The 60948-nt window shown below is 42.6% G+C and overlaps 2 protein-coding genes across 2 annotated transcripts; one reads left to right on the forward strand and one right to left on the reverse strand.

Annotated features, from left to right (window-relative positions):
- Positions 1-32665: 32665 nt before the first annotated feature.
- Positions 32666-34546, reverse strand: htr1aa (5-hydroxytryptamine (serotonin) receptor 1A a). The gene has a single exon (XM_034170537.1). The coding sequence runs from the start codon at positions 34255-34257 to the stop codon at positions 32986-32988; it is 1272 nt and encodes a 423-aa protein (XP_034026428.1). The 5' UTR covers positions 34258-34546; the 3' UTR covers positions 32666-32985.
- Positions 34547-36394: 1848 nt separating this feature from the next.
- si:dkey-250l23.4 (E3 ubiquitin-protein ligase RNF180) lies at positions 36395-54480 on the forward strand. Its single transcript, XM_034170536.1, has 4 exons — positions 36395-37975; positions 49441-49675; positions 50573-50698; positions 54076-54480. Exons 1-4 carry the CDS (start codon positions 37034-37036, stop codon positions 54279-54281), a joined length of 1509 nt encoding a protein of 502 aa, XP_034026427.1. The 5' UTR covers positions 36395-37033; the 3' UTR covers positions 54282-54480.
- The last annotated feature ends 6468 nt before the right edge of the window (positions 54481-60948 follow it).

Consider the following 60948-nt stretch of genomic DNA (forward strand, 5'->3'; position numbering starts at 1 on the left):
GGGGAGGGGCCCAGAGAAAACAACAGAGTCCGACATTGTTTTTGCAAAGTTACACACCGATTTAATGTTAATTTTAGTGACCTCCGATTGGCGTAACCGAGTGTCATTACTGCCGACGTGAATTACAATCTTACCAAATTTACGCTTAGCCTTAGCCAGCAATTTCAAATTTCCTTCAATGTCGCCTGCTCTGGCCCCCGGAAGACAATTGACAATGGTTGCTGGTGTCGCTAACTTCACATTTCTCAAAACAGAGTCGCCAATAACCAGAGTTTGATCCTCGGCGAGTGTATCGTCGAGTGGGGAAAAAACGGTTAGAGATGTGCACGGGTTGACGGTGTACACGGGGCTTCTGTTTAGGGCTACGCTTCCTCCTCACAGTCACCCAGTCAGCCTGCTTTCCCGACTGCCCGGGATCCGCCAGGGGGGAACTAACGGTGGCTAAGCCACCTTGGTCCGCACCGACTACAGGGGCCTGGCTAGCTGTAGAATTTTCCACGGTGCGGAGCCGAGTCTCCAATTCGCCCAGCCTGGCCTCCAAAGCTACGAATAAGCTGCACTTATTACAAGTACCGTTACTGCTGAAGGAGGCCGAGGAACAACTAAACATTTCACAACCAGAGCAGAAAAGTGCGGGAGAGACAGGAGAAGCCGCCATGCTAAATCGGATAAAAGCTAGTAGCTACGCAACCTAGTGGATTCCTAAAAACACGCAAAGTGAATAATGTGTAAATAATTTAGAGGTGATTCAGCAGAAGGAGTGCTTTAGTTAAGGCACCAGACAGGCCATGAAGCAGCACAAGTAACGCACGGCAACAGCGAACGCACGACAACGGTGCAAAAATAAAATAAAAATCCACTAGACAGGCTGTGGAGCAGCACAGATAACACACGACAACAGTGGTAAAAAATAAAATAAAAATCCACTGGACAGGCTGTGGAGCAGCACAGGTAACGCACGACAACAGTGGTAGAAAATAAAATAAAAATCCACTAGACAGGCTGCGGAGCAGCACAGGTAACGCACGACAACGGTAGTAAAAAAAATAAAATAAAAATCCACTAGACAGGCCGTGGAACAGCACAGGTAACGCACGACAACAGTGGTAAAAAATAAAATAAAAATCCACTAGACAGGCTGTGGAGCAGCACAGGCAACGCACGACAACGGTGGCAAAAAAAAAAAAAAAAATCCACTAGACAGGCTGTGGAGCAGCACAGGCAACGCACGACAACGGTGGCAAAAAACAAAATAAAAATCCACTAGACAGGCTGTGGAGCAGCACAGGTAACGCACGACAACAGTGGTAAAAAATAAAATAAAAATCCACTGGACAGGCTGTGGAGCAGCACAGGTAACACACGACAACTGTGCTAAAAAATAAAATAAAAATCCACTGGACAGGCTGTGGAGCAGCACAGGTAACACACGACAACAGTGGTAAAAAATAAAATAAAAATCCACTGGACAGGCTGTGGAGCAGCACAGGTAACACACGACAACAGTGCTAAAATAAAATAAAAATCCACTGAACAGGCTGTGGAGCAGCACAGGTAACACACGATAACAGTGCTAAAATAAAATAAAAATCCACTGGACAGGCTGTGGAGCAGCACAGGTAACACACGACAACAGTGCTAAAAAATAAAATAAAAATCCACTGGACAGGCTGTGGAGCAGCACAGGTAACACACGACAACAGTGCTAAAAAATAAAATAAAAATCCACTAGACAGGCTGCGGAGCAGCACAGGTAACACACGACAACAGTGCTAAAAAATAAAATAAAAATCCACTAGACAGGCTGTGGAGCAGCACAGGTAACACACGACAACAGTGCTAAAAAATAAAATAAAAATCCACTGGACAGGCTGCGGAGCAGCACAGGTAACACACGACAACAGTGCTAAAAAATAAAATATAAATCCACTGGACAGGCTGTGGAGCAGCACAGGTAACACACGACAACAGTGCTAAAAAATAAAATAAAAATCCACTGGACAGGCTGTGGAGCAGCACAGGTAACACACGACAACAGTGCTAAAATAAAATAAAAATCCACTGACAGGCTGTGGAGCAGCACAGGTAACACACGACAACAGTGCTAAAATAAAATAAAAATCCACTGGACAGGCTGTGGAGCAGCACAGGTAACACACGACAATAGTGCTAAAAAATAAAATAAAAATCCACTGGACAGGCTGTGGAGCAGCACAGGTAACACACGACAACAGTGCTAAAAAATAAAATAAAAATCCACTGGACAGGCTGTGGAGCAGCACAGGTAACGCACGACAACGGTGCTAAAATAAAATAAAAATCCACTGGACAGGCTGTGGAGCAGCACAGGTAACGCACGACAATAGTGCTAAAAAATAAAATAAAAATCCACTGGACAGGCTGTGGAGCAGCACAGGTAACGCACGACAACGGTGCTAAAAAATAAAATAAAAATCCACTGGACAGGCTGTGGAGCAGCACAGGTAACGCACGACAACGGTGCTAAAAAATAAAATAAAAATCCACTGGACAGGCTGTGGAGCAGCACAGGTAACACACGACAACAGTGCTAAAAAATAAAATAAAAATCCACTGGGCAGGCTGTGGAGCAGCACAGGTAACACACGACAACGGTGCTAAAAAATAAAATAAAAATCCACTGGGCAGGCTGTGGAGCAGCACAGGTAACACACGACAACAGGTGCTAAAAAATAAAATAAAAATCCACTGGGCAGGCTGTGGAGCAGCACAGGTAACACACGACAACGGTGCTAAAAATAAAATAAAAATCCACTGGGCAGGCTGTGGAGCAGCACAGGTAACACACGACAACGGTGCTAAAAAATAAAATAAAAATCCACTGGGCAGGCTGTGGAGCAGCACAGGTAACACACGACAACGGTGCTAAAAAATAAAATAAAAATCCACTGGACAGGCTGTGGAGCAGCACAGGTAACACACGACAACGGTGCTAAAAAATAAAATAAAAATCCACTGGGCAGGCTGTGGAGCAGCACAGGTAACACACGACAACAGTGCTAAAAAATAAAATAAAAATCCACTGGACAGGCTGTGGAGCAGCACAGGTAACACACGACAACGGTGCTAAAATAAAATAAAAATCCACTGGACAGGCTGTGGAGCAGCACAGGTAACACACGACAACGGTGCTAAAAATAAAATAAAAATCCACTGGACAGGCTGTGGAGCAGCACAGGTAACACATGACAACAGTGCTAAAAAATAAAATAAAAATCCACTGGACAGGCTGTGGAGCAGCACAGGTAACACACGACAACAGTGCTAAAATAAAATAAAAATCCACTGGACAGGCTGTGGAGCAGCACAGGTAACACACGACAACGGTGCTAAAAAATAAAATAAAAATCCACTGGACAGGCTGTGGAGCAGCACAGGTAACACACGACAACAGTGCTAAAAAATAAAATAAAAATCCACTGGACAGGCTGTGGAGCAGCACAGGTAACACACGACAACAGTGCTAAAATAAAATAAAAATCCACTGGACAGGCTGTGGAGCAGCACAGGTAACACACGACAACGGTGCTAAAAAATAAAATAAAAATCCACTGGACAGGCTGTGGAGCAGCACAGGTAACACACGACAACGGTGCTAAAATAAAATAAAAATCCACTGGACAGGCTGTGGAGCAGCACAGGTAACACACGACAACAGTGCTAAAAAATAAAATAAAAATCCACTGGACAGGCTGTGGAGCAGCACAGGTAACACACGACAACGGTGCTAAAATAAAATAAAAATCCACTGGACAGGCTGTGGAGCAGCACAGGTAACACACGACAACAGTGCTAAAAAATTAAATAAAAATCCACTAGACAGGCTGCGGAGCAGCACAGGTAACACACGACAACAGTGCTAAAAAATAAAATAAAAATCCACTGGACAGGCTGTGGAGCAGCACAGGTAACACACGACAACAGTGCTAAAAAATAAAATAAAAATCCACTGGACAGGCTGTGGAGCAGCACAGGTAACACACGACAACAGTGCTAAAAAATAAAATAAAAATCCACTGGACAGGCTGTGGAGCAGCACAGGTAACGCACGACAACAGTGCTAAAAAATAAAATAAAAATCCACTAGACAGGCTGTGGAGCAGCACAGGTAACACACGACAACAGTGCTAAAAAATAAAATAAAAATCCACTGGACAGGCTGTGGAGCAGCACAGGTAACACACGACAACAGTGCTAAAAAATAAAATAAAAATCCACTGGACAGGCTGTGGAGCAGCACAGGTAACACACGACAACAGTGCTAAAATAAAATAAAAATCCACTGAACAGGCTGTGGAGCAGCACAGGTAACACACGACAACAGTGCTAAAATAAAATAAAAATCCACTGGACAGGCTGTGGAGCAGCACAGGTAACACACGACAATAGTGCTAAAAAATAAAATAAAAATCCACTGGACAGGCTGTGGAGCAGCACAGGTAACACACGACAACAGTGCTAAAAAATAAAATAAAAATCCACTGGACAGGCTGTGGAGCAGCACAGGTAACACACGACAACGGTGCTAAAATAAAATAAAAATCCACTGGACAGGCTGTGGAGCAGCACAGGTAACACACGACAACGGTGCTAAAAAATAAAATAAAAATCCACTGGACAGGCTGTGGAGCAGCACAGGTAACACACGACAACGGTGCTAAAAATAAAATAAAAATCCACTGGACAGGCTGTGGAGCAGCACAGGTAACACACGACAACAGTGCTAAAAATAAAATAAAAATCCACTGGACAGGCTGTGGAGCAGCACAGGTAACACACGACAACGGTGCTAAAAATAAAATAAAAATCCACTGGGCAGGCTGTGGAGCAGCACAGGTAACACACGACAACGGTGCTAAAAATAAAATAAAAATCCACTGGGCAGGCTGTGGAGCAGCACAGGTAACACACGACAACGGTGCTAAAAAATAAAATAAAAATCCACTGGCAGGCTGTGGAGCAGCACAGGTAACACACGACAACAGTGCTAAAAATAAAATAAAAATCCACTGGGCAGGCTGTGGAGCAGCACAGGTAACACACGACAACAGTGCTAAAAAATAAAATAAAAATCCACTGGGCAGGCTGTGGAGCAGCACAGGTAACACACGACAACAGTGCTAAAAAATAAAATAAAAATCCACTGGACAGGCTGTGGAGCAGCACAGGTAACACACGACAACAGTGCTAAAAAATAAAATAAAAATCCACTGGACAGGCTGTGGAGCAGCACAGGTAACACACGACAACAGTGCTAAAAAATAAAATAAAAATCCACTGGGCAGGCTGTGGAGCAGCACAGGTAACACACGACAACAGTGCTAAAAAATAAAATAAAAATCCACTGGACAGGCTGTGGAGCAGCACAGGTAACACACGACAACAGTGCTAAAAAATAAAATAAAAATCCACTGGACAGGCTGTGGAGCAGCACAGGTAACACACGACAACAGTGCTAAAATAAAATAAAAATCCACTGAACAGGCTGTGGAGCAGCACAGGTAACACACGACAACAGTGCTAAAATAAAATAAAAATCCACTGGACAGGCTGTGGAGCAGCACAGGTAACACACGACAACAGTGCTAAAAAATAAAATAAAAATCCACTGGACAGGCTGTGGAGCAGCACAGGTAACACACGACAACAGTGCTAAAAAATAAAATAAAAATCCACTGGACAGGCTGTGGAGCAGCACAGGTAACGCACGACAACGGTGCTAAAAAATAAAATAAAAATCCACTGGACAGGCTGTGGAGCAGCACAGGTAACAGCACGACAACGGTGCTAAAATAAAATAAAAATCCACTGGACAGGCTGTGGAGCAGCACAGGTAACGCACGACAACGGTGCTAAAAAATAAAATAAAAATCCACTGGACAGGCTGTGGAGCAGCACAGGTAACACACGACAACGGTGCTAAAAATAAAATAAAAATCCACTGGGCAGGCTGTGGAGCAGCACAGGTAACACACGACAACGGTGCTAAAAAATAAAATAAAAATCCACTGGGCAGGCTGTGGAGCAGCACAGGTAACACACGACAACGGTGCTAAAAAATAAAATAAAAATCCACTGGGCAGGCTGTGGAGCAGCACAGGTAACACACGACAACGGTGCTAAAAAATAAAATAAAAATCCACTGGACAGGCTGTGGAGCAGCACAGGTAACACACGACAACGGTGCTAAAAAATAAAATAAAAATCCACTGGACAGGCTGTGGAGCAGCACAGGTAACACACGACAACGGTGCTAAAAAATAAAATAAAAATCCACTGGACAGGCTGTGGAGCAGCACAGGTAACACACGACAACGGTGCTAAAAAATAAAATAAAAATCCACTGGACAGGCTGTGGAGCAGCACAGGTAACACACGACAACGGTGCTAAAAATAAAATAAAAATCCACTGGACAGGCTGTGGAGCAGCACAGGTAACACACGACAACGGTGCTAAAAAATAAAATAAAAATCCACTGGACAGGCTGTGGAGCAGCACAGGTAACACACGACAACGGTGCTAAAAATAAAATAAAAATCCACTGGACAGGCTGTGGAGCAGCACAGGTAACACACGACAACAGGTGCTAAAAAATAAAATAAAAATCCACTGGACAGGCTGTGGAGCAGCACAGGTAACACACGACAACGGTGCTAAAAAATAAAATAAAAATCCACTGGACAGGCTGTGGAGCAGCACAGGTAACACACGACAACGGTGCTAAAAAATAAAATAAAAATCCACTGGACAGGCTGTGGAGCAGCACAGGTAACACACGACAACGGTGCTAAAAAATAAAATAAAAATCCACTGGACAGGCTGTGGAGCAGCACAGGTAACGCACGACAACGGTGCTAAAAAATAAAATAAAAATCCACTGGGCAGGCTGTGGAGCAGCACAGGTAACGCACGACAACGGTGCTAAAAAATAAAATAAAAATCCACTGGACAGGCTGTGGAGCAGCACAGGTAACACACGACAACGGTGCTAAAAAATAAAATAAAAATCCACTGAACAGGCTGTGGATGGATGCAACAACAATCAAATGTCTGAAATATGAGATTATTTTTCTTTTCTTTTCTTGTTTTGATTTTACATATTGCTGTCTGTGTCACATTACTGTCTGCTATCAATTAATTGCGCATTTCCTCTAATTAAATCACTCGCGAAACTGCTTTCTTCCCAACACACAAGTTTGGATTGCCCATGCAATGTACAGTAGTGTTCAGAATAATAGTAGTGCTATGTGACTAAAAAGATTAATCCAGGTTTTGAGTATATTTCTTATTGTTACATGGGAAACAAGGTACCAGTAGATTCAGTAGATTCTCACAAATCCAACAAGACCAAGCATTCATGATATGCACACTCTTAAGGCTATGAAATTGGGCTATTAGTAAAAAAAAAGTAGAAAAGGGGGTGTTCACAATAATAGTAGTGTGGCATTCAGTCAGTGAGTTTGACAGTTTTGTGGAACAAACAGGTGTGAATCAGGTGTCCTCTATTTAAGGTTGAAGCCAGCACCTGTTGAACATGCTTTTCTCTTTGAAAGCCTGAGGAAAATGGGACGTTCAAGACATTGTTCAGAAGAACAGCGTAGGTTGATTAAAAAGTTGATTGGAGAGTGGAAAACCTATATGCAGGCGCAAAAAATTATAGGCTGTTCATCTACAATGATCTCCAATGCTTTAAAATGGACCAAAAAAACAGAGATGTGTGGAAGAAAATGGAAAACAACCATCAAAATGGATAGAAGAATAACCAGAATGGCAAAGGCTCACCCATTGATCAGCTCCAGGATGATCAAAGACAGTCTGGAGTTACCTGTAAGTGCTGTGACAGTTAGAATATGCCTTTGTGAAACTAATGTATTTGCAAGAATCCCCCACAAAGTCCCTCTGTTAAATAAAAGACATGTGCAGAAGAGATTACAATTTGCCAAAGAACACATCAACTGGCCTAAAGAGAATTGGAGGAATATTTTGTGGACTGATGAGAGTAAAACTGTTCTTTTTGGGTCCAAGGGCCGCAGACAGTTTGTGAGACAACCCCCAAACTCTGAATTCAAGCTACAGTTCACAATGAAGACAGTGAAGCATGGTGGTGCAAGCATCATGATATGGGCATGTTTCTCCTACTATGGTGTTGGGCCTATATATTGTATACCAGGTATCATGGATCAGTTTGGATATGTCAAAATACTTGAAGAGGTCTTGTTGCCTTATGCTGAAGAGGACATGCCCTTAAAATGGGTGTTTCCACAAGACAATGACCCCAAGCACACTAGTAAACGAGCAAAATCTTAGTTCCAAACCAACAAAATGAATGTTTTGGAGTGGCCTGCCCAATCCCCGGACCTAAATCCAATTGAGAACTTGTGGGGTGACATCAAAAAAGCTGTTTCTGATGCAAAACCAAGAAATGTGAATGAATTGTGGAATGTTGTTAAAGAATCTTGGAGTGGAATAACAGCTGAAAGGTGCCACAAGTTGGTTGACTCCATGCTCGCAGATGTGAAGAAAAACTGTGGTTATACAACTAAATACTAGTTTAGTGATTCACAGGATTGCTAAAAAAAGCAGTTTGAACATAATAGTTTTGAGTTTGTAGCATCAACAGCAGATGCTACTATTACTGTGAACACCCCCTTTTCTACTTTTTTTTAACGAAATGCTTGGTCTTGTTGGATTTGTGAGAATCTACTGAATCTCCTGGTACCTTGTTTACCATGTAACAATAAGAAATATACTCAAAACCTGGATTAATCTTTTTAGTCACATAGCACTACTATTATTCTGAACACTACTGTAACCCTTGTTATCTGGGATCTTAGTAAATCAGGCCCTAGATGTCTTTGTTGTTAAGTCTCTTCAGAGGATCCTTGGATATTCATGCTGAAATGAAGTTCTGTCAAATGAACAGTTACTTAGAGACACTCCGATGACGAATATTACTTGTGAGGGAACATCAACTCTGTCATTTAGGCCATGTGGCACATTTCTGTGTTGTTGAGGGCTCCAGCAAGTGGAGAAGGCCAGATGGATGGCATCCTTTAAGAGGTGGGGAGGAACTGGTTGTCTGCTAGGGTGGTTCCCATCCAGGACCTAAAGCAGTTCCCCAGTGTGGTGGACGTGACAACAGGCAGCAGCAACACATGCTCCCAGACCTGCTGTGACCTGAAGTGGGACCAGATGTAGCCCTGTTAGTCTGTTTTACACTGCAACATTTAATGTGAAAGTGCCTAATTAATGTAACAACTTGTCAGTAATGTCTTATTTGCAATTGAGGCAGCTGGTCTGAAGGCAAAGAGGTTACCTCAGAGGACACAAAACAACAAATATGTGATGTTAAAAATGTGTGAAAGAGTAATAAAGCCATTTTGACTGAGGCCACAGGCAAATGACAAAAACATGCAACGTAATTATTGAAATTTAGGTTGCAGATACAAGGAGCAATACTAGAAAAAATATTCAAATTAGATGTTGCCCCTGAAGCAAAAAGCTGACATGATAGGTTATATCCCCTTAAAATGTGAACATATTTACAGGACACATGGTGAGATGGTGCTGAAATGCACTGAAAGAGTTGGCAGCAGATAAAAGAGAGACATTTTGGGCATTTTGTTTGCTGACAGGCACGGGAAATGATGCAACAAACGCCAAGAGATGTTTCTTCTCCAGAATCTCTCTCTCTCTCTCAACTATAAATAATGTGCTATGGATAATTTAAAATCAGTGATAGCCTGACCTTGTTTGGGAACCACAACAACACCGACCTTTGGCAGTACCAGACTCGCACATAGATTTCACTTGGTTAAACTGAAGTTGAATCATAAGATTATACTTGGAAAAAGCATCAAATTTCTGGGCACAAATTGCAATCAGTTCTCATATTATTAGAACTGTAAAAGTTAAATGGAATCCAGAGCCTGGTCTTTCCATGTGCTGTCTACTTTGGTATAAACATTTTCTGTGTTGCATTTGTATATTCCAGTGTGAATAATAACAGTGCCTGGCAAAGCCTGTGCCTCACAGAAATGTTAAGCCACAGAAAGATTTAAGATTCAGCACAGAACAAAGAATGCCCGTCCTCGTTTGATGGTGGGGTGGGGGGCAAGCCGAGGGAATGCGCGATGCTGTTGTAGATCGGGTTTTTGTGGCACTGTCAATTATCATACAGCGTGAGCACAATAGCACTGCTTGATTTGAAGTAGCTATAATATCAAAACTTGTTGGAATTCTTAAGGTCGGTCATCCGGGCTTTTAACCTCTAGGTGCGGAGTTTCTCTGTGAAAACATCACCGAACTCAATACAAATAAATGTAATTTGGTCACTTTTCAAACGGTTAGACTCGTCAATAAAGTCAATTTAATGTACAACGGTTCATTTTAGGTCAGCTTGGTGTATAAATCTCATCGTTCCAGGCAATGATAATTGTTGATAGTGTCAGCTGGCCATTTAGAAGCAAGCTAGGACAATAAAAAACCGGCTGTTTTCAATAAACAGCCACAGAGCGGCTAGTCACAGAAGTACGAATTCTCACCTTCGGATTGGTCACTTTGCTTAAGTGACCTAGTGCCAACCTTGAGAATATGTTTATGAATATGGTAACCACAGACATATTAACTCAAAAACTTTCTTTTCTCAACAGCAGAATTTGACCCCTCAGTCATGCTAGATATGCTGCAGGGAATCTGGACGGAGATTGTTGCGTTGGTGTTTGCTGAGTAACGGGCGGGGTGCACATTTTTACACATTGGTGGTGACAGTTGCATGAACTCATGAAGTTTCATGTGGTGTCACCTAGCTTGTCAGCTAGCGACAAGCTAGTGATCATGACTAGTTGAAAAAAGAATACTGAAGAAAAAAGAAGAGGAATCAGTATTTGCTCCCCTATACATTGTCTGTTGGTCGCTAGTGCAGGCTAACAAGTTTAAGAACTCTCAGTTTTGTGAAATGGAGAATCACAAAAGATGGCATGTGAACATGAATTCCATAAGAGAAAATATGTAACCTCACCACACTAAATAACATTGAATCCGACAGTAGTTTTAAGTACTCTAATTTGTTGACTCACTAAAAAAAAGAGAAAGTGATTCTTGCTTATTTAATGTCTCTTAAGGCCCACTTACACGAGCATGCCTTTGCTTCATGCAATAGCACAAAATGTGGCGTGACGATCCCACCAGCTGTGTTCCCAGCTGGACGCCGTTCTTTGTTCTACAGGCTGCCACGCTCTCTGCGCTGGATGCTGCGTATATAAAATAATGATTTCATAGCGGATTAATCTTTTTTCTGCAAGTTGGCCGTTGAAAATGGCTTTAATCACTTCCTGAATCACAGAGGAGGCTGCAGCCGGAGCCGTTCGCGCGCGCATACACGCGCCTAACAAGCTGCAGAAGAAAGCATTTTGAGCCATCTAAAAAGGTAATCATTTGTCTTGTTTAGATTGGCATGGCTTGATAAAACAATTGTGTGTTCTTTCCTTCTTGTGTGCAGCTGTTAAAGTATGCTTATGACATATTTAACTTCTTGTTTTAATCCTTCAGACGAGCTGCACTCTGATGCGATCCGCTGACATCACCACTCGATCTGTTCACTTCTTGTTTACTCCACTTGATGAGCTGCACATCGTGTTGGCGATTAGATCATGCCACATAACACGACATTTGTGTGTGAAAGATTTTTTGAACATTTCAAAATTCTCTGTGTGCAATAGCACGCACCGGCGCCCCTCTGGCGTCCTGTCTGCACCCCTTAAAGACGAGTTTACTCTTCAGCAGGACACATCACGACACATGTCGTGATGTGTCATGAAGCAAAGGCATGCTCATGTAAATGCCCCTTTACTGTTAGAATTGCTTAAGCAGTGGGTCACCCCTCTGAGTCTGGTCTGCTTGAGGTTTCTTCCTCAAAAAATGCCAGAAGGAATTTTTCTTTACCACTTTCACCTAAATCCTTCTTCGGGGGGCTAGGTTAGACCTTACCCATGCAAAGCACCTTTGGGCACATTATGTTGTGATTTGGTGCTATATATTGAATTGAATTGAATTCTGATATTGACATGGACTTCTATTTCATTGCAGACAGTATAAAGCCAAGATACATGAAGTAAAGTTGATTTCATTCCATTCCAAAATTTCAGGCCTGCAATGTATTTCAACAAAATTGGGATGGGGGCAATTAGGTCTAGTAATGAGTTTTTTTTAAAGAACACATTTCAAACGTGATATCAACAGGTGATTGGAATGGAATTGTATATTTCTTCCTCAACACTTGAACAGAATTTAGAATGTCCTTAAATAATATACATGCGAAAAATATACATGCTAACCTTAGCCCATCAGAGATGCTAATGGGCTAACGTCCTGTTGAGATCGCTTACCCGATGCCGCTTCCATGCCAAACTTTCATGGTCTTACGCTTGCAAAATCAGATCGATTTGGCTGGGTTTCTCATAGACACATTTAAAAATAAAACTTGGAAATCAAAGCTGGACATCAAATGCAGCTGTGAGGGTTTCCAGGAGACAGGTGGTAGGGGCACGGAAATTTAACGACAAAACAACAGCAAAATGCTTCGTTGGCTAGATTGTCTTATTTCAGAAAGGTTGTTCCAGCTTCTGCTGTGTCTGAAGGGCCGAAGCCTGAAGAGTGTTGTGGGACGCAGCTTAGAAGAGTGCAGACCCTGAACTGGGACACATCCTGACTGCCTCCAGTGTGCACAATGAAACTTAGCATACACTTTAAAAACAAACAATTTACAATTTTGCTTAGAGTATTGTTACTGAACATCTCCAGGTAACAATGCCAGTCTAGCTACAGTAAGTGCATTTTTTAGTTTGGCACCAGGCCAACAGACGAACTACCTAACAGAAACACAGATTTGGCCCTTAGAGAATTGTGACATAGATTTACAGACGATCTGGGACTCACAAATTGACAGAAGAAATTTCCAATTTATGGTGTTTTGTTCTTTCAAGTTGCTGGATTTGAACAGCCTCTTCAGCCTTGTCTGTGTGCAACCAGAACTTGTTGGCACTTTGCTCTGTCCTTGTTACTGCTCACACAAACACTCCGTGCCTCCAGGCAATTTGAGCGGGGCTTGTTGTGTTTGGGGTAGCCTTTGTTTGGACATGGTGTCACACAGTCTGTTTGTTTCTCCACGTACACCACTCTGTCTGTCCACGTCTTTTATCCCATCAAAGTGTTGGCTCGGGTACTTTTTAAAACACCAAGTGGTCCTCTGGGAAACAAGCAAAAAGGGCAGCGAGCGGAGCAGTGTTTGCCAGCGGCTGCAGGACATGCACAGTAGTTCTGTTGAGTGTCAAAAACTGAGATCAAATGTTTCTCACTGTGTTTTGTGGAATGTGCCAAAAGTATGTGATTAAAAAAATGATTTAAATTTCACCCTAAAAAAAGATATATGGGGCTAGTTTGTATAATTTCAGTTCAAGATCCTTTTCAGCATAAACAAAATACATTATACATATATATATATATATATATATATATATATATATATATATATATATATATAATGCTTATTTAACAGGGTTAGTCATATTGAGATTGAGATCTCTTTTACAAAGGAGACCTGTAAAATGACAATATGTTGGTACAAAATTGTTCACAGTTTCAAAAACAGTTGGACATAGTCTGAATCGAAGTGCTACGGTGCATCTGTAAAGTATTCACAGCGCTTCCCTTTTTCCACATATTTGTTATGTTACAGCCTTTTTGCCAAAATGCATGGAATTTATTTTTTTCCTCAAACTTCTACACACAATACCCCATAATGACAATGTGAAAAGGTTTTTTTTTTTAGATTTTTGCAGATTTATTAAAAAAAACAAACAACTAAGAAATCGCATGTACATACGTATTCACCAACCTTTGCCAGGATGCTCAAAAATTGAGCTCAGGTGCATCCTATTTTCACTGATCATCCTTGAGATGTTTCTGCAACTTAATTGGAGTCCACCTGGAGTAAATTCAGTTGATTGGACAGTTGATTGATTTGGAAAGGCACACACCTGTCTACATATAAGGTCCCACAGTTGACAGTCCATGTCAGAGCACAAACCAAGTATGAAGGCAAAGGAATTGTCTGTAGATCTCCGAGACAGAATTGTCTTGAGGTACAAATCTGGGGATGGGTACAGAACCATTTCTACTGCTTTGAAGGTCCCAATCCATAGTGGCCTCCATCATCTGTAAATGGAAGAAGTTCAGATCCACCAGAGCTCTTCCTAGAGCTGGGCGCCCATTTAAACTGAGCAATCGGGAGAGAAGGGCCTTAGTCAGGGAGGTGACCAAGAACCCAATGGTCACTCTGTCAGAGGCCCAGTATTCTTCTGTGGAGAGAGGACAACCTTCCAACCAACAGCCAGTCCAGTATGGCTCTACTTGTTGATTTGGCACATGTTTTACAGAGAATGAGTACAAATTAAATAATCTGGCTACTGAACAACACAAACCTTTTAATTAAGTTAATTCAACCTAATTAACCATGTAGAGGACAAAACAATTCAAACATATTGAATGACTTACCTGAATGCTTTACTAAATTTGAGTTAGTCTTACTTGTACTATTAAAGTCTCATGTCATTTACTCTGTAATATCTGAATTAGAATTACATATAAAATAAAAATATAACTGTTACCTATATATTTGTGTAAAAATTAAAGATATTAAATTGTCTAACTTCTGTTCAGGTTGACAAAGATACATTTTGGTGTCAGGAGCCAGAATAGTTTTAAGGTGCAACTTGCTAGAGGCCAAATGTGAAATAAAAACGCCATTTTTATATATTTGCTGCTGTTGCTGGTTGATGTAAAAATGGGCTAAATAAATAAAATTAAATGTCCTGAGGCCTTATTTGGCTCCGGGGGCTTTTCTGATGTCCTCCATCCCCTGGCTGTTTTTATGTGTCAGAGGCTCTTTGTATATCTGTCAAACTTATGTAAGACCATACTGCAGAATGACACAGCTGTGTCTAAACCAACCTGGCTACCCTTTGTAGTAAAATCCGGCCATGTCTGAAATTCCCCAAATCCTCGTTTCTCCACGTCAGAAGGAGTTTTCTGCTGCTCTTCCCTCCTGCCTCTTGCAGGCTCAGATGGAGAGAGAGAAAGCCGCTGGCGTTTGACGAGCTGTGGGTTGTGAGATCCTTTAAAAAACTCATCATAAGGACCCTGAGGTACGAGGGGGAGAAGCGGGAACATGTGTTATGCCGAGGACTCAGTCTCCTTGTTTTGTGTTTCTTCTCTCCCATTGTTTTTCCATTCCCAGCTTCTGCTCCATATTTTTCATTTCATTTCACTCTTGCTTTTTTTATTATTATTTAGCTCCATGTTGTAGTTTGGTCACCTCCTCGCTAACTCAAAGAGCTTCTTCTCCTCCTCACATCTACACCCTACAGACACACTTATCACTGACTTTCTGCAGTGATATATATATATACGAGGTCTATTAGAAAAGTATCCGACCTTATTATTTTTTTCAAAAACCATATGGATTTGAATCACGTGTGATTACATCAGACATGCTTGAACCCTCGTGGGCATGCGAGAGTTTTTTCACGCCTGTCGGTTACGTCATTCGCCTGTAGGCAGTCTTTGAGTGAGGAGTCGTCCACCTGCTCGTCGATTTTTTTCATTGTTTAGGAATGGCTCAGAGACTGTTGCTTTGTTTGATAAAAAATTTTTCAAAACTGTAAGGCACAACTGAGTGGACACCATTCAATAAATTCAGCTGGTTTTCGGTAAAAATTTTAACGGCTGATGAGAGATTTTGGTCTGGTAGTGTCGCTTTAAGGACGGTCCACGGCGCCTGACGGCGATCTGCGCTTCGAGGCGGCAGCGTCTCGCCATTTCAAGTTGAAAACTTTCACATTTCAGGCTCTGTTGACGCAGTAAGTCGTCAGAGAACAGAGAACTTTCAGAAGAAGTCAGCATGAGGAGTTTATTCGGACATTCCATTGTTAACGGTCATTTTGTAATGAAAGAACGTGCGGGCAGAGTCGCATGTCGGGCTGGACCCGACCGTGGGGGGTCGCGGCAGGAAAAACACCTCCGTTGGAAATCTTAACGGGCAAGTTGGAACATGCCCAAGCTGTTAAACAATTTCTCAGTTACTCACTTGTTGAAAGCCATTAAAAGCCGCCTGAATTCTACAAATGGTTTTCAACACGGAGGTGTTTTTCCTGTCGCGGCGCACACAGATTTGCCGAGTCGTCACGGAAACGACTCGGCGAATTTGCGCGTACGTCTTTCATTAATAAAATGTCCTTAAACAGTGCAATGTCCGCATAAATTCCTCATGCCGGCCTCTTCTGAATCTTCTCTGTTCTCTCACGATGTCCTGGGTGAATTAAGCCTTAAATTAGGATGTTTTCAGCTCGAAACAGGCCAACGACAGCGCCTGGAAGCGCTGCAGGACGTCCCGCTCCGTGGGAAGTCCTTACACTGACAGAAACACCCCATAATCTCTCATCAGCCGTTAAACTTTTCACAGAAAACCAGCTTAATTTCTCGAATAGTGTCCACTCGGATATTCCTCACAGGTCCAGAAAAAATTTTGATAAAGCAACGCGCGCCGTCTCGAGCAACGTGTGAAACAAAGGAATTCAGCCGAGAGGGCGGGACCACATCTCACTCAAGGCCTGCCCACAGGGAAATTACGTCACCGACACGCGTGAAAAAACTCATGCATGTGCACGAGGGTTCAAGCATGATTGGTGTAATCGCATGTCATTCAAATCCATATAGTTAAAAAAAAAAAATAAAAGGGTCGGTTTATTATCTAAGAGACCTCGTATATATATATATATATATATATATATATATATATATATATATATATATATATATATATATATATATCACTGACTTTCTGCAGTGATATATATATATATATATATATATATATATATATATATATATATATATATATATATATATATATATATATATATATATATATATATATATATGTTGTGTGGGCCGCTGAAGAGGAGGTACTGCTGGCCCACCACCACCAGAGGGCACCCTGCCTGGAGTGCGGGCTCCAGGCACCAGAGGGCGCTGCCGCCTCACAGGAGTAGCCGGGGTGACAGCTGACACTCATCACCTATGACAGCTGTCACCACTCATCGGATCAGCATCGGTATATCAGCAAGACGTCATCTCCACCTCTTTGCCGAGATATCGTTCTACCTGGAAGGTAACGTACCTCAGCTGACTGTTTTGACAGTATTTTTTGTGACCTGTGCGTTGTTAGTGTGGACTACTTTTCCAACGAGAGGTGGAGGTAGCATTCCTGCTATACGGATTCCTGGGTGCAAACGCATCCTCATTTAATTGCTTTTTGTTCCTCGCCAGCAGTACCAGGTCCGACACGCGGAGGCAGTGGCCACCTGGGAGTTCGGGACTTGGCGGTTCCAGTATTCCTGGGGTCTGGTGGCGGAGGAAATCGTGTGGTTCCGGTTCTGCTTTGGACAGGCGTCTCCTATCTTCGAGCCTGCCCACACGACATCTTTGTGAATTGACTTTTGTCCATTGTTGTAATCTGTTGTATTTGTTGTGCACATTCACAACAGCAAAGTGTTGTTATTTGACCTACTCCATTGTCCGTTCATTTGCGCCCCCTGTTGTGGGTCCGTGTACCTACACTTTCCCAACAGGATATCTCGGCCAACGTCATGGATCCCAAGGGGCGTCAACCGGCTGTTGAACGGCCAATGGAAGAACAGGGCGCACGGGCGTCCGCAGGAGGAATGATCGGTGAGTTGCAGTGGATCCTCACCGCTTTCACGGCTCGGTTGGATTTAATGACCGAGCAGAACGTCCTCCTTAACCGCAGGGTGGAGGCTCTCGCCGCGCAGGTGGAAGCGCGCCCTCAGGGCGCTGCTGCGGCTCTCCCTCCTGTCGACCCTGTGCGTAACAGTGACGTTCCATAGGTCGTTCAACGACCCCTTCCACCTTCCCCGGAAGCATACATAAGCCCTCCAGAGCCGTACGGAGGTTGTGTGGAGACGTGCGCGGACTTCCTTATGCAGTGTTCGCTCGTCTTCGCACAACGTCCTGTCATGTACGCGACTGACGCCAGCAAGATAGCTTATGTAATAAACCTGCTTCGCGGTGAGGCACGTGCTTGGGCTACAGCGCTCTGGGAGCAGAATTCACGGCTCCTTCAGACATATGATGGGTTTGTGAGGTAGTTCAAAACAGTGTTCGATCACCCAAATAGAGGAGAGACCGCTTCAGCCGTGCTGCTGTCAATGAGACAGGGGCGCCGGAGCGCAGCTGCTTATGCAGTCGACTTCCGCATCGCGGCTGCGAGGTCCGGCTGGAATAGCACTGCCCTCCGCGCCGCCTTTGTAAACGGACTGTCGTTGGTCCTAAAGGAGCACCTGGTGGCTAAGGACGAACCGCGGGATTTAGATGGGCTTATTGATCTAGTTATACGATTAGACAATCGGTTAGAAGAACGCCGTCGGGAACGAGACGAAGGGCGTGGCCGGGCACGCGCCATCCCTCTCCCTTCCGGTTCCGACCGCGTCCCGCCCTCCCCACGCTCCACGGCCCCTACACTCCGTGTGGTTACAGCTCCCCCTGCTGACGAAGCTATGGACACGAGCAGGGCCACATTTAGGGCACCAGATAGACAGAGGAGGCTGGCCCGCGGAGCGTGTTTTGTTTGTGGCTCGATAGAGCATCAGGTAAGAGACTGCCCCGAGCGGTTAAACACCAACGCCCGCCCCTAGAAACTGGGCTAGGGGTGGGCCGAGACATTCACGTGGGACACACCCACATTGCCACACGACTCCCAGTTACAATCCTTTATGAGGATTTAACCCTGAAGGCCCCAGCACTGGTGGACACGGGCTCTGAAGGGAATCTGTTAGACAGCAGATGGGCCAGGGAGATAGGGCTCCCTCTGGTGGCGCTTACCTCGCCTGTGCAGGTGCGGGCACTAGATGGCTCCCTACTCCCTCCAATCACACATAAGACACCACCAGTAACTCTGGTGGTGTCAGGAAATCACCGGGAGGAGTTCGAGTTTTTTGTGACTCCTGCTACCTCCCGTGTGATTTTAGGGTTCCCCTGGATGTTAAAACACAATCCCCGGATCGATTGGCCGTCCGGGGTAGTGGTTCAGTGGAGCGAGACCTGCCATCGGGTATGTTTAGGTTCCTCGGTTCCTCCCGGTTCCCAGGCTAAGGAGGAGGTCAGAGTCCCGCCCAATCTAGGGACGGTGCCGGTGGAGTACCATGACCTTGTGGATGTGTTCAGTAAGGATCTGGCGCTCACCCTTCCCCCCCACCGTCCGTACGATTGTGCCATTGATTTGGTTCCAGGCGTTGAGTTCCCGTCCAGCAGGTTGTACAACCTCTCACGACCTGAGCGCGAATCAATGGAGACCTACATCCGGGACTCTTTAGCTGCCGGGTTGATCCGGAATTCCACTTCCCCGATGGGTGCAGGTTTCTTTTTTGTGGGAAAAAAGGATGGCGGACTACGTCCATGCATTGATTACAGGGGGCTGAACGAAATCACGGTTCGTAACCGATACCCATTGCCCTTGTTGGATTCAGTGTTCACGCCCCTGCATGGAGCCCAAATGTTCACCAAGCTCGATCTTAGGAATGCGTATCACCTGGTTCGGATCCGGAAGGGAGACGAGTGGAAGACGGCATTTAACACCCCGTTAGGTCACTTTGAGTACCTGGTCATGCCGTTCGGTCTTACAAACGCCCCCGCGACGTTCCAAGCATTGGTTAATGATGTCTTGCGGGATTTCCTGCACCGATTCGTCTTCGTATATCTGGACGACATACTCATCTTTTCTCCGGATCCTGAGACCCATGTCCGGCATGTACGTCAGGTCCTGCAGCGGTTATTAGAGAACCGGCTGTTTGTGAAGGGCGAGAAGTGCGAATTTCACCGCACTTCTTTGTCCTTCCTGGGGTTTATCATCTCCCCTAACTCCGTCACTCCTGATCCAGCCAAGGTCGCGGCGGTGAGAGACTGGCCCCAACCCACCAGCTGTAGGAAGCTGCAACAGTTCCTCGGCTTTGCTAATTTTTACAGGAGGTTCATTAAGGGCTACAGTCAGGTAGTTAGCCCCCTGACAGCCCTGACCTCACCAAAAGTCCCCTTCACCTGGTCGGATCGTTGCGATGCCGCGTTCAAGGAGTTGAAACGGCGCTTCTCGTCTGCACCCGTTCTGGTGCAGCCCGATCCTAGTCGCCAGTTAGTGGTTGAAGTGGACGCCTCGGACTCAGGGATAGGAGCTGTGCTTTCCCAGAGCGGGAAGACCGATAAGGTCCTTCACCCGTGTGCCTATTTTTCCCGCAGGTTGACCCCGGCCGAACGGAACTATGACGTCGGCAATCGAGAACTCCTTGCGGTGAAAGAGGCTCTTGAAGAGTGGAGACATCTGTTGGAGGGAACATCCGTGCCATTCACGGTTTTCACTGACCACCAGAACCTGGAGTATATCAGGACCGCCAAGCGGCTGAACCCCAGGCAAGCCTGCTGGTCACTGTTCTTCGGCCGTTTTGACTTCCGGATCACCTACCGTCCCGGGACCAAAAACCAGAGAACGGATGCCTTGTCTCGGGTACATGAAGATGAAGTCAAAGCGGAGTTGTCGGATCCACCGGAACCCATCATCCCGGAGTCCACTATCGTGGCCACCCTCACCTGGGACGTAGAGAGAACCGTCCGGGAGGCCCTGGCACAAAGCCCGGACCCCGGAACTGGGCCGAAGAACAGACTCTACGTCCCACCAGAAGCTAGGGCTGCAGTCCTGGACTTCTGTCACGGCTCTAAGCTCTCCTGTCATCCAGGGGTGCGAAGAACCGTGGCAGTTGTCCGGCAGCGCTTCTGGTGGGTGTCCCTAGAGGATTATATCCAGGCCTGCACCACCTGCACCAGGGGCAAGGCTGACCATCGCAGGGCTTCGGGACTGCTCCAGCCGCTGCCCGTGCCCCATCGCCCCTGGTCCCACATCGGCCTGGATTTTGTCACGGGCCTCCCGCCGTCCCAGGGCAACACCACCATCCTCACGATAGTGGACCGATTCTCCAAGGCGGCCCACTTCGTGGCCCTCCCGAAGTTCCCGACGGCCCAGGAGACAGCGGACCTCCTGGTCCACCACGTCGTCCGGCTGCATGGGATCCCAACAGACATCGTCTCCGATCGCGGTCCCCAGTTCTCCTCGCAAGTCTGGAGGAGCTTCTGCCGGGAACTGGGGGCCATGGTGAGTCTCTCATCCGGGTATCATCCCCAGACCAACGGGCAAGCAGAACGGGCCAATCAGGAGGTGGAGCAGGCCCTACGTTGCGTGACAGCCGCGCACCCGGCGGCCTGGAGTACCCATCTGGCCTGGATCGAGTATGCCCATAACAGCCAGGTGTCGTCAGCCACCGGCCTCTCCCCTTTCGAGGTGTGTCTGGGGTACCAACCTCCTTTGTTTCCGGTGGTTGAGGGAGAGGTCGGTGTGCCCTCGGTCCAGGCCCACCTACGGAAGTGCCGTCGGGTGTGGCGTGCCGCCCGTTCTGCCTTGCTAAGGGCCCGGATGAGGACGAAGGCCCATGCAGACCGTCGGCGGACGCCGGCCCCTACGTACCGGCCAGGGCAGGCAGTGTGGTTGTCTACTAAGGACATTGCCCTACAAGTGGACTCCCCTAAACTGCAGGACCGGTATATCGGTCCGTTTAAAATCATCAAAGTACTCAGTCCAGCCGCAGTGAGGCTTCAGCTTCCGGCCTCACTGCGGATCCATCCCGTTTTCCACGTGTCCCGGATCAAGCCCCATCACACCTCACCCCTCTGTACTCCGGGTCCGGCACCACCTCCTGCCCGGATCATCGATGGCAAGCCGGCTTGGACTGTGCGCCGGCTCTTAGATGTCCGTAGGATGGGCCGGGGCTTCCAGTATTTGGTGGACTGGGAGGGGTACGGACCTGAAGAACGCTCCTGGGTGAAGAGGAGCTTCATCCTGGACCCGGCCCTCCTGACCGATTTCTACCGCCGCCACCCGGACAAGCCTGGTCGGGCACCAGGAGGTGCCCGTTGAGGGGGGGGGTCCTGTTGTGTGGGCCGCTGAAGAGGAGGTACTGCTGGCCCACCACCACCAGAGGGCACCCTGCCTGGAGTGCGGGCTCCAGGCACCAGAGGGCGCTGCCGCCTCACAGGAGTAGCCGGGGTGACAGCTGACACTCATCACCTATGACAGCTGTCACCACTCATCGGATCAGCATCGGTATATCAGCAAGACGTCATCTCCACCTCTTTGCCGAGATATCGTTCTACCTGGAAGGTAACGTACCTCAGCTGACTGTTTTGACAGTATTTTTTGTGACCTGTGCGTTGTTAGTGTGGACTACTTTTCCAACGAGAGGTGGAGGTAGCATTCCTGCTATACGGATTCCTGGGTGCAAACGCGCCCTCATTTAATTGCTTTTTGTTCCTCGCCAGCAGTACCAGGTCCGACACGCGGAGGCAGTGGCCACCTGGGAGTTCGGGACTTGGCGGTTCCAGTATTCCTGGGGTCTGGTGGCGGAGGAAATCGTGTGGTTCCGGTTCTGCTTTGGACAGGCGTCTCCTATCTTCGAGCCTGCCCACATGACATCTTTGTGAATTGACTTTTGTCCATTGTTGTAATCTGTTGTATTTGTTGTGCACATTCACAACAGTAAAGTGTTGTTATTTGACCTACTCCATTGTCCGTTCATTTGCGCCCCCTGTTGTGGGTCCGTGTACCTACACTTTCCCAACATATATATATATCACTGACTTTCTGCAGTGATATATATATATGTGATATATATATATATATATATATATATATATATATATATATATATATATATATATATATATATAGTGAGGTAAATAAGTATTTGAACACCCTGCGATTTTGCAAGTTCTCCCACTTAGAAATTATGGAGGGGTCTGAAATTTTCATCTTAGGTGCATGTCCACTGTGAGAGACATAATCTAAAGAAAAAAAAATCTGGAAATCACAATGTATGATTTTTTAATAATTTATCTGTATGTTTCTGCTGCAAATAAGTATTTGAACACCTTCCAACCAGCAAGAATTCTGGCTCACACAGACCTGTTAATTTTCTTTAAGAAGCCCTCTTATTCTGCACTCTTTACCTGCATTAATTGCACCTGTTTGAACTTGTTACCTGTATAAAAGACACCTGTTCACACACTCAGTCAATCACACTCCAACCTGTCCACCATAGCCAAGACCAAAGAGCTGTCTAAGGACACCAGGGACAAAACTGTGGACCTGCACAGGTTGGGATGGACTACAGGACAACAGGCAAGCAGCTTGGTAGAAGACAAAAACTGTTATGATTATTTATTAGAAAGTGGAAGAAACACAAGATGACTGTCAATCTCCCTTGGTCTGGGATTCCATGCAAGATCTCACTTTGTGGGGTAAGGATGATTCTGAGAAAGCTCATAACTACACAGGAGGACCTGGTCAATGACCTGAAGAGAGCTGGGACCACAGTCACAAAGATTACATTAATAACACATGATGCTGTCATGGTTTAAAATCCTGCAGGGCAGCAAGGTCCCTCTGCTCAAGCCAGCACATGTGCAGGCCCGTTTGAAGTTCACCAGTGACCATCTGAATGATCCAGAGGAGGCAGGGGAGAAGGTCATGTGGTCAGATGAGACCAGAATAGAGCTTTTTGGAATCAACACCACTTGCCATGTTTAGAGGATGAGAACAACATGGGGGTGGAAACATCATACTCTGGTGGTGCTCTTCTGCAAAGGGGACAGGATGACTGCACCGTATTGAATCGAGGATGGATGGGGTCATGTATTGCGAGATTTTGGTAAACAACCTTCTTCCCTCAGTAAGAGCTTTGAAGATGGGTCATGGCTGGGTCTTCCAGCATGACAATGACGCCAAACACACAGCCAGGGCAACTAAGGAGGGGCTCCGTAAGAAGCATTTCGAGGTCCTGGAGTGGCCTGGCCAGTCTCCAGACCTGAACTCAATAGAAAATCTTTGGAGGGAGCTGAAACTCCAAACCTGAAAGATCTAGAGAAGATCTGTATGGAGGAGTGGACCAAAATCACTGCTGCAGTGTGTGCAAACATGATGAAAAACTACAGGAAATGTTTGATCTCTGTAATTGCAAACAAAGGCTACTGTACCAAATATTAACACTGATTTTCACAGGTGTTCAAATACTTATTTGCAGCAATAACATACAAATAAAATGTTTAAAAAAATCATACATTGTGATTTGCAGATTTTTTTTTTTTTTTTAAGATTATGTCTCTCACAGTGGACATGCACCTAAGATGAAAATTTCAGACCCCTCCATGATTTCTAAGTGGGAGAACTTGCAAAATCGCAGGGTGTTCAAATACTTATTTTCCTCACTATATATATATATATATATATATATATATATATATATGAGGTGTATTAGTTAAGAAACCGACACTTTTTTTTTTGAAACTATATGGATTTGAATGACGTGTGATTACACCAATCATGCTTGAACCCTCGTGCACATGCGTGAGTTTTTTCATGCGTGTCTGTGACGTCATTTCCCTGTGGGCAGGCCTTGAGTGAGATGTGGTCCAGCCCTCTCGGCTGAATTCCTTTGTTTCACACGCTGCTCGAGACGGCGCGCGTTGCTTTATCAAAATTTTTTCTAGACCTGTGAGGAATATCCGAGTGGACACTATTCGAGAAATTAAGATGGTTTTCGGTGAAATGTTTAACGGCTGATGAGAGATTATGGGGTGTTTCTGTCACTGTAAGGACTTCCCATGGAGCGGGATGTCACGCAGTGCTTCCAGGCGCCGTCATCGGCCTGTTTCGAGCTGAAAACATCCTAATTTAAGGCTTAATTCACCCAGGACATCGTGAGAGAACAGAGAAGCTTCAGAAGAGGCCGGCATGAGGACTTTATGCGGACATTCCACTGTTTAAGGACATTTTGTAATAAAAGACGTGCGCGTAAATTCGCCGAGTCGTCACGGAAAGACTCGGCGAATTTATGCACACGTGTGCGCTGCGACAGGAAAAACACCTCCGTGTTGAAAACCATTTGTAAAATTCAGGCGGCTTTTGATGGCTTTCAACAAGTGAGTAACAGAGAAATTGTTTAACAGCTTGGGCATGTTCCAGCTTGCCCGTTAAGGTTTCCAACGGAGCTGTTTTTCCTGTCGCGAACCCCCCGCGGTCGGGTCCGACCCGACACGCGACTCTGCCCGCACGTTCTTTCATTACAAAATGTCCGTTAACAATGGAATGTCCAAATAAACTCCTCATGCCAACTTCTTCTGAAAGTTCTCTGTTCTCTGATGACTTCCTGGGTCAACAGAGCCTGAAATGTGGAAGTTTTCAACTTGAAACGGCGAGACACTGCTGCCTCGAAGCGCAGATCGCCGTCAGGCACCGTGGGCCATCCTTAAAGCAACACTACCAGACCAAAATCTCTCATCAGCCGTTAAAATTTTTACAGAAAACCAGCTGAATTTATCGAATGGTGTCCACTCAGTTGTGCCTTACAGCTTTTGAAAAACATTTTATCAAACAAAGCAGCAGTCTCTGAGCCATTCCTAAACAATGAAAAATCAACGAGAGGGTGGGCGACTCCTCACTCAAAGACTGCCCACAGGCGAATGACGTAACCGACAGGCGTGAAAAAACTCTTGCATGCCCACGAGGGTTCAAGCATGTCTGATGTAATCACACGTGATTCAAATCCATATGCTTTTTGAAAAAATAATAAGGTTGGATACTTTTCTAACAGATCTCGTATATATATATATATATATATATATATACACACACACACGTCTCCCACTTTGTGAAATTTAGTCGATCAGCTATTGCCATACTAAGAACACTGTGGCCCACTTTGAAAACTGAAAATGTTCTGCAGCCCACCTTTAACTACAATGTTGATCTAAAAATGAGACAATGAAATAGGTCAAGGTTAGCCCTCTTTGTGCTTGTGCGAGGTCTGTGTCCCAAGAATTCTCCCTGTGAATTTGATGACCCTGGCAGTAATAGGACTGAAGTTATGCTGAGGACAGACAGATGGACGGACGAACGCAAAACCTTCGCAATATGCGATGACCATATTTTGGCCTTGGTAATTGATCAGATACTTTGAAGTAATTTCAAACTTTATTACAAACATTGAAAATAAAGGTGTTTTTATTTATCTTTAATGACCTCTCAGGGCCCAACTGCAGTACCTTTACTGCCCACTAGTGGGTCACGACCCTCATTTTGGGAATGACTGTTTTAGATCATTTTAAATATTACACTAACGTATATAAATTAAACCATGTGTGAATGCATTCATTTGCTCATTTCAGTTTCCATATCCACTTACTCCAGTTAAGGGTCACGAGGAGGTGTGAATGCAGTTCAAGGTTATTTGACATTAGTCAGTTATCATTTATCATTTAAAAAGACTTCTTTATTTGCATTAAGGCAGTCCTTAAATATTTAATCACTATTAGAGTAGAGTGGTTTTAATTTTGGAACTTAAAATGTTAAAATTTTGAGGCTTGTTTCTAAATTAATTTGATTAACTCTGATTTCTTGGTATGAATGCAGTTTGAGGTTATTCAGAATTTGTCAGGAGTAATCCCATCTAGGTTTCTGCTAAAAATGAAATGCAATCAATGTAATTATTGAAATTAAACACCTCGTGACCTTTGTATTTATGTATTTATTTATTGATTTTACCAGACACTCCCTAAATATTCAGTAACCACTGTAAGCTTTTTAATACAGGGACTTACGATGCTAAACCTTTGAGGCTTATTGCCAAATTAATAACTTTCATTCACTCATCAATACAATTCTGATGTTCTGGATTTCTTTTTAAAAATAGTTTTACCCCCAAACTCCTTATGCAACCCATATTTCCAATTTGAGGTTGTTCTTATCTTGTTTTCTGAATACGGTGCCCTTCTCCCTTTGAACACGGTGTTTATTAGTATTTAATTTTTGATATTTCTCTTCGCTTTGATAGAATGTGATTCAATTACAAGCTCTCAAACAACAGCCTGTTTGATTTCAGTTCATCTGGAAATGTATCTATTTAAAGCAATATTCATCATAAAAAAGCAAGTGTTAACTCATTTTCACTTTAATATCTGTGTTTGGCTTTTGGTTGCCTGAATTTCTAAAGTGATTAGTTAAAGAACCTTTACTTCCACAGCTGGCATTGTCCAAAATAACATATTGTTAATGTAAAACCTCAAGACTAAGCACTCATGTTCATTTATTACCAACACATAAAAAGAGGATTAATAAGAAAAAGATATTGATAAGTCAGGTTTTTTCCTTCCACTGTTGATCTTCTATGTAAATACGAGGTCTCTTAGATAATAAACCGACCCTTTTATTTTTTTTTTAACTATATGGATTTGAATGACATGCGATTACACCAATCATGCTTGAACCCTCGTGCGCATGTGTGAGTTGTTTCACGCGTGTCGGTGACGTCATTTCCCTGTGGGCAGGCCTTGAGTGAGATGTGGTCCCGCCCTCTCGGCTGAATTCCTTTGTTTCACACGCTGCTCGAGACGGCGCGCGTTGCTTTATCAAAATTTTTTCTGGACCTGTGAGGAATATCCGAGTGGACACTATTCAAGAAATTAAGATGGTTTTCTGTGAAAAGTTTAACAGCTGATGAGAGATTATGGGGTGTTTCTGTCGGTGTAAGGACTTCCCACGGAGCGGGACGTCCTGCAGCGCTTCCAGGCGCTGTCGTCGGCCTGTTTCGAGCTTAAAACATCCTAATTTAAGGCTTAATTCACCCAGGACATCGTGAGAGAACAGAGAAGATTCAGAAGAGGCCGGCATGAGGAATTTATGCGGACATTCCACTGTTTAAGGACATTTTTTTAATGAAAGACGTGCGCGCAAATTCACCGAGTCGTTTCCGTGACGACTCGGCAAATCTGTGTGCGCCGCGACAGGAAAAACACCTCCGTGTTGAAAACCATTTGTAGAATTCAGGCGGCTTTTGATGGCTTTCAACAAGTGAGTAACTGAGAAATTGTTTAACAGCTTGGGCATGTTCCAACTTGCCCGTTAAGGTTTCCAACGGAGGTGTTTTTCCTGCCGCGACCCCCCGCGGTCGGGTCCAGCCCGACATGCGACTCTGCCCGCACGTTCTTTCATTACAAAATGACCGTTAACAATGGAATGTCCGAATAAACTCCTCATGCCGACTTCTTCTGAAAGTTCTCTGTTCTCTGACGACTTACTGCGTCAACAGAGCCTGAAATGTGGAAGTTTTCAACTTGAAACGGCGAGACGCTGCCGCCTCGAAGCGCAGATCGCCGTCAGGCACCGTGGGCCATCCTTAAAGCGACACTACCAGACCAAAATCTCTCATCAGCCGTTAAAATTTTTACCGAAAACCAGCTGAATTTATTGAATGGTGTCCACTCAGTTGTGCCTTACAGTTTTGAAAAAATTTTTATCAAACAAAGCAACAGTCTCGGAGCCATTCCTAAACAATGAAAAAAATCGACGAGCGGGTGGACGACTCCTCACTCAAAGACTGCCCACAGGCGAATGACGTAACCGACAGGCGTGAAAAAACTCTCGCATGCCCACGAGGGTTCAAGCATGTCTGATGTAATCACACGTGATTCAAATCCATATGGTTTTTGAAAAAATAATAAGGTCGGATACTTTTCTAATAGACCTCGTACATCAGAACAGCAACATGAGGATGGAAAATGTTGTTGTTTGTCTGTTTCGAGTGTTTGTGTCCATCACGAATCACTAATACAGAAAAATGTCTCTTGTGTAACAAACTTTTAAAAGACATTGTCTTATGTATGTTCCTACTTCACACATAGGTTTCATTTGAATTGTGGACATTATGAAATGTATGTGTATGAGTATCTTAACATTTAGTATTAGTAGAAGACAATTAAGTTTCAGCTGAGAAATGCTTGTTGTCTTTCTTTATCTTCATCTTCAGTAAATGCTCAAATAAGGTTGATTGCCAAATCCAATAGTTCCCCTCATTGTTTTCGACCAGAGGGCAACAGAACACATGTAATAAACCCTGTAATCCCCCCCGTGGTACTGTTTTACATATTCCTCTCCTCTGTTGCTGGGGTGAAGCTACTGCGTCATCGCTCTGCTGCCACCTACAGATAAATGTGCAAGAATCCCACAGTGAGCCGGATTATCACTGCAACCCTACAACCCAAACCTTTGAGAGAAGATACCACAGTTCCCAATACTTCAGCTGCTGAGTGATCATAAATCAGGAGAGAGAAAACAAGTGGTGAGTTCAACATGAGTATGATTCAGGATTGGCTGTCATGCTCCAGTCCTCTGTCATTATCCCAGCACTTCACCTGCGGGTCACGGGTACCAGATTAATTTTCACAAAAGCATTTTGAGCAAAATGCAGCAACAACAAAACCCAACAAAGCAAAAGCGATCAGCAGGCAGAAGAGTGATGACATGAGAGAATAATTACTCTTTCCACCTCAGTTTTCACACATAATGAGCAGCTATTTTAAGGATTTTTGTGCGGTTATTTCTGCCCGTGAAAAATACTGTGTGTGTGTGTGTGTGTGTGTGTGTGTGTGTGTGTGTGTGTGTGTGTGTGTGTGTGTGTGTGTGTGTGTGTGTGTGTGTGTGTGTGTGTGTGTGTGTGTGTGTGTGTGTGATATTACCAGTGGTGCTTCCACTAATTTAGTTATACACACTTTAAGTTTTTTGTTGTTGTTTTTTGTTTTGTTTGTTTTTTAGAAAAAGCTTAACAAAAATTTTAATAAACATAACAAAAATGTAAACACGAATATACGTACATGTGTGTTCCTGTTGGAGCTTATGCACTAATCCAAATTAACACATCGTGTGAAGGTATCAAACATCAGGAGAGGTCAAGCCAGTGTAAATGCATTAATTATTTTTATTTCTTTAGATTTCTTATTCATTTAATACCTTGTGTTCTGTGAAACTGTATTTTGTAAACTGTATTTTGAATGGACACTATTGTTTAATTTATTTGATCATTTAATTAATTATTTATTTATGTACACATTTATTTATGTACACTTTGATTATCATCTGATCTTGGCATGATAAACCTTTTTTGGGGGGGGTTTGGGGGGGGGGTTGGCCCCATGTTTACACTGCAACATATTAAAATTTCAGCTCTTCTGGTCTGCCTGTCAGGCAATAAAATTGAACAAACAAATAATAATCACAAATAAATAAATGTAGGCAGCACAGCGTCACAGCAAGAACATTGTGGGATCGATTACCACTTGGTCTTTTCTGTGTGGAGTTTGCATGTTCTCCGGTGTTTATGTGGGTTCCTTCCAGGTGCTCAGGTTATATCCCACTTCCAAAGATATGCAGGTTTGATGAATTGGAGACTTTAAATTGACCGTATTGTGTGTGAGTGTAAATGTGTTTGTCTGTCCATGTGTGTGCGTGTGATAGTCTGACGTCCCATCCACACTATATCCAACCTCTCGTCCTGTGGCTGCTGGCATAGGCTCTAGCCTCCCATGGCCTTTGATTGGAGTGTGCAGGTATAGAAAATAAATGAATAATTAGTGATAGCTCCAGCTAAATGTTTCTGCAGTTAAGCGTTAACTTTTCAGTGAGCAGATTCCTAGTGACTGAAGCTAACTTTTACAGCAGCTGCACCCACCACTGGATGTTACAATCTATTAACCTTTAGAACAAATAATATTTGCATAAAATACTGCATGCATTTTAATTTTTTATTATTTTTTATTTTTACTCCCCATAACTGAAATGAGGATAAAAGCTTGAAATCTAATTCTGATGATATTCTTAAAAAAAGACGAAAAACCAGTATTTTCCAGCCAATTTTACTGTAAAATGTGTTATCATGTGGTGAGCGCTGTGTGTGGCATTCAAATATCCATCTGCTGCAGCTGTCATTGTCACACTGTCTCACCACACCGACACATTCTCAGTTCATGCTCTGTTCACACTCAGCCAGCCTGCCACTCTGACCCATGATGGCCTGAGCTGGAGGTGTTGCCAAGACAACCAGCCAAATAGCCACCTGGCCGGTGAAGCGAATCTCACGGGGCTCCATGAAAGTTATTGTGATATTTTAATGACTGATTGCTGTTTAACAGGTGGTGAGTTTGGTTTATGCCAAATATTTCTACGTGTATTTTGCATGTACGTGCTTTTTAGCAGTGAAATAATCCTTTACCAGCAACCTGCTGAAAAAAAAAACTCTCTCAGATGTTCTATGAAATCTTTAAGTATATGGCAAATGGTGCTAATTTTACTCTGAAAAAGAAATCTGTTGAAGAGTCTGTTGTTGTTCCTGTCTTTCTCAGACATGTTCACAGGGGGACTCAGAAATAGAAATGGAGGGAGGGGATAAGCGGAGGAAACAACACAGAGAGTCTGGTAGAATGAGATAAAAGCCTTGATGACATATAAATGTAGCAGCAGCCTCATTTTGGAAAAATCTCCTCTTGCACTTGGACTGAGATTGATTTTTGATAGATGGGTGGTGATTATTCTAATCAGTTTGTTCAAATTTAACTAACCTGATCAGATACACATCAACTGATTAAAAAAACAAGAAAAAAATAGAAGAAAGGTAATAAAACCGTCACTTATTCACATCTTGAGTACATGAAGCTCTTTGTGGTATTTTTCATCCATTATTGCTCCTTGCTATTTTGTTAACCTGCACTTGGCTGCACAAGCAAGATATTGTCATCTGTAATCACTCCTCCTGTGCGTGTGTGTGGTGGGGATAACTAAAAATCAGCTAGAAGGATTTTCACCAAACTTGGTGGGAATATTACTTGGGTTATTGTCAATAGATGATTATCTTTTGGAACAGATTAGTCAAAAGTCAAGCAAAACATCATGAGTTGTGGTGTTACAGTTTTAATTTATAGCTATATTATTATATCATTATTTGACTGTGATTTTAACTTTTTTCTTAACATACTTATCTTGAATTGTTTTGTTGTGTAGCACTTTGATTGAAAGTGCTTTATAAATAAATGTACTGCTGTTATAATTATATACAGTAAAAAAATCAATCAAACAAACAAAAAACTTAGCACCCTGGAGTTTACACTAGTAATGACAATGACAATAAAGCTCATTCATCCATTTATTCATTCATATGTTGTCCCTCACAGCTCACTAGTTGGATTTTCATCAAACTTGTTGAGAATATGGGTTAGAGACTCCAGGTGATTAACTTTTGGAACACATTGGTCGAAGTTCAAGGTCAAGCAAAACATAGCCAAAACAAACAGCTTACCATCATATTTCAGCTATCAAAGTATCTACAGATTTGATCAAAAGTTCATATTAATCAGTAAAATGTGACTGATTGGTATGATTAACTTCATGATAAAGTCACAAAAATACAGTAAATTAAGCAAAATGCCTTACTTGACTATGTGTGGCCCCTCGAAGCTCACTGCATGTATTGCTGACAGTAAATTTTGAAAATTCATAATTACAAATTAACACCTCAGTGTATAGAGCCCTCTGATACCTTTCATTTTTATTTGTGATTGATCAGTCATAATGGGGAACGTTGATCGTTTTTATTGTTTCAGTGCTACATAGCTCATGACGCGCGTAAAACCCGCGTGTCTTCAGATGATAAAATGCATGGGATTGGCACAGGCACGTCTTGCATGGCAATAAAACGATGGCTGCCGACGCATAACTGTGGGTTATATATGTAGCTACAACACTGATTAAACATGAGCTCGTACATTAAGAGTAAAAGTTGCTTTCACAGGTCCTCTCTGAATTAAAGTCTTTTTGCCCACCCGTTTATGCAGTTCTGGTGCGCTCTTATTCTCCCTCAGAGTGGCACAAACGTATAATGCCTGGGCGCATGTTGTTAAGCTCTGTGGAATTTGCATTTTAAAATCTTCTTGAAAGCATTTTGGAAGTCTTTGTTGAAGTAAGCGTATATGATGGGGTTAAGGAGAGAGTTGGAGTAGCCCAGCCAGTTTATGACTGCGCCCAGCCACTCGGGCATGTAGCAGCTCTCTGCGCAGAAAGGCAGCACTAGTGCCACGATGAAAAAGGGCAGCCAGCAGAAGATGAAAGTTCCCATGATGATCCCCAATGTTTTGACCGTTTTGCGCTCCCTGGCCAGCGCGATTTTCTTCTTGGCTCCAGACTTCCTTTCGTTTATGGTTTCGTAGCCCTGAGAGGAGGACTGAGGGGTGTTGGGCAGAGGCAGGTGGGTTTTTGAATTGCTGGTAATTTCTATGATCTCCAGTGATTCCCCTTCCTCTACATGCTTCAGCGCGCCGTTTACGCACGGAGAGTTGGCTTTAGGCTCCTCTCTTCGCGTCCAACCGGACTCTCCGCCGGTTTTCTTGCGGAAAACCGCTGGAGAGAAAGTAAAGCAGCTGTGCGACACCTTTATTTTCTCAGTTTTTTTGACCGTCTTTCGAATCCGAAAGCGAGCAGCCCTGAATATCCGCCCGTACAGAACCAACATGAGGACAAGAGGGATGTAAAAAGCCCCAAATGTGGAGTAGATGGTGTAACCCGGGTCCTGGCTGATCATGCATGCGTCGGGGTTCGCTCTGTCTTCTGCGCTTCTCCAGCCTAACATAGGTGGGATAGAGATGGAGAAACCGATTAACCAAGTCACGCTAATCAAGAGCGCAGCTCGCCTTGGCGTCCGTTTATTTACGTAGTCAATTGGGTCTGTTATGGCCCAGTACCTGTCCAAGGCAATTGCGCACAGATGCAGGATGGATGATGTGCAACACAGTACATCCAAAGAGATGAACAGGTCGCAGATCTCCTGCCCCAGTGTCCACTTGTTCAGAACCTGGTAGAGGGCCGCCATCGGCAGAACCAGAATCGACACCATGAGGTCCGTCACAGCCAGGGACCCGATCAGATAGTTGGCTACATTCTGGAGAGATCTCTCCAAGGCGATGGCCGCCACGACGCACGCATTTCCAAATATGGAGCACAGTATGAGGGCCCCCAGGAGCAAAGAGGTGATAATCTGATAACACAGCCCCAGGTCTGGCACAGACCCAGACGATGTGCCATTCTCACCCCCAGCCCACTCTACAACCACGTCCGTGCCATCAGAGACACCGCTGGTCGCGTTGCTGTCGTTGCCGCTTGTCACAAAATCCATAATTCGTCCGCTGCCGGAGCGCAACTTTCCCAGAAGAGCAGGGAGCCCCGCAAGTGGAGAGAAGAGCTGCGCGCAGTCAGTCCCTCACACTGTTGCTCTGGTGCGTTCTCGTGCGCTCCATCGGAGTTGCGGAGTTTGTGCCGTGGCTCTCAGGACGCATTACGCATACTTGCTTGTGCGAGTATGTGTGAGGGAGGTTGTGTGTTGCAGTGTGTTGACGGCCGGGTGCGTTCGCTGGTGCCGCGAATCATCTGAGCCTGATGACGCCGTGGATTCATTTATAGCAGCAGTTTGGGGTACGTCAGACTGTGAGGAGGTTCGCGCTGGAGTTTTGTGCCTGTGATCTTTTGCTTTCTCCTTGTTCCGCTGCAGACAGCCACAGAGAGTGCACAGCCTTTTCTCGCTTTGAACTGGTGGTATATTTTATGGATTCCTTTCTAATTTACATTTTTGGGAATGTGTAAGTGTTATTTGGATTAACACCATCGAACCAAATTATAAAATGACAGAAGGAAATTAATGTTTTGTTTGGAAAATTCACAGGAGTGATCTTAATCTCTCCTCACGTTTTCATCTTCAGAAACTTTATTTGTATTCATCAGCGAAAATTGTTTAAACAGATGTAATATACCAAGAGAAGTGACTGGAATAATACAGCAGGAGTGAAACAAAATGTAATATTACTGTTGGAACGGACAGATTAAATAAACGTCCACAGCTGGAAAACAAACACTGAAACGATCAGCACTACGGACAGCGCCAAAACAGCGCTCCGAGGAGGGCTGCTGCCATCTGCTGGACAGAGTAAATACTGCACCGAGTGATGAATGCAAAGTCAAATAAACTGAGGTGAGGACACCAGAGGTTGTGCTGCCTGGAGGGAGAAAAATGGTCAGCTCGTGAGAGAAGGCAATTACGCCTGTTACACCGACACGAGAAGGAAATGAGAAAAGTGTAAGAGGAAAAATGTTTATAGCTTCACACAGAGAATAATAACCACAAAGCACGCTTGCAATTTGAAAGCTGCCTTTCTGGTATGGTTCAGTGTGTGAAGGCAAATGGAGCAATATTGCATTACTTTGGGGTGACCTGTGGTGTCCTTCAGTGGTCAGTTCTTGGCTCCTGTCATTTTCATACTGATGATTTAGTTAAATATTCCTTCCCAGTTTAGTGAACCTAAACTCACTGAGAATGCAAGAAAGACTAATCTGCTGTTTCCTGGAGGGGAAAAGCCAGCTGGTGGCAAGTAGCAATGAGCAAATATTTATAGGCAAACCTGTAGAAAGGGTTTCCTGTTTTAAGTATATTGGCAGTTTACTGTATGAGTGTCTCTTTTAAAGCACTGATTGACGGTTTTCAAAGCAATCGAGGACGAATGTTGGTTTTTAATGTAGGGGGAAAAATGTTTTTCATATCATGTCAGGATGAAACTAGTTTGTGCAGCATTTCTAACACTGATCGATTATGGGGATATTATTTATATGCAAGCTTCAGATAAGTGTTGAAAGTCATTGGGCAGCATTTATCACAGTGCCCCGAGGGTCATAAGTTCAGAACTCACCACTGTGACCGCTATGCTCTGGTTGGCTGGTCACAGGTTAATGCACTGGCAGATTTTTGTCTACAAAGCCACTTTAAATCGACTATTTTTCTATTTAAGTGATTTTATGTCCCCAGTTTGTCAAAGTGGCTGTGCTATTTTTACTGTTGACTGTGACTTCATTGGTTCATGTAACTGTTGTGTCTGTTATATATTCTTTCATGTAGCTGAATATTGCAGCATTATGAATTACTTGTATGTTTGAATCTATCTATCTATCTATCTATCTATCTATCTATCTATCTATCTATCTATCTATCTATCTATCTATCTATCTATCTATCTATCTATCTATCTATCTATCTATCTATGTGTGTGTGTGTGTGTGTGAGAGAGAGAGAGAGAGAGAGACACACACACACACACACACACACACACACACACACACACACACACACACACACACACACACACACACACACACACACACACACACACTCTTCAATCATCTACATAAATCTCAGCTTTTAGGGCAAATGCCATTTTAACCTCAGTCATTCCTTTTGTTCTGTAAGTTTTTTCTATCATGAAGAGACGCGTGTGCGTCATTCTTTTTTCCGAACTCTATTTCGGAAGCATCACTGTTCTGATTATCCTGACATTTTCATCAAATGGATTTTTGATTTTATCCCATTCAGAAGGTTTAGAGTTGCACCATGTCTGTGACAATAAGATCAAAACAGAAACTATAGAATTCTTTTTTTATGACCAGAATTCAATCTACACCCACACAAATATAAATGTACACAATAAGTTCGATCTCCCACAGTGGGGAAATAGCTGACAGTGTGTTGTAGTGGGTTGGAGAAAAAGCATGCAGCTCTGTTTTTTTTTCACTTTATTTGCAGGTTGTGGTGTTTCTACAGCAGTGTGTATTCTATTGGTCATGCTGCATAATAGTGAGGTCGTGCATTGTAATGCAGCTCACTGGGGGACTTTGTCTTTGTTAACAGCATGGAATGTCCCAGTTGGACAACAGTAGCAGGACAGCTGGTCACTGCTCATCTCCTTTGCACTGGAACAGTCCGTCCAGCTCTTTGAGAAACACTTCAAACCGTGCAGTCTGGATGCACCAGAGGAGACCAGGGAAAGGATGGTGGAAGACAGACCAGACTAGCTGGTTGGAGTTGCATCAGATGCTTGTCTGTGTTGACTTGAAGGACTGAAAGCACGACCATGAGCTCCCTTGTCAGCACACATGTGTCGAGAACAGTTGGAGGTGATGAAAATGAGGATGTTGGTCGAGAGAACAGCAACAGTAATATGGAGTGTGAGACTTGGGAGATGAGTGGAGCTCCAGCCGGAGAAGGGAGGTCCAGCAGGGTGGAGCGGCTCGTGAGACCGCCACTGCCAGGGAGGAAAGCACTTAAGAAAACTGGCAGCAAGGATGCAAAAGATAGAAAGAGAGGCTGTGGGAAAGAAGGGCAAAGACAAAGAATGCAATGTGCAGAAGACAAAGGTGGGCGCAGCCACAGAAATCATCCAAAAAGAGCTGACACAGAGGAATGTGGAGCCTGGGACAGAGAAGGGAGATATGGTCTAGAACACCTGTCAAGCAGTAATTCTGACTCTCAGTTAAACATCAAGGAGAATGCAAGAAAAGTGAACAACTTGGCCGGCTGCTCCCAGACCAGCACTGCTTGTATGAACCCAACAACTCTTCAGCCAGGTAGGAGGTCTGCATCTCCTGACTTCCCCCCTCATAGATCTTCAGCTCTGTCACTCCAGGAACTACCCAGGACATCTGCTGGAGAACTACATCACCATCCACCCAGTCCATCCACAGAGTCAGATCCATTCTGGATGGAAGTGAGAAATGGATCAGGGTGGTTCTCACAGAACCATCACACTCAAACATATGTCTCTGATCTTCCAAACTCAGAGGCAGGTGAGGAAGAGCAGCAGGAGGAAGAGGAACAAGAAGGAGGTGAGAATGGTAGCAGAGGTGTGGTGGAGGAGATGCTGAGCCAAACCCTGAACCATACAGTGGTGCTGCCTCTCACATGTTTTGGAGAGAGGACGATGAGTAAACAAGAAAAAAACAGACTGAAGTGTTTGAGAAGACGACAGAGGAGAAAAGAGAGGTGGAGACAAAACCAGCATCAGGAGAGCACACAGGTGAACCAATTCTATGCTCTTTAATATATATGACAATATGTCCTTAAGTAACAGTTACTTATCTGACCACTGAAAAATGGGAGAATCCGAGCAATTTTTAATACTGAATGGAATACTTTCATAATTTAATTCATGCTCTGTTAGACTTCACAAATTGTTTTGTTTTCAGTCTCCATTAGTTTACATTATAAGAATTCTTTACTGTGAAAATATAAAACATTTAAACTTTGAAACATATAGACCAATTTTAATTTTGATGTTCCACAAAGAATTTGAGATGGCATGATACCACAATTTCATGTATGATATGATATTGATTCTGGAACAATTAAATATCTGTTGAAAATAATACCAATCTGATACATTTTTCCCTGTCGAAAAGCAATAATTTGTTACAAAATACACGTGTTTGGCTGTACTTTGCTAACCTAAAACTGTGAAACAAATATTCTATTCCCCGAAAACAGTGTTTCTCAAAAACCTTTTTAGAGCAAGAACCACTTAAATGAATTAAAAAATATATATATATATCTCCTGGACCACCTATGAAACCTGTCACCAACCAAAGAGTGAAAAACAACAGGTCTGCTTCCCACTCCAACAGTATATCTTAGAGTCTGAAGTCATTTTTAAACAGTTTGAGACACTCTTTTAATATATTAATTTAATATGTGATAATTTACCAATATACTCCTGGACCACTACGGGTCACTCATGGACCACCAGTGGTCCTTGGGTCAGTCTTTGAGAAAGGCTGCCCTATAGGAAACCATACATACCAGATAACATGACTTGGATGTACAATAGAAGATTTGCATCACAACATATTTTTAAATTTAATTTAATTACATCCACCAAGGATGTAATAAATTCCATGGTGTTTATTTATTTATTTCTCTGTCTGTCTGTTAGCAAGATTATGTCATAAACTACTGCACGGATTTTGACGAAATTTTCACCACAGATAGATATTAGGCCAAGGAAGACTCCATTAAATTTTGGAGGTGATCTGGGTCCAGATTCAGATTCTGAATCAAGTTTCAATTTATATAGGCTTTGAAGGATTACTGTTAGCAGGATTACATCTAAACTGTTGCACAGATTTTGACAAATTTTCAACATAGATACATATTAGGCCATGGAAGACTCCATTCAATTTTGGAGGTGATACGGATCTGATTTCCAGATCAAGTTTCACTTCATACAAGGTCTGTTAGAAAAGTATACAACCTTTTTTTTTTTTTTTTTTTTTTGCTAAAACCTGATGGATTTGAATCACGTGTGCTTGCATGAGCCAACCTTGAACCTTTGTGCACATGTGTGAACGTTTTCACGCCTGTCGATTGCGTCATTTGCTGGCAAGCAGCCTTTGTATGAGGTCGTGTGTTGTGCTCTAGACGGATTTTCATTGCAAGGAAAATGACGGAACGACTGGAGCAGCGCTACAGCATCAAATTTTGCCAGAAACTGGGCGACAGCCTGGTGGAAATCATTCGGAAGATTGCACTGCACTAGTTGTTCCGTTGTTTTCCTTGCAATGAAAATCCGCCGAGAGCACAACACACGACCTCAGACAAATGCTGCTTACCAGCAACTGACGCAATCGACAGGCGTGAAAAAATTCACGCATGCGCACAAAGGTTCAAGGTTGGCTCATGCAAACACACGTGATTCAAATCCATCAGGGTTTTGCAAAAAAAAAAAAAAAAGGTCGGATACTTTTCTAACAGACCTCGTATAGGCTTTGAAGGATTACATCAAAACTACTTTACAGATTCTCACCAAATTTGCACCACAGATAGATATTAGTGCATTGAAGACTGTATTTTGGAGGTGATCCAAATGCAGACTGGCAGATCATTTTGGCCAATATTGGACTAGTACCAATTCCAATTTTTTTTATTTTATTTTATTTATTTATTTTTATAAACACACTCCTACAAACAATCCAATAAAAATTCATACAAATCTGGCTTTGCAGGTCCACCAATTCCCCCTCAAGGCATCACTGTCTAGTGAAGCTGCAGAGGTATTCAGTAGAGTGCATGCCTCTGCACAGATGCAGAAATGCTTCAAAAATATGAACCCTAACTAATATTTCAATTTTTTTTTTTTTTTTACAGAACTACCAAACATTGCTCTATCTTACTATGCTAATAAAAGTGAGGGGGTGGGATAGAATACTGAATGTAGATTGGCACTGAAGTTTAACTGGTTCTTCAGTGTGCTATATAAGTTTCCTGAAACGCTATGTTTTTAAGTAATCTTGCTGAGAAACAATCATACACACAGACACATTAGTTCCTTGGTGGATGTAATATATCATTGACCTCTATTTAAAAAAGGGTTGGAATAGGAGTTAGGGTTAATATGACAAGGGGTTTGGTGGAGGTACGCACACTTCTGAGTGCCCCTCAAGTTTTAGTATAATAGTCTACTTGTTGCTAAACGTTAACTGAAAGGAAACAGAAACATTCCCGCAGTGTAGAGAAATGTTCACAGAATGACATCATTTTAGGATGGTGAGTAGTTTTAATATGTGCCAGAGTGATATAACACAACTGATTAAAAATTTAGTTGTGTGCTATTGAAATCAAATCAGATCAAATCAATTTTATTTATATAGCGCCAAATCACAACAAACAGTCACCCCAAGGCGCTTTATATTGTAAGGCAAAAGCCATACAATAATTACAGAAAAACCCCAACGGTCAAAACGACCCCCTATGAGCAATCACTTGGCGACAGTGGGAAGGAAAACTCCCTTTTAACAGGAAGAAACCTCCAGCAGAGTGGTGCATACAGAGCAAAAGAGGTGAATAAAAAGAAACACTGGGTGCATCATGGGAAACTCCCCAGCAGTCTAAGTCTATAGCAGCATAACTAAGGGATGGTTCAGGGTCACCTGATCCAGCCCTAGCTATAAGCTTTTTCAAAAAGGAAAGTTTTAAGCTTAATCTTAAAAGTAGAGAGGGTGTCTGTCTCCCTAATCTGAATTGGGAGCTGGTTCCACAGGAGAGGAGCCTGAAAGCAGAAGACTCTGCCTCCCATTCTACTCTTACAAACCCTAGGAACTACAAGTAAGCCTGCAGTCTGAGACCGAAGCGCTCTATTGGGGTGATATGGTACTATGAGGTCCCTAAGATAAGGTGGGACCTGATTATTCAAAACCTTATAAGTAAGAAGAAGAATTTTAAATTCTATTCTGGAATTAACAGGGAGCCAATGAAGAGAAGCCAATATGGGTGAAATATGCTCTCTCCTTCTAGTCCCTGTCAGTACTCTAGCTGCAGCATTTTGAATTAACTGAAGGCTTTTCAGGGAACTTTTAGGACAACCTGATAATAATGAATTACAATAGTCCAGCTAGAAGAAATAAATGTATGAATTAGTTTTTCAGCATCACTCTGAGACAAGACCTTTCTAAAATCAGAATGGTCTTGTCTCAGAGTGATGCTGAAAAACTAATTCATGCATTTATTTCCTCTAGGCTGGACTATTGTAATTCATTATTATCAGGTTGTCCTAAAAGTTCCCTAAAAAGCCTTCAGTTAATTCAAAATGCTGCAGCTAGAGTACTGACGGGGACTAGAAGGAGAGAGCATATCTCACCCATATTGGCCTCTCTTCATTGGCTTCCTGTTAATTCTAGAATAGAATTTAAAATTCTTCTTCTTACTTATAAGGTTTTGAATAATCAGGTCCCATCTTATCTTAGGGACCTCGTAGTACCATATCACCCCAATAGAGCGCTTCGCTCTCAGACTGCAGGCTTACTTGTAGTTCCTAGGGTTTGTAAGAGTAGAATGGGAGGCAGAGCCTTCAGCTTTCAGGCTCCTCTCCTGTGGAACCAGCTCCCAATTCAGATCAGGGAGACAGACACCCTCTCTACTTTTAAGATTAGGCTTAAAACTTTCCTTTTGCTAAAGCTTATAGTTAGGGCTGGATCAGGTGACCCTGAACCATCCCTTAGTTATGCTGCTATAGACGTAGACTGCTGGGGGGTTCCCATGATGCATTGTTTCTTTCTCTTTTTGCTCTGTATGCACCACTCTGCATTTAATCATTAGTGATCGATCTCTGCTCCCCTCCACAGCATGTCTTTTTCCTGGTTCTCTCCCTCAGCCCCAACCAGTCCCAGCAGAAGACTGCCCCTCCCTGAGCCTGGTTCTGCTGGAGGTTTCTTCCTGTTAAAAGGGAGTTTTTCCTTCCCACTGTAGCCAAGTGCTTGCTCACAGGGGGTCGTTTTGACCGTTGGGGTTTTACATAATTATTGTATGGCCTTGCCTTACAATATAAAGCACCTTGGGGCAACTGTTTGTTGTGATTTGGCGCTATATAAAAAAAATTGATTGAATTGATTGATTGATTAATTTTAGAGATATTGCGCAAATGCAAAAAAGCAGTCCTACATATTTGCTTAATATGCGCATTGAAGGACATATCCTGATCAAAAATGACTCCAAGATTTCTCACAGTATTACTGGAGGTCAGGGTAATGCCATCCAGAGTAAGGATCTGGTTAGACACCATGTTTCTAAGATTTGTGGGGCCAAGTACAATAACTTCAGTTATATCTGAATTTAAAAGCAGGAAATTAGAGGTCCTCTATGTCTTTATGTCTAAAAGGCATTCCTGCAGTTTAACTAATTGGTGTGTGTCCTCTGGCTTCATGGATAGATAAAGCTGGGTATCATCTGCGTAACAATGAAAATTTAAGCAATGCTTTCTAATAATACTGCCTAAGGGAAGCATGTATAAAGTGAATAAAATCAGTCCTAGCACAGAACCTTGTGGAACTCCATAATTAACATTCGTCCGAGAAGAAGACTCCATTTACATGAACAAATTGTAATCTATTAGATAAATATGATTCAAACCACCGCAGCGCAGTGCCTTTAATACCTATGGCATGCTCTAATCTCTGTAATAAAATTTTATGGTCAACAGTATCAAAAGCTGCACTGAGGTCTAACAGGACGAGCACAGAGATGAGTCCACTGTCTGAGGCCATAAGAAGATCATTTGTAACCTTCACTAATGCTGTTTCTGTACTATGATGAATTCTGAAACCTGACTGAAACTCTTCAAATAGACCATTCCTCTGCAGATGATCAGTTAGCTGTTTTACAACTACCCTTTCAAGAATTTTTGAGAGAAAAGGAAGGTTGGAGATTGGCCTATAATTAGCTAAGATAGCTGGGTCAAGTGATGGCTTTTTAAGTAATGGTTTAATTACTGCCACCTTAAAAGCCTGTGGTACATAGCCAACTAATAAAGATAGTTTGATCATATTTAAGATCGAAGCATTAATTAACGGTAGGGCTTCCTTGAGCAGCCTGGTAGGAATGGGGTCTAATAGACATGTTGATTGTTTGGAGGAAGTGACTAATGAAAGTAACTCAGACAGAACAATCAGAGAGAAAGAGTCTAACCAAATACCAGCATTACTGAAGGCAGCTGAACATAAAGATATGTCTTTGGGATGGTTATGAATAATTTTTTCTCTAATAGTTAAAATTTTATTTGCAAAGAAAGTCATGAAGTCATTACTAGTTAAAGTTAAAGGAATACTTGGCTCAATAGAGCTCTGACTCTTTGTCAGCCTGGCTACAGTGCTGAAAAGAAACCTTTCTTTTCAGCACTGTAGTTCTTATTTTCTTCAATTAGTGATGAATAGTAAGATGTCCTAGCTTTACGGAGGGCTTTTTTTATAGAGCAACAGACTCTTTTTCCAGGCTAAATGAAGATCTTCTAAATTAGTGAGACGCCATTTCCTCTCCAGCTTACAGGTTATCTGCTTTAAGCTGCGAGTTTGTGGGTTAAACAACAAATTTACAACAAATGTGACTGAGTACGGCTTTGTCCGGGTGCGTCTGAGTGAGTTCATGTTTCCTCTGCAGTCTGTGACTCTTGACTGGCGTACCAGCTCACAGCTCATCTCAACAGCTTTTGTCTGTGTGGTTTAAAGTGGGGTTACTTCTGAATTAGCTGCATGATGAGGCTTGGTCAGAGAGCCCTTCAGAACTGAACAGACAAAAGAGCAGATTCCACTTTGATTGACTACTGCAGACCTGCAGGCACGGTGGCAGATTAAAGTGATTCTGAACATTGAATAAAAAGCGCTGATAGAATGTTTACACTGAATTTGAATTTAAAAAATTTGAGCCCTTCTGCTGATTCTAGTGTTTCACACATTCCTCTCTTTCTCTCACTGATGTTCTGGCATGCTGCAGATGATCCAGCAGATATACTCATGTCCGTTATTATCATTTCTATTGGAATTGAATTAATGAAAAGTGTTTTCATCATGGTGTATATGTGAATTGCATGTTAACACATCTGTCTTCAATTTCCTTCACAAATCAAATACACATGGCATGAACATATCCTACATACATTACAGGTGAGTTTCAAAATAACAGGGTGGACTGTTGATTTATTTTTCTTGGAACTTTTAAGCCTGCAGCAGCACTGCACCATCTGAGATTTAAATAGTGCAGCAGATAACAGAATATTTACAGAGGAATCCTTCAAATGGTGATACAAGCACCAAATTTGGCAAAAGTACCCCTTAGATATTACTCTTTTGAAAAAACCGATGGGCCACTTGAATTTTCAAGAGGCGGCCACGTAGGGGTCAATTGAAGAATTACATAGGGGTCAAAATATAAAAATGCTCCAGTCATATTGAAAATTATACCACATTATTTGTCTGATTGTAAAGATTCCAAAAAGGTATAGTTTGGACTATCTATGACTGAATTCTATAGAGTTATGGGGTAAAAACAACAAGAATGGTGACAAAGTTCAGTTTCAGTTTGTACAGGGGTCAAAAGTTAGAGTTGCTCCAGTTTTGTTCAAAGGTGATGCAAATTATTGGTTGAGTTAATAGGGTTTCAAAAAGGAATAGTCTGCACCATGTATCATGCTTAGTTATCACGTTATGGGGTAACATATGTCACATGTCATAGAATTCAATGGACGTCAACATTATTTGACCTTTACTTTAGAGACCAAGCATTCAACACAGTCAAAACTATTCCATTTATTAATCCAAGTACCTCAATCAACAATTTGCACCATTTGTTTTACTAAAATTGGAGCAACTTTAACTTTTGACCCCTGTACAAACTGAAATTGACCTTTGTCACCATTCTTCAGGTTTTTACCCCATAAATCCATAACATTCAGTCATAGATAGTCCAAATTATACCTTTCTGGAATGTTTATGATCAGACAAATAATGTGGTATAATTGTTAATATGATTGGAGCATTTTTGTGACTACAAGTTTTTTCCTCTTCAAGGGGCATTTTTTGACAGGTGCCACTTATAGTTTGGAAAATATAGTTGTCACAAGTATGTTTACCTTTATGTTTACCTTTCTCCTCTCCATCATGTCAGCCAGCTCTCTCCCTTTACCACTCACACTGCCAACATTCAAAGTCACGACTCTCAGTGCCACATGTCTAACTCTCCTCCTTTCAGGTGCCTCCGGACACGTTCTCCACCTCTTCTCCTTCTTTGCACAGTAATAGCCCAATTTCCGATGGCACCCTGTTGGACAAAATCACCGGTGTTAGTCGTTATTAACCTGGGCGTTGACCAGTCTGGTATTGAAATTACATATTTGATCTTGAAGTGTATTTTGGTCTCAAACATTGACTAAAACACACTTTTCCTGGACAAAATGTGGCCTCTTATTCAGCTGCATATCTCAAAGAAACGGTAAAATTACCAACATGCCTTTTAATTATTTTTTAACAGTGGCTTTCTTTCTTAATCCTCAGTCGGTGTCAAAGTGAAATTTAAAGCAACTCACAGATGGTTCACAGGTATAACTTGACTTAAGCTCCAAAAAAACTAATCATAACTGAGTGGGTTAACTACAGGTGCTTTGATTTGCCAAACTTTAAGGCCCCTTCACGCATGGTGTGAATAAGTACAACCAGGGTGACTAATGCCGAAACAGCTTGTATGAGCAAACCACGAAACATCATGCCAACGGGCAGGCGTGCACAATCCTGCACTGAAAAAAAATGATACTTTGGATCAACTTAAAAAAATTGATGTCATTTGTTACAGCTAATTTTTTTAGTTTCTCACAATGTATATTTATGATTTTTTTTAAAGTGATTCCAGCAGATTTAAACTGGAAACCACAATTTTCCATTAGACCAATGTAAATAAATACTTTGAATGAAGTGCACTGTGTTTCACTTTTTTCAGTGTGATGTGATGGTGTCTTTCGAACAGGAACACAGTGCAAGCAGGGCATAGAAGACTCCACTGAATTTTGGAGGTAATCCAGGCCCGGACTGGAGGACATCAGAAATCTCTGATTGCTCTTGTTGATTAATGTCACCAGTACAAAAAGGTTGTGTCTCACTGTGTGTTGCCAGGGCAGAAGAACGGTAGCATCTGTGATAACAGCACAGCTCTGTGTGTTGTGTTTTCTCTTCCGTGTTAATGACACACATTGGGAGGCAGGCCTGGTGCTGTGGGGAAGTCCCCAGAGCTACCCCTGGGTGAGAATACAGTAATTACTCTGAAAGTAACCTCACCTTATTTCAAAACTGATGCTACAGACTCCAGTCCACAGGGTCTGGAAACACAGCTCTGAGGAGGACGTTGGGGATAGACTGCCCTCAAAACGAGCTTCTGTGCATCCTGTCACACCCTTAGTGCGGAGCTGTGACTTTTGACCAGTGCTGTGGAAAAACTTCACAGATTAGAAGTCACATTTTGACTAATGTTTCCTCTCTGCAAACTAAAAATACACAATTACACTATTGTAGGAAAAATGGAAATGGACATGTTGAAAATCACTCAAATACAATAATGTTCTGAAATAAAACAGGTTTTAGCTTTTAGTGAAGTGAATTTAAACAAGGGCCAATATTGGGGTCAATTTGTCAAAGTATGTTACAAACACAGTTTACTGAGTCATCCACATCCTGACACGTGTCGTCACACTGTGCATCTGGGCCTCAAAGACGTTTACACTCGTCAAATTATGTCTCAAAATAAACACTTATTTAAGCACTGTTCTATATAAAGGATGCAACAAAAGGAGAGACATTTTCACATCCCTTGTTTCCATGTGCTGTGATGACAGCTTTCAGTGATAATGTATGTTGAAATCCAAATTAGCTGAGGTCAAATCTCAGGACAGTTAGTACTGTGGTGGGTGTAGTCCACTGAGTGAGTTTTGGAATTGGTTCCTTTTTTTTCCATATGTTAACATAATATTGCAAGAAATGCAAAACATATTAATAGAGAACCAAAAGTGTTTGAGCTGTAGCTCCCAGATGGTATAATACAGAAAGGGCAAACTGCAATTTGACATTTCATCCCAATGATATTGGACCTCACCCAAATAATTGACCTGTGTAAGATCTGGATAATCCACCTACACATGTCACAACTGCTCCAAGTCAGGATGAACATTCTAACTCCTTGATCATTGTCAAAATGAAATTTTGAGGGAATTTTGGGATCAGCATTGACTGACATACCAAGAATTTTAGAAAAGCGCAATAGGACCTGGCAGGAGTAGGCCAACAAACAGACCAGCAGATGTGACCTTGCTCCAAACAAAAACCTTTAAGGACAATTCTGGACTCGACTTCCATCTACATATCAAGTTTGTTGGAAATTCTATTGATGTACTTTGTACAAGGTCAAGACCAGGTTTAAGCAAAATGTCCTGACAAATAATTGCTGAGTTGTAGTTTGTCCGGGTTCCTAACCTTCAGGGATCTGAGCTACTTTTTATGCGTTTACTTGATCCAATACAGGTTGTTTAGTTTTGCGCTGTGTTTTTGATAGATAATTTAGAATATTGAAATCATTTCAAAAAAATGGTGAGAAGTGCAAAAAAAGCACTGATTTAAGATATTGGGTTCAGTGCAAAGCAGTGCAGAGCACAGTGCGAGTACCAATGCTCCAGCTGACGCCGTTGTGATTTTCATGTCTAGCACCCATATTGTTTAAATAGCAAATGTACACATCTCTGTGCACATAGGCATGTTGTTCTTATGTTCTTACATCTACTCAGGCGCAGCGTTGGTGCACTACTGTCACATGACAGCAGAGAGCAATTGCACCACAGATCAACAAAAACTTTGTCTAAAGTCACAGAGTTTTCACGTTCATGGGCTGCATGCACTCTCCTTGTACACAATGCAACAGAACTGAAAACAAAAATAAAAAAATAGCACAAAGATGGATCTGGCATGGCATGGTTGAGGTGCAGTGGAGATTTGTCTTCTCCCTGATGGGGATGTGGAGAAGATTTGGTGGAGATAGAGGAGTTGCTGCTTCAGTGCTGTTCCCACAAATGATCCACTTGGACGCTCTGATGCTTTGTCCACAGACCCATTTTCTCACCAAAAGCCATCTCACTTGAGATTGACATCAAAATAGTAATACACCATTTTCAAGTGCACACCACTCTTAAAAGCAGTGACAGATGACATCCTGATTGGTTTAATTCATGTTATGTCCAAAACACACCCATAACTAATTAACTGACTAAATATAACACCTTTGCACAGGATTATGCACCATTTAGCAAAGTGTACCTGGGCACACCCCAGATGCTCTATGTGCTACGGTACTTAAGTTTGTTTTTGCAAAAATGTATAGGCACATATCTGAGTCTCCCTAATTAACCGATTGGGTAATTTCAGTGGTACATCAGGACTAAGACGAGGAGTATCGCTTGCATTACGAGACAACATCAACTTCAACATTGTAGAAATTGTGATGATTGAAGGAGCCACAATTTCCCCATTTCGACAACGTATCTATGTGTCACTTTATTTCTGTCATTATTTCTACATTTATCTTCTTTTTCTTGTCACACAACTCAAACACCTTTTATAGCAGCTCAACCCCACCCATTAACAACACAGGTGTCCCAACAGGAAAACATTAAAGAGTCAGCATTTTGTCACATGCCTGAGAGGAACAAGCATTAAAGGGGCCAAGAGGATTTGATATGCACTTCACACAAGTCATCATGTGACCAGAACAGGAATACACATCAACAAAACAGCAGTCCCGGCTGGAACATATCAAAGAGGCGGAAACAGGCTGAATTAGGTTTACATGCATAGCAGGGAAACACATTGCCGAGACAGCTTTATATGCATAGAATACACTTTGCTCTCCCACTCAGGGCTGAGACAGAAAACAGTTTTATATGCATACAATACATATTGCAGAGACAGGAAAACTCAGTATGCATGCCTCGTTATGGTGAATTATATCCATAATGTGCATTACGTATTGAATGTCTGCTACAACATTTTCGCCATGTGGTGTGTTTCTCTGTGCATGATTCAGCACAGCCAGTGGCTAGAAAAAGACCAAGGGGATGTTCATGTTTCACAGATAAATGATTTTGTATTTGCTAATTCTTTTAATGACTGAAGTTTCCCTTTGTGCCACATCCAGAGCTCAACAGAGAACCCATCCAGCAGCAGTGAGAGTGACGATGATGTAAGTACTGCTGATAGAGACGGGTACATCTGTGCGGTGTGTTTGGACATATACTTCAGCCCTTACATGTGCCAACCTTGTAATCATGTTTTCTGTGAGCCCTGTCTGAGGACCCTGGCTAAAAACAATCCCACCAATACCCCTTGCCCCCTCTGCAGAACAACCATCACACATGTGTTCTTCCAGAAGGGTGAGTTAATTGCACTGACATGCATGATTTGTAAGATCCTCAGCTTGAAGTGCTGCTCAGGGAGTTCAGTTTAAAGGGGGCATGTTCTGCCAAATTATTGTTTAGCATACAGAACCTTCTACAGTCAAATGTGGTGTTACATCCTAGATGAAATTTCACCGCTGCTCCCAGATCTCCACCTGTGCACCACCCTGTTGCTCTGTCCCCCCACAAAAAGAGGCTCTTAAATGAGGAAATAATGCTACTTATTTAAACATAATCCTATTTAAAATACAAATGAACAATAAATATGTAGAACACACTGGTGTCCAAAGTATTCCAGTAAGGACCGAGAGGGTGCAGGTTTTCTTTGCAGGCACTGACTCCAGCAGGTCATTTCACTGATAAACTCATTTCATCTGCTCAAAGTGATGTTAATCAGTGAAATTACATAATGAATATAGTACATTTTGTTCCTATGGAATAAACACAGATTATGCAATACAGTCTGCTGCTTTGGTTCACACAAATCAGGAATGTATGCAATTTGACAAATGTATGAATATATAATGAAGTTCTATGATTCACATTGGCATATGTTAGTTGTATGTAGGAGAAAATGAGCAATGAAAACACACAAAGGCAGCACGATGAGTCAGACTCTACCTGTACTAAGGGCTCTTGTTTGTGATTAGGTGACAAGGATCTGTGATTAAGGTCTTGTCTTGATTACCAGTGCAAAGGTCACAAGAAAAAAAAAACAGCAAGAGGACTAAACGACAGGCGTGTGATGCTGAATCGTCTTCTTAAAAAAATAATATATTGAATAACTCCTTATCTAGCCTATTATGAGAAACTGGACGTTTAAATCAAGCTTTCCAACACACTGCAATAAAACACTGTTTGCCTCTCCTACAGATCTAAACCAAACAACAAGGACATTCTTCCCAAAGGAATACCTGTCTCGGAAACAGAACTTCCAGAAAGCAAGTTGTGCAAAGTGGCCTCTGCCAAGCTGCAGAAAACTATTCCGCATTTTTGGAGGTATGTTTTTCAATTTTCATAGAAAGAATTTTTTTCTTTGGAGGGTTGTTTTAGCAGGTCAGCCTAAATAGAAATCAAATGAGAGGGTGCTACAGAATGATACTGTTCAGTACATCTGAAGGTGCGTGATTTAAATGTATCAGTATATATACTGATACATGAAGGATGTGTATTTTATGTACTTAACATAGACATATAAACTAGCTGATTACACGCCCCAGGGCTGGTTTGATTCAGAGACTGAAATGAAAAATTCATCTTCACCAACAAAGCTATCACCTACCACCTATCCCAGATTCCAGAGAACTGCTATATGACTAAAGCTGCCTAAAGAAGATAGGACTGCTACTACTATTACTACTAGTACTGTTATTACAGTTACTACTACTACTACTACTACTACTACGCTACCAATACTGTTACTTGCAAAAAGTGAAGAGGCAAGATGTTCAAAGGAAAAAGAAGAGATTAGAAAAGTATGACACCAACCTTTTTGCACACAAACCGATGACGATGCAGCACAAACATGTCTCTCCCCTTAACCACCACCACTACTACTAACTGAAGTGCTCATTAGCCTATGTCACTCATCATATGTCAAAGTATATGTGTGCCTGGTTTGGTTCAATTCTGCAGCTCAAAAGTGTCTCTCCCCTTAACTACTACTACTACTACTACTACTACTACTACTGAAGTGCTCATTAGCCTATGTCACTCATCATATGTGTGTATATATGTGTGCCAGGTTTGGTTCACTTCTGCAGCTCAAAAGTGTCTCTCCCCTTGACTACTACTACTACTACTACTACTACTACTACTACTACTACTCAGGGGTGCCGAAAATGGGAGAATAAGGAGAAGGATTCTTGGGGCCGATGATTGATAGTGACCCAGCGAGGCCCCTAATACAGTTATAATACTGACAAAATAATATGGGGGTGGCGCAGTAAGACTTCTTTCCATGGGGCCTAAAATCCCTGGCGGCTAGTACTACTATTTCTACTGATACTTCTACTTCTACTAAAGTGCTCAGTAGCAAGTGTCTCTCCCCTTAACTACTACTACTACGACGACGACTACTACTGCTGCTGCTACTAAAGTGCTCAATAGCAACACAAACGTGTCCCTCCCCTCAACTACTACTAGTACTATTACAACTGCTACAGCTACGACTACTACTACTACTACTACTAAAGTGCTCAATAGACTGTCTCACTCCCTGTATGTCAAAGTATATGTGTGCCAAGTTTGGCTCAATTCTAGGTGCTGTTTGGACAGGAGACACACACACACACACACACACACACACACACACACACACACACACACACACACACACACACACACACACACACACACACACACACACACACACAAGCAAGCAATTAAAATACCCTGAGCTACTGTTGATACACAAGGTAACAAATACAATGTAAAACAGAAACAATTGGGATAGCAAAAAGATGGCAAAAAATTTACTTTGAAGTATGAGGATTTTTGGGAACACATTTAGGAACACTGCAAATATATTGAATATATCCACAATATGTCAACTGTTCTCTGTATCTCTGCTAACATGAACAGTATTGTTCATGTTTCTATTAAATCTATTCAATTAGAGGTTATATGAATACAAGCCTTCAGGCTTATTGCTCATGGGGCACAAATTGAATGGGATGTCTTTGCTACACATGTATGCAATTAGTCTTATATATAAAGAGCCCGTGAGAAATGTGTTGTTGAAATCCTGTGAAAATAAACTGATTCCAAATGAGATTTAGAGCTTCCACCTGGCAATGGTGCAACATAAAAGTAGGATATTCAGAAACTGTGATTGATAATTGTTTAGAACGCAATCAGAAGTGGATTATAGTAAAGAGTGGTGTAACCAGGGCTTAATTTGAGGGGGAGCAAGCCGGAGCGTGCTCCGGAACCTCGGACGCGTGCTCCGCCAGCTATTTATAATGGATCCGTGATCCGCCACCTCTCTTGACTAGCAAAATATATATATATAAAAAAAAAATCACTGCGATTGCTCTCACTGCCAATCACACCGCTGCCCTCCTGTCTGCTGTGCGGAATTGCGCCAAATCTGGCAACAGGTCCAGAGGCTACGCTCGCTGTTTTGATCCGGATGTTGACCGTAGCCGCAGAGCTCCGTGGCCACCGAGAGAGGACTTGGATTCTTTGCGGGTCCCGCATCCGTACCCCCGGAGGCAGTGAGCGAAGGGAGAGCCGCGCATTGTGTTCTGCATGTGTCTGTTCATAATCTTCTCGCACAGAAGAAAAAAGAGAGTGTTTACAAGCGAGAAAAGTGAGAAAATGTTAATGCCTGTTTGAGAAAAGTGTGTAGTGAGGGGTTTTACAGCCTTAAAACATCTATAGCGCTACTTCGCGGATTTCTTGCTGCGTTCACACTGGGCGCGATCAGACGCTACAAATTCACGGGGGTTGCGTGGCGACGGACGCGCCTCCTTCGCCCGGTGTGTCGCTCTGCTTGGGTGGACTTTCGCTGCGAAAATTCACCCCGGTGCGTCATGAAATAAGGAGCTTACATTACGCTCAGCGTCAAGTCATCATGGCGGACCTTGATCACAGGGAGCGAGTTCTTGAAGAAAAAGAAACTCTGCTCCCCCTGCTGTGGTGCTGCTGCTCGCTCCAAAAAACTGTCATGATTGTGAAATAAAGGACAAAAGAGACATGAGTCCTGCACACAGGTTGCTACCAGATACAGGACATGATCACATCTTCAAACTCCAGACATCTCCACGTCACTATATATTCAGTCCCTGATTTGTCATCGCGGCGCGACGAGACGAAAAAGTTCAGATTTTTCAACTTGGGGAGGAGAGCAACACGACGTGACGTGACGAAATATCGCGCCACAAACGCGCAAAACGCTCAAAATCGCTTCACTCGAGTCGCGCTGCGCGATTTGATGCCAAAACGCGTCCTTACGTAGGGATTACATGGCAACCTGTGGCTGCAGTCGCTCGGGTCGCGCCCGGTGTGAACGCGGAGAACGTAACTCCCGCGATAAACGAGGGACTACTGTACATCATTAAACAGGAATTTGTACTCTATCGGCTTTGGTGTGACTAGTGTTATTAATGCCCAGTTTATTTTCGGTGTGGCGCACAGCGTTGTTCGCAAGCCCCCCGGCCCTTCTTTTTTTTTCTGCACCGGAGCCACCCATCCTCTGCGCTCCGGGACCTCCCACTTTACAAATTAAGCACTGGGTGTAACATTTTTCTATAGATTTAGGATGACCATATCCACAGTGGCCTTTAAAAGACACCCAACAAGCCCACAGGGATGTTTGATTCTATATACTCTTCAACAGGAACCACTCAACTTCTGGTTTGTCCCACATGTAGGCTTCTCGCGGCAGCCGAATCCCATCGCCAGGCACCAGTTCCCCCACAGAGCCGGGCACCATCTGGATGCTTTGGACTATGACGATGACACGCGGGGCTGGCGTTTTGACATGGACACGGCCATCATCTACATCTACTCAGTCAACTGGGTCATCGGCTTCCTTATATTCTGCATCCTCTGCTACCTCCTCTTCCCTTCATTTTGATGGCTGAGACTGCGTTGGAAATATTCTGACAGAAGTATTGAAGCAAACTCTTTTCTGAAGATAAAGTAAGAAGTAAAAGATAAAGCAGAGGATGTAGGTATACATACAGTGAGGAAGGATAAAAACTTGAATGACAAGCTAGCAGGTTAGCCGGGTTATAGTGAAGGGAGAGTGTGCAAGCCTGTTGTCTTTATAAAATGAATGACATGCATCAACTTTGCAGTGAGATATTGGTATGTTAATATTCTGTTAAGGGCATTATTTCCTTATAATTCCTGGTAATTTGTCTTAAACATGTCATGCAAAGATTTTATAAAATAGTTTAAACTTACAGTTACATAAATACATATTTGGAGGCTCATTCATTTAAGTAGAACAAAAATATTAAAGTCACATGGTTAATTGCCAGTTTGACAACACACTGTAATAAATAAATAAATAAATAAATGTTTTATGGGAAAATGGCAGCAGTGGTTGCTAGTATAATTCTGCACAAAATACAATAAAAATGTAAATACCTTTACAGAAATTACTGTAAATTTACAGCATAAAACTATAGCAATTTGAACAAAAATGACAAAAGGAGAGTGGGACATGGACAGCATTAAACGGGGCATTCTGCTTGAGAAGCAAGCACACTGACTACTTGCACGACAATTCTGTTACAATGTGGAAACTGGAGTGAAAATGGAATGAACTACATGATCTAGTTTAGTGTGCTGGTCCCCCAAGTGAAATATCCCAATGTCAAAACAACCTGAGGTCCATCCACCTCATACAGCTAGAGTTATGTTTGAAAAATCACATCAACATGTGGATCCCATGTCAGATAGTCTGTGCTGGTTCTGAGCAACATGGGGGCAGCACAACATTAGACTGAATTGAGAAACAATGTTTAAAAAAAATGACTGACAGTGAAATTTAGCAGAAAATGTGATTTTATTTACTGGTGTTTATATATATATACGAGGTAAATTAGATAAACACCCGACACTTTTATTTTTTTTTTAACTATATGAATTTGAATGACGTGCGATTACACCAATCATGCTTGAACCCTCGTGCGCGTGCATGAGTTTTTTCACGCGTCGGTGACGTCATTTCCCTGTGGGCAGGCCTTGAGTGAGATGTGGTCCCGCCCTCTCGGCTGAATTCCTTTGTTTTACACGCTGCTCGAGATGGCGCGCGTGGCTTTATTAAAATTTTTTCTGGACCTGTGAGGAATATCCGAGTGGACGCTATTCGAGAAATTCAGCTGGTTTTCGGTGAAAAGTTTAACGGCTGATGAGAGATTATGGGGTGTTTCTGTCGGTGTAAGGACTTCCCACGGAGTGGGACGTCACGCAGCGCTTCCAGGCACCGTCGTCGGCTTGTTTCGACCTGAAAACATCCTAATTTAAGACTTAATTCACCCAGGACGTCGTGAGAGAACAGAGAAGATTCAGAAGAGGCCGGCATGAGGACTTTATGCGGACATTCCACTGTTTAAGGACATTTTTTAATGAAAGACGTGCGCGCAAATTCGCCGAGTCGTTTCCATGACGACTCGGCGAATCTGTGTGCGCCGCGACAGGAAAAACGGTTGCGTGTTGGGGGGTTTGGCTGGATGTTTTTGTGTTTTCTTTTCTTTGCTCTCCAGGTGGTATGCAAACTGGTTTTTGTCTGTGGAGACGGTGCTGGCAGAAGAATCCTTCACCCTCATCAACATTATTGGCTGCACTTGTGGAGAATGTTCATGTGCAGGCCTAATGACTCGCAGCACCTGTGGATGATGCTCACGTGCAAACATAAAGACTTTCAGCTGAAGCAGATAATGAGATGGCGTTCTGCATTTAAGCCATGAGTGATTCAAGCAGAATTGCCGGGAACTCGACCTTGTGACGTTCGTTTGTGAGACGCTGAGGACCGCGCCTGGGTTTGACACATCGTGCCTGTGAAGGAGGACGGGTGAGGGACACATGCTGTCAGCACACATCAGAGGTGATTGATTGTCTGAATAAGTGTTAATAGTAATTTGGTATTTTGTTACGCAGTATATTTGAACATTGATGAGAATTGTGCAGCTCGCTTCTCACGGCCGTGGCGTGCGGACTGATGATCCTCCACCTGTTGTGAGAGGCTGCTCATTTACATAAAGCTTAAATTCAGACCTGAATGTGTTGCTGATAGTGTGTGCCTTTGAAGGATATTAGTTGTAGCTGTTGACTTACCTCACCTCTTCTATCCTTCACAGAGTCAGTTTGTCGTGTCCAGGCTTCGATCCCTTTGGGCGCTGGAGAGCGCGCCGTCCTTCACTCCGCCAGACAAACCATATATTATGTTGTACACAATTATTGCACAGAAAGGGAAATAAATGTTTTGTTTTTGGAACCGCTTTCTGGTTATTTAGCGCTGGGTTCAGTCAGACGCAGGTCCGCTCCTCAACCCGCGTCGGCACATAACAAAAACACCCCCTTGTTGAAAACCATTTGTAAAATTCAGGCGGCTTTTGATGGCTTTCAACAAGTGAGTAACTGAGAAATTGTTTAACAGCTTGGGCATGTTCCAACTTGCCCGTTAAGGTTTCCAACGGAGGTGTTTTTCCTGTCGCGACCCCCCGCGGCCGGGTCCGGCCCGACATGCGACTCTGCCCGCACGTTCTTTCATTACAAAATGTCCATTAACAATGGAATGTCCGAATAAACTCCTCATGCCGACTTCTTCTGAAAGTTCTCTGTTCTCTGACGACTTACTGGGTCAAAAGAGCCAGAAATGTGGAAGTTTTCAACTTGAAACGGCGAGACGCTGCCGCCTCGAAGCGCAGATTGCCATCAGGCACAGTGGGCCGTCCTTAAAGCGACACTACCAGACCAAAATCTCTCATCAGCCGTTAAAATTTTTACCGAAAACCAGCTGAATTTATCGAATGGTGTCCACTCAGTTGTGCCTTACAGTTTTTGAAAAAATTTTGATCAAACAAAGCAGCAGTCTCTGAGCCATTCCTAAACAATGAAAAAATCGACGAGAGGGTGGGCCACTCCTCACTCAAAGACTGCCCACAGGTGAATGACGTAACCGACAGGCATGAAAAAACTCTCGCATGCCCACGAGGGTTCAAGCATGTCTGACGTAATCACACGTGATTCAAATCCATATGGTTTTTGAAAAAAATAATAAGGTCGGATACTTTTCTAATAGACCTCATATATATATATATATATATATATATATATATATATATATATATATATATATATATATATATATATATATATATATATATATATATATATAAAACTGAAATGCACCTCTTTCTTACAGTGCAGGATTGATCCAATAATAAAAGTACAATTTAAAATGAAAAGACAATACAAAAACAACAGTTTCACAGTGGTATTCTTCATGGTAAGTACAAATTTGTTCACAAACATTTATATGCATTATAAATGTTGTCTTATAAATGTCTTAAATTTGGTAAGATTGTAATTCACGTCGGCAGTAATGACACCCGGTTACGCCAATCGGAGGTCACTAAAATTAACACTGAATCGGTGTGTAACTTTGCAAAAACAATGTCAGACTCTGTAGTTTTCTCTGGGCCCCTCCCCAATCGGACTGGGAGTGACATGTTTAGCCACATGTTCTCCTTGAATTGCTGGCTGTCTGAGTGGTGTCCAAAAAATGAGGTGGGCTTCATAGATAATTGGCAAAGCTTCTGGGGAAAACCTGGTCTTGTTAGGAGAGACGGCATCCATCCCACTTTGGATGGAGCAGCTCTCATTTCTAGAAATCTATCCAATTTTCTTAAATCCTCCAAACCGTGACTATCCAGGGTTGGGACCAGGAAGCAAAGTTGTAGTCTTACACACCTCTCTGCAGCTTCTCTCCCCCTGCCATCCCCTCATTACCCCATCCCCGTAGAGATGGTGCCTGCTCCCAGACTACCAATAACCAGCAAAAATCTATTTAAGCATAAAAAGTCAAAAAGAAAAAATAATATAGCACCTTCAACTGCACCACAGACTAAAACAGTTAAATGTGGTCTATTAAACATTAGGTCTCTCTCTTCTAAGTCCCTGTTAGTAAATGATATAATAATTGATCAACATATTGATTTATTCTGCCTTACAGAAACCTGGTTACAGCAGGATGAATATGTTAGTTTAAATGAGTCAACACCCCCGAGTCACACTAACTGCCAGAACGCTCGTAGCACGGGCCGAGGCGGAGGATTAGCAGCAATCTTCCATTCCAGCTTATTAATTAATCAAAAACCCAGACAGAGCTTTAATTCATTTGAAAGCTTGACTCTTAGTCTTATCCATCCAAATTGGAAGTCCCAAAAACCAGTTTTATTTGTTGTTATCTATCGTCCTCCTGGTCGTTACTGTGAGTTTCTCTGTGAATTTTCAGAACTTTTGTCTGACTTAGTGCTTAGCTCAGATAAGATAATTATAGTGGGCAATTTTAACATCCACACAGATGCTGAGAATGACAGCCTCAACACTGCATTTAATCTATTATTAGACTCAATTGGCTTTGCTCAAAATGTAAATGAGTCCACCCACCACTTTAATCATATCTTAGATCTTGTTCTGACTTATGGTATGGAAATTGAAGACTTAACAGTATTCCCTGAAAACTCCCTTCTGTCTGATCATTTCTTAATAACATTACATTTACTCTGATGGACTACCCAGCAGTGGGGAATAAGTTTCATTACACTAGAAGTCTTTCAGAAAGCGCTGTAACTAGGTTTAAGGATATGTTTCCTTCTTTATGTTCCCTAATGCCATATACCAACACAGTGCAGAGTAGCTACCTAAACTCTGTAAGTGAGATAGAGTATCTCGTCAATAGTTTTACATCCTCATTGAAGACAACTTTGGATGCTGTAGCTCCTCTGAAAAAGAGAGCTTTAAATCAGAAGTGCCTGACTCCGTGGTATAACTCACAAACTCGCAGCTTAAAGCAGATAACCCGTAAGTTGGAGAGGAAATGGCATCTCACTAATTTAGAAGATCTTCACTTAGCCTGGAAAAAGAGTCTGTTGCTCTATAAAAAAAAGCCCTCCGTAAAGCTAGGACAGCTTACTACTCATCACTAATTGAAGAAAATAAGAACAACCCCAGGTTTCTTTTCAGCACTGTAGCCAGGCTGACAAAGAGTCAGAGCTCTATTGAGCCAAGTATTCCTTTAACTTTAACTAGTAATGACTTCATGACTTTCTTTGCAAATAAAATTTTAACTATTAGAGAAAAAATTACTCATAACCATCCCAAAGACGTATCGTTATCTTTGGCTGCTTTCAGTGATGTCGGTATTTGGTTAGACTCTTTCTCTCCGATTGTTCTGTCTGAGTTATTTTCATTAGTTACTTCATCCAAACCATCAACATGTCTATTAGACCCCATTCCTACCAGGCTGCTCAAGGAAGCCCTACCATTATTTAATGCTTTGATCTTAAATATGATCAATCTATCTTTATTAGTTGGCTATGTACCACAGGCTTTTAAGGTGGCAGTAATTAAACCATTACTTAAAAAGCCATCACTTGACCCAGCTATCTTAGCTAATTATAGGCCAATCTCCAACCTTCCTTTTCTCTCAAAAATTCTTGAAAGGGTAGTTGTAAAACAGCTAACTGATCATCTGCAGAGGAATGGTCTATTTGAAGAGTTTCAGTCAGGTTTTAGAATTCATCATAGTACAGAAACAGCATTAGTGAAGGTTACAAATGATCTTCTTATGGCCTCAGACAGTGGACTCATCTCTGTGCTTGTTCTGTTAGACCTCAGTGCTGCTCTTGATACTGTTGACCATAAAATTTTATTACAGAGATTAGAGCATGCCATAGGTATTAAAGGCACTGTGCTGCGGTGGTTTGAATCATATTTATCTAATAGATTACAATTTGTTCATGTAAATGGGGAATCTTCTTCACAGACTAAGGTTAATTATGGAGTTCCACAAGGTTCTGTGCTAGGGCCAATTTTATTCACTTTATACATGCTTCCCTTAGGCAGTATTATTAGACGGCATTGCTTAAATTTTCATTGTTACACAGATGATACCCAGCTTTATCTATCCATGAAGCCAGAGGACACACACTAATTAACTAAACTGCAGGATTGTCTTACAGACATAAGGACATGGATGACCTCTAATTTCCTGCTTTTAAACTCAGATATAACTGAAGTTATTGTACTTGGCCCCACAAATCTTAGAAACATGGTGTCTAACCAGATCCTTACACTGGGTGGCATTACCCTGACCTCTAGTAATACTGTGAGAAATCTTGGAGTCATTTTTGATCAGGATATTTCATTCAGAGCGCATATTAAACAAATATGTAAGACTGCTTTTTTGCATTTACGCAATATCTCTAAAATTAGAAAGGTCTTGTCTCAGAGTGATGCTGAAAAACTAATTCATGCATTTATTTCCTCTAGGCTGGACTATTGTAATTCATTATTATCAGGTTGTCCTAAAAGTTCCCTGAAAAGCCTTCAGTTAATTCAAAATGCTGCAGCTAGAGTACTGACGGGGACTAGAAGGAGAGAGCATATCTCACCCATATTGGCCTCTCTTCATTGGCTTCCTGTTAATTCTAGAATAGAATTTAAAATTCTTCTTCTTACTTATAAGGTTTTGAATAATCAGGTCCCTTCTTATCTTAGGGACCTCA

This window comes from Thalassophryne amazonica, chromosome 5, assembly GCF_902500255.1.
Source record: "Thalassophryne amazonica chromosome 5, fThaAma1.1, whole genome shotgun sequence".
In the NCBI taxonomy this organism is placed as follows: Eukaryota; Metazoa; Chordata; class Actinopteri; order Batrachoidiformes; family Batrachoididae; genus Thalassophryne; species Thalassophryne amazonica.

Bases quoted from the DNA above. Each gene is read 5' to 3' on its own strand.
- si:dkey-250l23.4 (XM_034170536.1), top strand. From the start codon at position 37,034: ATGAGCTCCCTTGTCAGCACACATGTGTCGAGAACAGTTGGAGGTGAT. The intron at 49,676-50,572 runs GTGAGTTAATTG...CCTCTCCTACAG, and splicing joins ACATGTGTTCTTCCAGAAGG to ATCTAAACCAAACAACAAGG. The intron at 50,699-54,075 runs GTATGTTTTTCA...TCCCACATGTAG, and splicing joins ACTATTCCGCATTTTTGGAG to GCTTCTCGCGGCAGCCGAAT.
- htr1aa (XM_034170537.1), bottom strand. From the start codon at position 34,257: ATGGATTTTGTGACAAGCGGCAACGACAGCAACGCGACCAGCGGTGTC.